This window comes from Leguminivora glycinivorella, chromosome 24 (genome assembly GCF_023078275.1).
Source record: "Leguminivora glycinivorella isolate SPB_JAAS2020 chromosome 24, LegGlyc_1.1, whole genome shotgun sequence".
NCBI lineage: Eukaryota > Metazoa > Arthropoda > Insecta > Lepidoptera > Tortricidae > Leguminivora > Leguminivora glycinivorella.
The window spans coordinates 10,796,973-10,869,061 of NC_062994.1; the positions used below are offsets into that span (position 1 = coordinate 10,796,973).

The 72,089-nt window shown below is 37.9% G+C and overlaps 1 protein-coding gene and 1 long non-coding RNA gene across 3 annotated transcripts; both read right to left on the reverse strand.

Annotated features, from left to right (window-relative positions):
• Positions 1-5,950: 5,950 nt before the first annotated feature.
• Positions 5,951-7,861, reverse strand: LOC125238835. 2 transcript variants are annotated; one of them, XR_007178475.1, is made up of 3 exons: positions 7,413-7,861; positions 6,822-6,942; positions 5,951-6,045 (listed from the first exon to the last, which is right to left on the reverse strand). It is a non-coding gene; the product is annotated as an uncharacterized LOC125238835 (long non-coding RNA). The 2 variants fall into 2 exon arrangements; XR_007178476.1 differs by having other exon boundaries at positions 5,952-6,045; positions 6,829-6,942.
• Positions 7,862-43,781: 35,920 nt separating this feature from the next.
• Positions 43,782-61,081, reverse strand: LOC125238531. The gene is made up of 5 exons (XM_048145865.1): positions 60,825-61,081; positions 60,287-60,634; positions 59,860-60,135; positions 52,449-52,770; positions 43,782-43,932 (listed from the first exon to the last, which is right to left on the reverse strand). The coding sequence occupies exons 1-5, from the start codon at positions 60,922-60,924 to the stop codon at positions 43,782-43,784; spliced, it is 1,197 nt and encodes a 398-aa protein (XP_048001822.1). The 5' UTR covers positions 60,925-61,081.
• Positions 61,082-72,089: the final 11,008 nt, after the last annotated feature.

The following is a 72,089-nucleotide window of genomic DNA, read 5'->3' on the forward strand; positions in this document are numbered from 1 at the left end:
ACAGTTTGACCTTTGTTCTCTAAAAATAATGCATTATGTTTATAACTTATGTCTGCATTGTAACGTAAGAAAAATTTTTCACCTAAAATAGCTTCAGCTGAGCATTGCAAATTCTTAAAAACATGAAACTTTCCTTTGCAAACGAAACCGTTAAAGTCTAAATCTAAATAAATGTATCCATCTGAAATTAAATCTCCACAAACTCCAGTAATAGTAATGCTATCTCCTTGTAATCGTTTAAGGAGATCGGGTTTGTCTTGCAAATATTCATACCTAATAGCACATAGGCCTGCTCCACTGTCGGCCAAAAGTTTTAATTTATGTCCTTTACCTACAATACAATTTACCGTTCTATAATTATTTTTGTTATAGTTAAATATCGCACTATTCATGTTAGTCACGAAAAAACTGCTTATTTGGCTTTACGTTTTCATTTGCCGATCGTATGTGTTGTGCACGTGAATGCGCGGGCGCGGGCCGCGGCGGGGTCGCGCGCGCAGGTCGGCGAACGCTGGATGCGCGGTCAGCAAAAGGCTGTGGCCGCGTAGCTCTATTTGTCGGGAAGTGTTGCGAAATACTTGCATTACGGCTATTATTAGAATAATACCGTGTTCTAAATGTATTTCTGTCTGTATTATAACTTTTACTCCTATCGTAACGATTAGAATAATTATTCCTGTTCCCGTTGTTATGATAATTATTACGAGAACTTCCCCGTCTGTAATGTAGGATCTGATCGTCCCGTGGTGATGAACTGTACTCATCAATGGCTGTCTTAATAGCTTCAGGCAAAGATGTAAATTGCCTAGAGGATATTATTGTGCTTAATTTCGGGTCTGAAAGACCATTTGCAAAGCGCTTAATAGCTGACTTTTCGTTCAGTGGCCGCAGTACGTCGTACCTACTGTCGTTACTGTCGGCCTGAGAAATAGTCAAATTGACAAAAAGATCCTCAATTTCAGCTCCGAAAGCTTCTATTGTTCTCCTACCTTGTCTAGCTCTGTACAGCTGAGCCTGAATCGATTCGGATGATTTTTTAGGAAGCAAAAATGTACGCATATTCGAAACGAGTGATTCTACACTATTGTATGACGTCTTTAACCTGAGCTTAGCGCTAGACGAAAGTCTTGTTTTTAAAACAAATTCTATCAATGTCCGCTGAGATTCGGTATTAATAATCGTACTGTACATAAGAATACCATCTATTAACTGTTTAGTTGCATCCTCTTGCCCTGTCATGACGGGCAACAAGGCGATGGCCGTTTTAACATCAAAACTAGGTTTAGCCATTTTTCCGTCTGTTTGGGAATCTATATCAAAGAATAGTAACGATAACTTAATCCTCTCGTAAGTGTCTTTGACTTCGCCTATAAGTCTATTACCTAATTCTATTTCTGAAGAACTAAATTCATCCTGCTTTTTCTTTAACTGAGACACAATATCCGCAAAATGGTTATATAATTCATTTGATTCCTCTAATTTCCTTCTACCTATTTCTTTCCGTCGCCTCTCTGGACCTAACTTCGAAATATCCTCTTTTAACTTATTTAGTTTATCGCGTAAAGACTGTAATTCTAATAACATAATAAATTTGTCACCTCAATTAATTAAAAAAAAAAAAATACTGCAAAAAGGATCCCTATAAATTGCTAAATAACATGACAAAATAATATAACTAACTTACATAGATAGCGCAATGTACTTCGCTTAGTAGGTCATGTTGAATTGTTGACGCTGCATTCCGCGCTGGCACGGGCGGGCGGTCGGGCTGTCGCGTGACGCTGGCTGGCAACGTGAAGGTGCGTTTAAACGGCGCGTGTTAGCACGATCTTACGCGAGCCGAGCCGTCCGTGTAGATGCGGCTCGGCTCAATACGAACGCGAGCCTGTGCGTTTACACGGCGCGAGGTAGCACGATCCTACGCGAGCCGAGCCGTCCGTGTAGATACGAACGAAAGCCTATTATATTGTTGCGATTTTTGTGACCGAGATGTTTTGGGTTCCATATTGATGGTTCCTCTTCATATAATTCAATAAAGCTTTGAATCATATCATTGCTCCACTCCATAATTCGAACACATGAAAACGCCGATAAATAAATTTATAGTTTAAAAAACTCTAGAAAAACACGCTTTTATAAATGCACGTAAAAGCCAAAAATAAATTATGGATCGTTCAAGTTGTCTCTATTTCTGGGATGAAGAGTAAACTATGTGCTTTTAATTATAATATTTGATTGTAAAAGCGTGGGGCGCTGCAGTCGTGCTGCAAGTCCAGTTAGCGCGCCAATCTGTGTAAACTGCTTCTCGTAATATAGTTTAACTTGATTTCTCAGCAAGTTATACAAAAAGATTTTCCTGTTACAGCGCCCCACGCTTTTACATTATAATTACAAGCACAGAGTTTACTCTTCATCCCAGAAATAGAGAGAACTTGAACGACCCATAATTTATTTTTGGCTTTTACGTGCATTTATAAAAGCGTGTTTTTCTAGAGTTTTTTAAACTATAAATTTATTTTATACTTTTTAGTCGTTAATAATGAAATATCTTTAAAATTTAAACATAAATTTATTCCAAGTAGGCGAATTTCGCAAGCCATTTGTGGCTAACACGTATTGCTACTTAATAATAATTAATACCACCTGATGTATAGGTACCAAGCTTATCGCAATAAAGTTTTTCATTGATTCATTTAATTTTTATTTTTATTTCAATTTCTATTTTATTGAGCCCACATTCTTTCCATCTCCGCCAGTGTGTCTGTATTGCATGGTGTTTTACCTGTCAGCTTTAGAAATATCTTTAAAATTTAAACATAAATTTATTCCAAGTAGGCGAATTTCGCAAGCCATTTGTGGCTAACACGTATTGCTACTTAATAATAATTAATACCACCTGATGTATAGGTACCAAGCTTATCGCAATAAAGTTTTTCATTGATTCATTTAATTTTTATTTTTATTTCAATTTCTATTTTATTGAGCCCACATTCTTTCCATCTCCGCCAGTGTGTCTGTATTGCATGGTGTTTTACCTGTCAGCTTTAGAACAATCTAGCTCTTCTATCTGGAGAGCACTAAGTAATTTTACTCTACTCAGGGCCACATGAGCCTGTCCAACCGCAAAAGTAAGGGACCCTAAATACACCACTGCGTAGTGCCTTGCATCTTGTGCACGGTAGATGCCCAACTTGAAATCACTAGGAGTCAATGCCGGCCAGTGCCGGCCTGTGCAATCGATTAGGGTTGTGTGGGTTGGTTGAGCGAATTTGAGTTTCGGCAGGTTTGGGAAGAAATTTTAGCATGTAGGGAAAAAATCGCGATCGCGAGCGTAGCGAGCGCGAAATTTTTTTCATAGTGCTGCGCTAATTTGAAGATTAATGCAATACGGAACTTAAGGATTTCATCTTACTCTGTAAGAGGATAGAGACAAAGGGTTGAATTTTCTCAGTCGCACTCTAGTATATTTACGTTGGGTTAAACGTTAAACCTGGATATGGAACGTGGACGCGACATTTTGCTAAGCAACTAAAAGACTGATAGTGGCTCTGGGAACTGTAGACCTTCGCGACATGCTTAGCAGTAGCGTGGCGTGAAATTTTTCGTTGATAAAGCCACCCCCCCAACCCCCACCTTATTTTCGCTCTTAAGGGTCGCAAGAAAACCCACACTCACCTTTTTATATAGTACGTTAATCTTTCTTTTTTTCCGGGGCCGAGCCCCCCTTTATTTACTCTTAAGGGTCACAAGAAAACCCTAACCCAACTTATTTTTAATATTACGTTAATCTTTCTTTTATGCGGGGGCTTCGCCCCCGAGCCCCTCTTACTTTTGCTCTTAAGGGTCACAAGAAAACCCTTAACCAACTTATTTTAAATACTACGTTGATATTTATTTAGGCAATCATGGTCGCGCGATAAATGATAAAACAGCAGGCCGTCCCTATCGATGCCCGATGTTTTATCGTTTATCGCGCGACCATGATTGCCTGGCTGGGCTGCATATTTAAGGGTCACAAAAAAGACCCTAACCTGACTTAGTTTAGATATACTGATTCGGTCTTTCCTTTTTCTGCTCATAAGGGTCGCAAGAAAACCCTAACCTAGCTTAGGCCTCGCTTCGCTTCGGTCAATAATAGGTTTGTTATAACGTTGAAAACGTAACGTTCGAAGTTCATTACGTGGCCTTTCTCACAAGCGCAAACAGAACTATGAAACGATATGCCATCATGGAATACCAGTGCCTATCTTCGGGCTTCATTATCAGACCTTGAAACCTAATCGTGGTCAAAGTTCATTATAAGACTTTTCTAAGAAACCCAAAAACAGCTATGATAAGAAGTTCCATCATGTAGTTCCAGTTCATATCTTCCGGCTCCAACATCAGACCTTGAAACCTAATCGTAGTCAAAGTTCATTACAATACTTTTCTAAGAAACCCAAAAACAGCTTTGATACGATGTTCCATCATGTAGTTCCAGTTCATATCTTCCGGCTCCATCGTCAGACTTTGAAACCTAATCGTAGTCAAAGTTTATTACAAGACTTTTCTAAGAAACCCAAAAACAGCTTTCATACGATGTTCCATCATGTAGTTCCAGTTCATATCTTCCGGCTCCATCATCAGTCTTTGAAACCTAATCGTAGTCAAAGTTCATTACAAGACTTTTCTAAGAAACCCAAAAACAGCTATGATACGATGTTCCATCATGTAGTTCCAGTTCATATCTTCCGGCTCCATCATCAGACTTTGAAACCTAATCTTAGTCAAAGTTCATTACAAGACTTTTCTAAGAAACCCAAAAACAGCTATGATACGATGTTCCATCATGTAGTTCCAGTTCATATCTTCCGGCTCCATCATCAGATCAGTTCAACAGTACCATATTATTGTATTGTCATCAGAACTGCATACAGCTGCCAATTTTCATTACGCTACGATCCTTGGAAGATGGTTAAATTAGCCTCCGTAGATTCCATTACATAGTTACATACACGACGACCTAATAAAAGCGTGTTAAAAACTTAAAACTCGACTTCCGTCGTCGCGCGCTTTGTACCATCTGTTTAGACGGCGCGTATTAACACGAGCCGAGCCGAAGATGGCGCGCGCGCCTTTGATCCGTGTCGAAAAAACCGACAAGTGATGGATCGCGCTAATATAATCCGCATCTATAATCGATGAAGGCAAACCAGGTAAGCTTACATCGTTTTGTATATTTATTTCTTAATATACACTGTTATAACGGTGAGAGTAGTGTCACTTGTCAGTCATGTTTAAGTATGAACTTGAGTTGAAGGATACCGATACCTACTCTAATAGTAATAAATCAAACCTGCTTGTGGTTATTTTGTTCATAGTAATATTATAAATGGGAAAGTGTTGTTTGTCCGTCTTTCACGGCAAAACGGTGACAAATTGACGTGATTGTGGAAATAGGTGAAGGGATGGAGAATGACATACGTAACTTTTTGTTTCTTTCTAACGCGAGCGAAGCCGCCGGCAAAAGCTAGTAGGTACATACGTGTCTTGATGTAGTTTAGTCGTGAACTAAAATGTAATTAGGTTACCTGTGTTATTTTGCTATAAAGAACGTTAATAAGATTGTCTTCTGTACTGTGGAGTATACACTCCTATAACCCTAGTTTGGGCACTTGTCTACCAGACATTGCCTGTGTCATGCAAAACTTTTTGTTTCTTTTTAAATAAATTTACTTACTAGTTATTTCAAACTCTCAAACAAAGAGTAGCCTAGCCATTGCAGTTCTCTATTGCTTATGTACCATTTCAAAATGATACTATTCCTATTTTCATATAAAATTATGTACAATGAGTTCTCATGATAGTATTAATTAGTCAGAGAACCTATTAAATGAAATTGCATTGTACAATCTATCCGTTAAAATTACGACTATCACATAATAGCTAAAAATTAAAGAAAAACATGTTAATTAAAACTATTTTATTTATGTCTGATGTGTCTTTTTCAGATTCTGACAATTCCATCTTCAGCTTGGGACCGAGCCAGCAGAGGGAGGCAGCAAACTGTAACAAATGAAAACTATAAACTACCATCATTTTGAGCAAATTTAAATAAATATTTTTAATAAGAGGGAAGTCTAGTTTAATTTTCCTAAATAAACATTATGATTTGTTTTATTTGCCCAGTTGAAATGTACATTACATTACATACATTTTTTATATGAAAAATTTATGTAAAAATGTCATTTGAACTCACTCCAGTTGGTTAGTGAAGTGAGGAGGCAGTAATAAATGATTACTTGGTTAGTGAAGTGAGGAGGCAGTAATAAATGATCTATTATTGCAAATTTAATAGGACATAGCAATTCTATTTTTACTTAGATTCCATTCCATTTTGTCCTTGCCCGATGTATGGCAGCAAGTCAAATGTGACAAGGACGGGCTAAATGAAAATTAATACTAAAGGAAGCTTGGGTAAAATATAAAATTATTTTACAAATAGGTACATCCATGAGTGTAAAATATACCTAAACCATACATTTTTGTGCTAGGTTCCTTTGCATATTATATTGTAGAATAAAATAGTTACCGGAGTAATATAAGGGACAGTTGAGTGGCAATAAAAAATACAATTGTACTTGCCTATGTTGTTATGTTATTTGTGATGGTCGGCGGGGTGAGCTATTTTCATACTAAATTACTAATATGATAAATTAGTAGGAAAATAGCTAACATCTGGCGATTAGATATGGAAAAAAATTGGTATCCCATATCTAATTTAGTGCTTATATATTTCAACATGTTTAAATCATGATTATGAATAGGTAAGTAATACAAACATTTTACCTGTGATGACTTTTCTTCACTTGATGGCCAAATTAGACACAACTTTTCCAGTAACATGCCAGCATAGGTCATCGCTTCATTAAAAGTTTCATTACTGCCAGACAACATTTTTACCTGAAAGTAAATTATAAACTGATAAAAATATATAATAAAATAATTTGATTTGTTCCTACATTGAAAGTAAATTGTTATTTTTAATTAACGTAGCCTGCAAAACATGATATATTATATATTTCAACATTATAATTTTGCAGCATACTTATCAAACAAACACTGCAGTATATCTACAGGTAATAACATGAGGGTGACTGTAGTAATGCAAATACAATAGGATAGTTATTGTTATTCATCTCCAGGTGGAGACCATATTATTATTAATATGCTTTTGATACCACCTTACTAAGCTAAGGTATCTTATATTTAACCTGGTTGTAGAAATAACTTAAATTTAAAGTGGTCTAGCACAACCGTGCGTTCTCACGCGCGAGTCCTTTCCTATATATCTAGTACGATTTGAAGTACATATGGAAAGCCTGGTAAGAGACGTCGGCAAGTAAGTAATGAAAACTAAAGGGTTTACATACCTATTTCTACCACCTCGCCTCTGAAATATTTCCCTATATATATGCACTTTTTCTTTGACACGATCAAAAGTCAGTTACCTCCTTCAATTTAGGTATATAAGTAGACCGCATTGCACACAACACATATTATTTTGGTTTTGCGCCACTTCATAATAATTTTAGCTTGTCAATTTAATTAAACATAATACATTTTTCTGAGAAAATGTAAGAACAGGCAACAAACACTCGTCTCAGAGGGTTCATATCAGTTCATGAGTTGCTGTCAAAAGCCAGCTGATGTGAGGCGGCCATCTTGTATTATAGCGCTAAAATCCCGTTAAACTGGGGTCGGGCTCATTTTAAAATTTCGAGGATTTACACAAGAGATGATGCACTGTTTAGCGTTAATGTGCGTTTATGAATAAGGTTTTTTGACATCGGCACATCAACAACGTTTTAAATAGGTTGTAACTTTTTATGAATAAAGCAAGGAACACACTACGCGGACGTCCGTCGTGAATCGACCGCGGACGGGGATCTGGACAATGGAAATTACACATAACCGTGCAAACTATCGGTCGACGGACGCGGTCGTGGCCTTGAGCGCACGGACGTCCGATCGAAATCTGGCTCGCTGGATGTTTTGTTCCGTGCACACTGTTCGGTCGCGGTCGCGGTCGTTTTACGACGGACGTCCGCGTAGTATGTTCCTAGCTTAAGGCCGTAAATATCTATCTATTGATAAGAACAGTAGGCGCCGTAGTAACACTAAGTAGTAACATTAATTACCATTCGTTTAGATGTTTTAAATTCTACATTAGCTTTAAAAATATAGAGCACCGAATATTCGGCCGAATGTTCGGTTCGGTAAGATCTGAACCGAATGTTCGGCCGAATATTCGTATTCGGCCCATCTCTATAGTTTAGACATAAATTATAATATACACATTACACAGTAACCCTCTTATTCGTAAACGTTCCTAAAGTTATCAAGCCTGTCGCGGACTCCCGCGATGTGTACATATTACAACAGGCAACACATATGACAGCTTCAAATTAGTCTATGGTAAGCTAGACGTTTCCTTTTCCTTTTTGATTGCGCCATCTTTATGTCAAAGTTAGTTTGGGAACGTGCGATGTAAAAGTTATAAAGTGCCTCGTGAAAGCCTCATGCATCTTCCCTTCGGCTCTCCAAAAGCTAAGTATAATATGAATATAAGAGATATAAAAGAGGACGTGTTGATCCCACTCATATATTTATTTATTTGGAGCTCGAGATGCATACCATGTTTAATACTTGAGTCATGTTTGAATCATGTATCTTATTTAAGACTGAATATGCTTACCGATCACTGTGATTAATGTGTTGAGACTGTTGACTTAATACAGAAAGATGTTCATGAGATTAGTGAGAGAACTGAGAGAGAATGATATCGTTTGTGCGTGAATTGAGTGTTGCGCACGTTTGTTTATGTTACTAGTGAAATATTAAGAATGACTAAGATACCTGGTTGCGACAGGTATGCTTAACCTTTAAGAGGAATTTGAGACCTTACACAGCTAAAGGCATCATGGCCTGGGCGAGATTGCGCCACATAGAGAAATGTATACTTTGTGAACGAGACTTGTCACCTTACTGTAGCTAGCAGACTTATTAACTGATTATGGTTAAGTAGATTAGATGCCTGTGACTAGATCTACTAACAACTTTTATTGTGAATTCCACATGACATGACTTACTTAAGCCTTGAGAAGTTTTACCTGACAAATGTGCTTCCAGACTAAGCTTCAATGACACATGATACAATGTATTGTTTATTTATGAGTATATAAAGGATGGTTGCGACCAGGTCCTCATGACTATTTACTATTAGAGGCTGCGGCCCGACTGCGGTCAACTTGTATAAGAGGCTGCGGCCTGACTGCGGTCAACCTGTATTAGAGGCTGAGGCCTATAAGGTGAAAAAGGATGGTTGCGACCAGGTCCTCATGATTATTTACTATTAGAGGCTGAGGCCTATAAAGTGAATGAGGATGCTATCCTTCATATAGAGGTTGTATTGCCTTCACCATGGTCGGTGATGAAATAGAGGAATTACATTTGAATATGAGGCTGTGTAGCCTTCTTACGGATATTGAACGAATGCGTAACGTTGTGTTACAACCTGTGCAATTACTTATGTGTTGACATACAAATATGATCATATTATGCGTTATAACCAATCTTAATAAATCCAATATATGGATATATCATACCATGTTTTACAAGCCATATTATTATTATTATTTTAAACCCAAATCGGTTCATGCTATGAGCCAGTAACTACACTAATATAATTCTACAACATAAATACATTCATATATATCATAATTCCCACATGGATAAGGAATAATAAGGACCAAGTCCTCAGGATTGTTTCCCATTTGATTGAGACAGTAAAACGACAATGGCAATCATGATACTTAAATATATTCTTGGTATTACTATAATAATAATTGTTCATGTTATAAATACATAGGTTGTGTACCTTAGTGACCCATGGTCATAAAACTATTTTCTATACAGGTGGTGGCCTATAATCCGGTGGAAGCTATCAGCTGTGCTGAGAGCTTATGGGCGAGAGAGCCACCGTGGTCATATCTTCAGCTCAAGGTATGAATCATTTCCTTCTCAGTGTAACCAACCTCTTATCTCAACAATATTAGCGAAGCAGATGATGATGATTTGTTATATTACTAAAATGATGCACATGTCAGGTCAAAGGTAGAATTGTACCTCATTATCTAGGACTGAAATCGTCCTCCCAAACTCACAAGCAAATGAGAGCTCAGGCAAGAAACTCATAGAAACGTTTTGTATCAGAGTCGATACAAAGCCGATAAAGTTCGTTTGTCCCTTTCTATCACACCGATACGTCGGAAAGGAACAATAGTTAAACCTCCGCCAAAATAACCACCTTTCACTGCCCACATCTACTTTAAAAATATGTCACTCCGGACCACATATGATGTGCATAAAAATCTTTAATAAACTTCCTCAATCTATAAAACAAATAGACAGTATTAAATTATTCAAAAAATCTCTTAACACATATCTAATAAGCAAAACCTTTTATACATTGCAAGAGTTTTTTGATGACAGAATGTTTAATTAATACCTATTATAACAAAATTAAGTAGCTAAAAGTATTATTAATAACTTGTAAAACCTAATTTGTAATTTATTTATATACCTACTATTAAGTAGTTGTAAGATTGCTGCGCCCTTGCAGGGTCATATTACTCCCACATGTTATATGTTTGTAATATGTTTGCAATAAATGCTTTGTTTGTTTGTTTGTTTGTTTTACAAGGGGGCAAAGTAGTTGTTTAACGGCACGTGCCAATATTGATACCCGAGCAAGCGAAAGATTCCAATATTGAACCGCGAGCGTAGCGAGTGGTTCAAAAAATGGAATCTTGAGCTTTGCGAGGGTCTCAAGGCACGTAGGTTAAACAAACTTTGCCACCGAGTGAAACACAAAAATTTTCACCACGCCAACACGAACACAATACTGACTATAAAACATCAATTTAAATCAAATCCAGCAATCTATTCAATATTTATGATTCAAAATAATTATTTGTAGGTAAATTCTACCAGCCAGCTCAAGGCATCAAGTTAAAATTTGTATGAAATTACTTTGCACTCTTGTGGATAAAATGCAATTTTGCTATCCGTTTTCGAATAGCAAAATTGATCTTTACCAGTTGGTGTGGTGAAATAGTTATTTGTTATACAAGGAGGCAAAGTTGTATTTTAACGCCGAGTGTGGAATTGAAAAACGAGCAAGTGAAAGGATTCTATAGTTGAACCACGAGCGAAGCAAGTGGTTCGAGAATAGAATCCTGAACTTGCGAGTTTTTTAACACACGAGAAGTAAAATACATTTGCACCCGAGTGTAACACAAAACTTTTCCCCTGACTATAGCGAGGAAACTACAACGCAAAAAATGCGTTTATCACCATCTCATCACTGCTTCCAGTAGTTCCACAGGTGGTAAATCATCTTTGTTTCTAGATTCACCTTCTTTTATCAATTTTAAAGCAGTAAATTTGACTTTATTCAAGGTCAAATTACTTTACCCACTAGTGGATAAAATGCGTTTTTACCCGCTGGTATTAAAGGACAAAACACGTGTTTCCGAGCTAGTGAGGGGAAAAGAGTTTATACATACATACAGTGCCGGACAAAATGCATCATACACCGACATATAAAATAAACTTTCTATCATAATTTACCCTTACACTTAATATCACAGTTGTATTGGAAAACTTTTAGCTAATTTCATGGCGTATAATATACAGACAATAACATATCAATGATCGTACAATCATTTTTTTACATGAGTATACAGGATGTATTTTTTACATCAGTACTTTTGGCTCTGGACTAATTTGATCATACAGTAATTAAAATACGAATGAAATGCAATGTAGTAGTGTGTATGGCTTTTATCTGCTTTAGATATCGCTGATTGTCTCGGAGGAACATTTTCAGTTAGAAACTGAAGGTATTTATCTAACCCAAGCTTTTTCCTGTGTGTCTACTAAAGTGGGTATAATTCAGAATGACATTTGATATTTTCTTTATTTTTCCAAAAATTTCCTTAAATTTTGGCTTGGATTGATTACATGAGACTATATATGATCAAACGAGCTTCGCAAGCGAAGTTCGATCGATATTATATGACTCGCTTCATTGGAAGATATAATTATTAAGTTTACATTATTGTAGTTTATTTAATCTACTGGCAACATATTGCACGCTTATTTTAGAGATTTATAAAAAATAAGTATTTCAATTGCCTCTAAACCTTCTCCCCCCCACCCTCAGGTCGGTGTCAACCGGCGGTGGCATCCTCTTTATTTTCAGAGATTATTCCAAGCAAAACTTTGGAATCTGGGTGTATCGGGAGGGAGGGTAATTATTAGGGTGGAGCGAAAAAACACTTTTCTGGAATTAGCAAACCTAATAGTTATCAATCAATGCCCCTTAGTCTATGAAGCCTTTGTGCAAATTTTCAGCTTTTTAAATCAACATTTTCTGCCTCCCCACTAGGTTTGAAATTTTGAAAATCTCATACAAACCTGAAAATTCAACTTTTAGATAAAAAATGTTTTTCGGTAGTATTATGTTCAGTATACATTATTGATACATATTATTACAAGAAACTACCAAAAATTGCGAAAATAGCGTTAAAAATCGCCAATTTTCAGTATTTTAGCTGCTATTTTGGCGAATGTACTGAAACTAGACAAACTTTGGCGATTCTTGACGCTATTTTCGCAACTTATTTTAGTTTCTCATAATGATATGTATCAATAACATATACTAAACATAATACTGCCGAAATTTTTTTTTATCTGAAAGTTGAATTTTTAGGTTTGTATGAGATTTTCAAAATTTCAAACATAATGCGGAGGCAGAAGATGTGAATTTAAAAAGCTGAAAATTTGCATAAAGGCTTCATAGACTAAGGGGCATTGATTGATAACTATTAGGTTTGCTAATTCCAGAAAAGTGTTTTTTCGCTCCACCCTAGTAATTATATCTTCCAATGAAGCGAGTCATATAATATCGATCGAACTTCGCTTGCGAAGCTCGTTTGATCATATATTATATTTCCTCGCTTCATTGTTCGATATAATTATTAAGTTTACATTATTGTAGTTGTTTAGAGACAAAGTTTTGCATGGATGGCAATTGTGAAAACAACATTAAATATTTATTATTCAATTTTGTTACATAATTATTACTAAACAACTAGCAATTAAAGAATTATGTAATTTATACACAAGATCAGTCTTATTCAGTAACACAGTTCATAATTAATTAAAAAACTGATCATGCAAATAGGTCTTCGTCAACTATTTGACGATGGCAGAATTTAGGAAATATTTGCGAGGTTGGAGGTCCAACCCGCAGTTTTTCTGATAATGTCAAACATTGACCCCTGCCGAAACGGCAGTAGACGTGGTAGCATGGCGAGTGCCTGTGTGCACTAAATGTTGCCACGTCCATCCCGATCTCCGCTAGTACTTGTTTTATCCACCTGCTTATTGACTGTGCCATCGCGTCCCTGTGAGGGCGCTTCGCAGTTAATAAGAGGTGTTCTGAGTTCGGAGGCCTTTTATCGCTTGTTAGAGTGAGATACTCGCGAAGGACCGAAGTCGCGCGACACGTTTCTTTAAGGTACGAAAGGAACAGTATAAGTATGTCGGGGCAGATGGTTATATCTAGGGATGTTACGAATATTTGCATTCGCATTCGCATATGCGAATGATTCGCATTCTTTTAAACATTTGCATTGACATTCGCATTCGCTTCAAACGATGCGAATGTTTTGCGAATGCGAATGTGTGCAAGTCGCAGCTTGTTCCTCGCCCGCGCCGCCCGCTCCAATTGCTACTTGTCGATTGTCGACTCGCGCATGCGCAGATAGCTCAAATTCGTACGGCGTGAAGTTCGTACTCGGCATTTTGACCAATAGTAAGCATTTTTTTTTTACCTAGCGGGTTGTTGGTGATTGCTTGGTTTTTTATGAAATTCAGCGATATTCGCATTCGCACATTCGCATTCTGAATATTCGCATTCGCGAATGTGACACATGCGACATTCGTGACATCCCTAGTTATATCTGACACGATAATTTTTACCCCATTTGGGTAGTGTATATTCACTCATTTAATCAGTAAGGATGTTGGCACGCGATGGGCAGTGCATAATGCCAATAATACGACAAGCTTTTTAGTACCTAGGTAATCTGCTCTAAAGATATAGTCGTATTTGGATACCATTCATCAATGTAATCCAATACTATTTTTGGATCCCAAGAGTGAGTAAGTATATTTTGGAAAATTAGGTCTCATTTTAAATATGCGTTTTAACAAACGTTTAACATATTCTTTTTTTTTTTTTTGGTCCTGAGAAACAGGGATAATGCTGACCTTATGATTCTTTATGGATCCATAATATGACGATCCTGATGTGATCAAAATGACCACCATAGTTTAAACCATGTTTAAACGAGACGTTATATTGCTGAATGGTATTTTTAGAAATAGATGCGATCACATGAAGTTTCCTCAGATAACCTTTACCGGAGAGCACCGCTGCACCCAGGAGAAGGCGCTTGTGGAACGGATTCCTGGTGCTGTGATCAGAACAGACCTTATGTTCTTCGGGGCTCATGTAAATAATATCGGATTTTACTAGTGACATTAACAAAGGAAACTACGCTTGGGATTGCCAGACGGGGAAGCTAAACTTCCTGTTACTTTGTCATAAATTATCTTTTTTAAAGATTTTTAAAATGATCGGCAATGGAGGGAAACTATAAAAGTCTAGTGTAAAAGCATCTACAGCTGATGCATCTGGGTCTTTCCACCTTGATAAGTAAGTGTACATTTGGCATTGGAGCGAGAAGAGAAAAGATCAATATCAGGCTCTCCAGCAGTATACATTAGGTATGCGTAGCAGTATAAACGCTTCATGAGATAGTTCCCATTCAGTATCGAGATTCACATTTCGTGATACCCGGTCTACTTCTATATTGTCTTTCGTATATTTAATATTTATATACGATGCAAAAAAAACCAAAGGTTTCGCTTCTTCGCACCACTGCCAAATCCGTCTGAAAGGGTCGTTCAAATTTCGAAATTGAACGCTGCCCATGCGATTTTCATCGCTTATATCAGTTATAGCATTCGTATTATCTATACGAATTAATATAAAACAGTCACAACGACGGTCATTAGAGAAATATTAAGAGGTAAACATAATGCTAACATTTCCAATTGGTTTATGTGGAAAGCTCTTTCCTCGGATCTCGACGCTCCGTGTGCTCCAAGTGCATATTCATCCCCCAGTTCGGATCATTTAATATTAGTTTCGGTAATTTAATTTTCTTACTATAGTTTGGGTCGCGTTTTGCAAGGCTAGAAATTTTTGGCGTTCTAGAATTTTAGTATATAGCCACCCAAATTTAGCTGCTGCAGGGCATGCGTCAATAAGTACTCCGATCAGTTGAGATAATTCTCTAACGGAACAAGAGTGTAGTGACAGAGATTTTCTAACCATCACGTTGATTTTCTTACGTTTTTCCCGTAGGTAAAAAAAAATCGACTGAGTTTGAACATAAAACCTAAGTCTCGACAAACCTGTCGCGGTTTTAATGTCCTATTAGTATAGTTTATGACAAAGCACAAGCATTCTAGTAGGTTAACGTTTACGTTTCGTAAACACTACATAAGAGTACCCGACACATAAAATACCGCGCTAAAAAACCATAAGACAAAGCCGTAAATTCGTTCAAGTTAATAAACTAGGGTTTTCATCTTCAAAATGGACGCTCAGATATTTGCGGCAATGTCTCGCAATAACATTCGAATCAGTGGGTAAGCTTCCTTCAAATCAACAGTAGCCATGAAGCTACCTGTTGGTAAGTATAAGCTTAACAGTTGGTCTGTGGTTTTCCATTTTGAAATGTTCTCTATGAATAAATTTGTTCAGCTTTTCGAGATTTGGAATAAAACGTTTGGTGTCATAGATTTTTGTGACAAAAACGTTCTCGAAATAAACTGGTCATGCTGTGGGATGCATCCAGCTGAATTAAATTTTGGACGTACCTCCATAACGGCTTTTTCACTACTTGTCCAATTTATTTGGGGTACAACGTCTTGAAAATCCGGTCATAGGCAATCCGGCAATCAAAAGTTACAGAGCAACCGTTTTTAAGCGAATCTAAAATAACTTCATTTGATGTTATTTTTGACCAGCAATCATAAAAAAATATTTTATTTTACCAGCGTGAGGTAACTGACTCATTGTTGAGGACTAGCACGGGGCTTGCTCTGGCCCGCTGGTCTGGCAGGAGGGTTCGGGGTTGGTTGACTGCTGTCCTCTGGGCCCCCCCCCCCCCCGGCGTTTTCGACGTAACGAGGAGGGCCTGACCCGTTTCCCTGAAACTGGTATTGGTTGCGCCAACTTGCGCGCCGACGTTGTTGTCGAAGTTGATGGAGCCGTGTTGCTCTCTCCCGAATATACAGACTTTTTTATCTGTAGCCATTGTTTCTCAATTACTTTTGAGGCTTTTATGTTTTCTGGGAGTTTACTTCCACAGAGTAAATCGCCCGCATCTTGAATTATGGTCAAGAAGGGTTTTTATAACCTGGGTGTGACAAGCCTTGTATTGTACGTGCTTGGGTTTTGCAATAATGCAAGTCTGATAAGATGCGACAACTGTCGCTTAACAGCTTGGTAGCAGTGATCTTATATATCATCAGACGTCAATAGAACAGTAATAGCTCGGTTTATGGCTGTAACGCCTACACCCAACTGGCAGCTGCCACAAACAGCATGGCTGTAATGCCCGCAGAAATTTCTGCATGAAGCATCTAAATATACAACGCGCTTCCCACCGAAATTATCGAATTGAACGATTCATTATTCGATAAAAAACTCAAATCGCTATTAATTGAATTGGCGTGTTATAACATAGACGAATTCATGAATAGAGAAGTGGCCAACCCAACCACAAAAAAATATTAAAATTAAAGTTCATAATTCATATAAATAGTTAATAATAAAACTGTATAATGTATATTTTTATCATGTGAAATGTACTAATACTGATTTACTTAAGTTTAGATTATTGTATTTATACTTACTTATAAAAAATGACGTGTAAAATATCATATTTTATCAATAAAAAATCTGAATCTGAATGCTTAAAAAAGCGTACAATTTTCGGAGATAAGGTATTCTTTTAATATCTTATCCTTCAAATCTTTGGTAAACCCTTGCGGACTAATGATAACCAAGGGGAGGCTAAGTTACCGTGAATTTTTCCCCAAGTATGGGTGTATGGTCGGTATATAGCCTCACCTAAACACGGTAACCAGGTCTGGGTCCAAATCAGGTACTTTGGAGCTGAATTGTCAGGAGTTGAGCCTGGCGCCGTACCCGCAGGGTGTTGCGTCTTCAGGTAAGATCTCCGGAACATTCTCGATGTATGGAGAATTCGAGTCCTGGTAATCGAGTTGGTTGTCCGGAATGTACCATTTCGGTCTCCGTGACTTCTTGTTCGAGAAAGCAACGATGCTTTCTGAACAGAACAAAAACCAAGCCATAATTTAGTTTTATAAAAACTAAAATAAAAATAGTACCAAAATTGTGGGTACACTGAGAGAAAATACAACCAGTTTCATGTTCGTTCAACAAATTTTTTGGTTAAAATAGCACCTACGTGCTCTTTGGTTCAAACAACAAGCTACTTGTCATTTGAATCGGCAATATATATATTTGAATCAACAAGTCGATTTTATAAAAACAACCTGACACATATTGTTTTAAACATACGTTTGGCTGATTTAAACGGATAAACCGCAACAAGTCGAACTTGTTAAATTCACAATGCAAATTTCTCTCAGTGTAGATTTCACCCATATGCGCGTCTTACTTAGTGTTATCTCGCGGATAACATTCAGTAACTAATGTTCATATCAACATGTGTTCGTAATAGAATCACCATGTCTTACATGAGTTATGCCTTCGTGTTGACTCACGGTCAACCCCCCGGCTGCCTTCGTGTTGACTCACGGTCAACCTCCAGGCTCGCGTCTTGTTAAAAGTACGCGTTGTGTGATCATCCGTAGATGATGATAAAAATACTAGTCCACTGTTTTTCTTGGTCAGTGCGTTTTACGCTTTGGCATTGCCAACGACCAAGATAAACTTAGTATCAAAAGATAGTGCAGTGGACTACGCGTGCGTCTGTTGCCGTGCACGAAAAAATAATGAGGGTGCCACCGCCGGTTGACACCGACCTGAGGGTGGGGGGGAGAAGGTTTAGAGGCAATTGAAATACTTATTTTTTATAAATCTCTAAAATAAGCGTGCAATATGTTGCCAGTAGATTAAATAAACTACCCATACAACCATTTCAGTCGCAAAATCTTCAAATCAGTAACTAACTGTCAAATGTGACATAACGCGTGGTAACGTCGTGCAAACAATGCGACCGTATTGATACAATAACAAAATGTAGTCGTCGTGTGCACTCGTTACGGTAACAAAATGTGTACGAATTTGTGGCTGTCAATGTCACTGTCAGAATGACTTTTAACGACACTTTATTAGTCGACGTTTGCACACATAACGGTAACAACATGTGGACGAATTTGTGGCTGTCATTGTCACTGTCAGAACGGTTTCTGACAGTGACATTGACAGAATTTGTACACACATGTGTAGGTCTGATTACCGAACTGCTCCTAAACCACTGTATCCGCAAATGACAATCTGAAATACGAAGGTTTCTCAAACTGTCTTGTGAAGTTGTGGACTGGTTGCTTTGAATCATTTAAATATGAGCGAATTAAATAATAATAAACGACGACGACCATTTAAGCACTCTTCGACATTTTATAGAAATGTGGGAAAGTTAAGAAAAGTGCAGAATGATAATACAAATAGATAAGCACTTTATAGTTACTTAATGTATTAAATATATAATTTTTAATTCTTATTGATAAAAATGAAGTGTAGTGTTACTTTACACAATAAAAGTAGGAATCAAATGAAATAGAGTATTTACTGTGATATTAATAGAATTTCTGTTGCGCAATGGTAGTTTTTTTCAGTACAGATGCTGCTTTTTTAACGCAGTAGTGCGAGCAAATCAAGCAATGATTCTTTTCTTGTCTGGTCGAAACTCTTAGCTTAGATTTAGGTACTGAAAATCGTCGTACGATACACGTGCGAAAAGGACATCCACAACTCGTGTCGATTTAAAACACTCCCTTCGTTCGTGTATTAATTTATCGCTACTCGTATCGATTTTCCTCTTTTCCGCACTCGTATCTACAAGTATTTTGTTTGGGTTACAAAAAAAAACACATTATTTACTCTACTACGTTTTATTTATGTCTCTTTAACATTACAAATTTGTAGACACTTATCTATACAAAAATCTTGACAAAAGAAGTACAGATCGCTGAAATTAATGTTTATAGTAATATTAATGACGACTACTTCAACAAGTGTCAATTGTGAAATGCCGCAAAATACTAGTTGCTCTATAGAAGACCATAATAATATGATCCCCGATCCTTTACAACCCAGCAGCTCGGTACGCACGTTACAATTTTTTTTAATCTTCTTTAGTGAGGGCAACTGAGTACGACGGCATATTTAATTGTTTAGAAAGTTTGAGGATACCTGGAAAAAATTAATACAAGAAGCCATTTTGCTTTCGGTCACGCGTGTACGCTGCGACCATTTTGCGACCGTTTGTCGACCGTTTGGTGACCGTTTGGCGACTGTTTTTTACATGGAATATTACCGTCTTAATCCATATTTTAACAACTTTATTGGTTTTCTAGGCATTATTTTTATTATTTCAGTATAGTATATGCACCGGAGCACTAAAACTTCACCAATCAATATACATAACACGCAAACACCGAGTAGTCAATAATATTATTACTGGTTAAACTGAGGTAAATTGATGGCGCGTTGATAAATTTAGACTTATTTTATGAAATCACTCGAGCAATTTAATTGGCCATGGTAATTAGCCCACATTATATTACAAATGCAAACAATATTTTATCTTTAACAAATTCTTACGCCATTACATTTTAATGTCAAATGATTTTATTTCTTTTTTACTTTGACGTCTCTGACAGTCGCCATTTGAAAAGAATGAAATGAACGAATGATTTTGGGAAAGTAGTCGCCAAACGGTAACAATGTGTGCACGCGTAGTGCACACTTCTGTCACTTCTGTGACCATTTTGTGCCTGTTACCAATCGTCCCCATTTGGGTCGCCGCGACTAAACGTCGACCGTACTGCGACTAAGCATTGAGACCCGAAGACCTGTGTGTACACAAAATAGGAGGATTTGCGTAGGAACGGCGACCGATTATGGTTATATGGGTACAATAATGTAAACTTAATAATTATATCGAACAATGAAGCGAGGAAATATAATGTTAGCCATTCAAGCTATTCATTCCTATTAATCATAACAAACGCACGAGATATACATACTGGTATTGTCTTTCAGCCATCGCCCGTCTGAATATATATGATGTGTTTAATAAAGATGAACAGTTTCGTTTTCTTTCAACCCCTCATTTGCCAAGAGTGGCACTGAAGCTTTAGTAGTTTCATGTGTTCTGCCTATCCCTTTATGGGATACAGGCGTGATATATGTTGTAAGAAAATAATTGTACAACCATTGATATGTTATTGTCTGTATGTTGTACCTACGCCATGAAATTAGCTAAAAGTTTTCCAACACAACTGTGATGTTAAGTTTAAGGGTAAAGAAATTATGATATAAAGTTTATAGTCGGTGTATGAAGAATTTTGTCCGGCACTGTACATACGTAAGGTAGGTACTACTTCGTTCACTCTTTAGCTAGTATCTAACTGTAAGTTTGTTTACCTTTTCACCTAAAATATGTAATGTAAAATACCCTGTAATGGACGGTGATGCCATTATGGACAAAAAAAACAAATATTATAAACACTGACAGATCTGTCAGTGTCAGTTTGCATACAAAACTTTTCTAAGATTATGAATTTTTAAGACTGTCTGTTGCCGGCCTAATACCAGCGGGTAAAAACGCATTTTATCCACTAGTGGGTAAAGTAATTTGATCTTGAATAAAGTCAAATTAACTGCTTTAAAATTTATTAAAGTAGGTGAGTCTAGTAATGGAGATGATTTACCCCATGTGGAACTACTGGAAGCAGTGATAAACGCATTTTTTGTGATTTGTAGTTTCCTCGCTATAGTGAGGGGAAAAGTTTTGTGTTACACTCGGGTGCAAATGTATTTTACTTCTCGTGTGTCAAAAAATTCGCAAGTTCAGGATTCTATTCTCGAACCACTCGCTTCGCTCGTGGTTCAACTATAGAATCCTTTCACTTGCTCGTTTTTCAATTCCACACTCGGCGTTAAAATACAACTTTGCCCCCTTGTATAACAAATAACTATTGTATGTCCAGCTTTTGCACATTGTAATTTTTCCTCAGTCACCCGTTGACCACGAACGATGTAAAGAGTTCGAAACGTCGGGATGAATTTTAAATTCATTATACGCGATTGAATCCGTTTCCATAGTTTTATTTCATGAGTAACTATCGCGGTAACCGATGACAATATTAACCCAAAATAATTTTATTTGGTATGGTATATCAAATTGACCTACCTACCTACCACCCACCACCTACCACCACCACCTACTGACATTATATAAATTTATCAATTTCCGCTACCTTAAGGTTGTCTGGAAGAAATCGCTCTTTAGCGATAAGACCGCCTGTTGTTTACCTTTGTTCGTGTTTTTTCCTTGTTTTGTATTGTTGTATTTTATCAAGGTGTGCAATAAAGAGTATTGTATTGTATTGTATTGTATTGTATTGACTCATTCAGTATTAGTTGGCCTTAAAAGTAAAATTTGAAACTTATTTTACTGTCGACAAAGGGGGATCCATTACTGGAGAACTGCTGTCCATGATTGGAGAAAAAACACCTCGTTTTAATTTGTAAACTAAGTATAAAGAAACCAATAGGAGTATCTATTCTGCAATACGCTTGAAATGTAAAAGAAGGATAAGACATTCAAGTTTTAACACGCTTAGCGATAGAATTTAAACACGAATCAGTGAAATATCATAAATAGGCAAAATTTTATCTTAAACTGTGATGCTAGATGTGTGATGAAAAATCGATCTAACTTGTCTTTGGGTCCCGGAAAACGCGAATTTTCGAGTTCTCATGCGTTTTTCTTCGCGCGCCATCTCGTGTGGAGTAGTTGTATTATTAAGACACAATTTTTTCGGTCGATGTAGGTACTACTTATTGCAAAAACTAGATGGCACACAGGTCAAGGTCCCGTATACGAAGCAACAAACATTGAGGTGTAATATTTTTTCAAGACATTTCATATTACTGAAAAGAATACTTACCACGAATAGAAAATTACACAATTTTTTTGAATGACAATTTTTGTGGCGAAACGCGCGCCATCTCGTGTGAAGTAGTTGTATTGTTAAGACTGAGAATTCTTTCATATTCATATGGCGACACAGGTCAAGGATACGAAACAACAAAGATTGACCTTATGATTAGCGGTTGACAAAACTTGCGTATTCATTAAGTGATTTAATTATTATTACGAATTTTAAGCTTCTTCCGTTATCTCAGTAGTATTTTTAAAATTCAATAAGTACTTCAAACAGAAGTGATATTACATTCTAGAATTATCTGGAAATAATAGGCACATACCGCCATCTGTTAATTGTAATCCGTACTAGCAAGTACTGTTATTTTAGAACTACGGACTACTACAAGTTGAACTTGTACACTCCTTTTTGCTGTGTACTTATACTTAACACAGCAAAAGGGAGTGTACAAGTTTCTAATGGGGTGGCAACGCGCATGTGACACTTTTTTTTAAGTTGCAGGCGTCCATAGGTTGCGGTGACCGCTTTCCATCAGGCGGACCGTGTGCTTGTTTGCCACCGACGTAGTATAAGTAAAAATGAGCAATTCTTGGACATTTATTTATTTATAGACATATGTCGCAGGTAGGGCTGCCATCTCGAATTTCGCCAAACCCGGACAAAGATACAAAAAACCCGGACATTTGGCGTAAATCGCATTTTTTTCCCGGACGGGTCAGAATTTATTTTTAAAAAACATGACCTTTAATTTTCATCCATTTCCCGGACACTTCTTGACTCCCCGCCCGGACGGCCTCCAAACTAGGACAAATCCGGGGAAACCCGGACGGATGGCAGCACTAGTTGCAGGGAAATGGCCAAAACAGAGATTTCATCAAATCACTAAGGGATATGATCAAATCACGCAGGATGTCAAAATGTCGAATCCATTTTATCATTTCTCTAGAAAATTTCCGTCATTTGACTAAATCCCTGATTCTGTTTAGTGAAATCACAAAATTGACCAACAGACACGCCACGTTTTGTCATTTCACTAGATTTGTTTAGGGATTTAATAAAATCCCTGAACCACGTCAGTAAGTTGACGAAACGAGCTTATATATAAAGTCAACTATTAGTTTTATTATTTCGCTAAACAAGTTCAGTGAAAAGACAAAATGTTTTAGAAAATAATTTAAAATGAAACATTTTTAGCTTTGTTTCTTCACTTATTCTATTTTTTTTCTTATTTATAGAAAACCAAAAACTTAAAAACGGATTCAATTTTACCATTTCACTAATCTAGTTACGGATTCAATCAAATCAAGTGACAAAGGCAAGAGTCTAATAAGTTTAATTAGATATATTAGATTCTAGGCTTTGTCATTTCACGAAATCAGTTCAGACATTTGATCAAATCACCAGTTGAGACTTTATCATTTCCCTAAATTTAGGGAAATGTTAAAACTAGTTGACTTTTTGAGTTCGTTTCGTCAACTCACTGTCGCGGTTCAGGGATTTTATCAAATCCCTAAACAAATCTAGTGAAATGACAAAACGTGGCGTGTCTGTTGGCCGATTTTGTGATCTCACTAAACAGAGTCAGGGATTTAGTCAAATGACTGAAATTTTCTAGAGAAATGATGAAATGGATTCGCCATTTTGACATCCTGCGTGATTTGATCAAATCCCTTAGAAACTTGATCAAATCTCTGTTTTGGCCATTTCCCTGCGACATATAGGTACACCGACGTTCGCGGAAACCGCTCTAACGATTTCGCTGAAATTTGTATGTGGGAGTTTTCGGGAGTGAAAAATCGATCTAGCGTAGCCTTAGCACCATCTAGTGTGGAGTAGTTGTATTGTTAAGACAGAATTCTCGGGCGGTGAAACGACCATATTTTACGTATACTAAAACATAAAATATATTTAATTTCGCCGCCCGCGCGGCGGCTGCGCATAGCTCAGCGTTGAGGTCGATCTAATGTTCGCAGACAGATCGCATGTGTCAGGGTTTCGAATCCCGGCCAGAAATTAAGTTTTTGTCTTTATTTTTTTTATAACAGTTTTTTTTATATTAAAGACGTGATATAACAAAATAGAACCCAGATATTGTTGTTTTAAACCAAACAGAGTTACAAATCCTTCTCTACATACGCCACATGTACATATATTATAACACTATGACACTATGAGTCCCTATATGTTTTTCTAAATCTTTTTCCCCTCACTAGCTCGGAAAAACGTGTTTTTGTCCTTTAATACCAGCGGGTAAAGCTAGGAACATACTACTCGGACGTCCGTGGTCGCGCGACCGCGGACGCGGATCTGGACATGGAATATACACTAAAGCTAGGAACACACTACGCGGACGTCCGTCGTGAATCGACCGCGGACGGCAATCTGGACAATGGAAATACACACAACCGTGCAAACTATCGGTCGACGGACGTGGACGTGGCCTTGAGCGCATGGACGTCCGTTCGAAATCTGGCTCGCTGGATGTTTTGTTCCGTGCACACTGTTCGTTCGCGGTCGCGGTCGTTTTACGACGGACGTCCGCGTAGTATGTTCCTAGCTTTAACCGTGCAACTTATCGGTCGACGGTCGTGAACGTGGCCTTGAGCGCATGGACGTCCGATCGAAATCTGGCTCGCTGGATGTTTTGGTCCGTGCACACTGATCGGTCGCGGTCGCGGTCGCTCGACGGCGGACGTCCGCGTAGTATGTTCCAAGCTTAAAAACGCATTTTATCCACTAGTGGATAAAGTAATTTGACCTTGAATAGAGGCAAAGTTTGGGTTAATCTAGTGATACATACATACATACATACAATCACGCCTGTATCCCATAAAGGGGTAGGCAGAACACATGAAACTACTAAAGCTTCAGTGCCACTCTTGGCAAATAAGGGGTTGAAAGAAAACGAAACTGTGACATTGCAGTGACAGGTTGCCAGCCTCTCGCCTACGCCACAATTTAACCCATATCCCATAGTCGCCTTCTACGACACCCACGGGAAGAAAGGGGTGGTGAAATTCTTAACCCGTCACCACACAGGCTCTAGTGATGAAGATGTTATACCGCCTGTGGAACTACTGGAAGCAGTTATAAACGCGTTTTTTGCGTTGTGCTTTCCTCGCTATAGTGAGGGGAAAAGTTTTGTGTTACACACGAGTGCAAATGTATTTTATTGTACTTCTCGGGTTGAAAAACTCGCAAGCTCAGGATTCTATTCTCAAACCACTCGCTTCACTCGTGGTTCAACTATAGAATCCTCTCGCCTTTTCAATTCCACACTCGGCTTTAAAATACAACTTTGCACTCTTGTATAACTATTTCCGCATACACTCAGTTCAACCTTACTTGTCCAATCATGTAAACAAACACTGCTGGAAAACATTATCTCACTCTGGAATTGTACATTAACCATCACTTAAAATGTTATTATACACTCAAATAAACTCACAAAGTATTGAAATCAATCAAAAAACCACTGAAAAATATCATTTCTAAAACGATTTTCATTAATAATTATAATTACGAACGGATGACATTAAAAACTCCTGACATTACGAAGTCTAGATTGTCTATGAGTCGTAATGTTGGGATGACAACTTATCGTTATGAACGATCGATATTAACGTTTGAGTTTGTATAGCTTGGAAAAAATGCGTTGATTTTAACTGCAATAATTTATCAGATTTATTAACCGACTTCGTTACGTTTTATTTCCTACCTCTTTACAATGAATATTTTACTATCAGTATATTTTTTGTTGTATTAATGTTAATGTCAGGTACTATAAAATGAATAATGTAATAGCCTTTTCCATATGATTGTTGCAAATGTGACGACCTCAATTAATTTTGGTTTTTACATAGATGTTGTGTGACGTAAAATTGAAAATCCTCTGATGTCGTTAGCAGCGTTTATTTACAAATTATCGTTAATACATCATTTTTACGACATTTCCAATCACTAGTAATTGTCTTTGATCATATTTGACGTTTCGTTTGTTTACATGATAGGACAAGTAAAGATGAACCGACTGTACGTCGCACGAATACGGTCCTATGTCACTATGCAACTGTGTATGTTGTTTGACACATGTTAAAAGTCCTCTTTTACCTTTTACATGTCACATGAATGTGAGCTTACATCGCTATGACATAGTGTGTGTTGTTTTAATGAAGTGACAGTCAAAAATCCTCTTTTACATATGTCGCATGAATATGGTCTTATATAACTATGAAACAGAATATGTCGTTTTAGAGTAGCCTCAGTTCTGAATCGTCTTTTACACACATCACACGAATATGACTGTGTAGGTCTATGAATCTGAGTATGTAGTTTTAAATAAGCGTCAGTTTTAAATTGTTTTTTACACACTTCACACGAATATGGTCCTATGTCACTATGTATACTTGTATGACTTTTAAAATCAGAAGCAGTTTTAAATCGTTTTTTGCATACGTCGCAATAATATGCATAAATATTAGGGTGAACTCTTCTATGTTTATTCAATAGGTATCTACTTCGGAAACGCTCTGCACATATTTCGCAATAGTAAGATTTTTCTCCTATGTTATCGCATTTAGAGTCCTTAGACTTTGACTGTGTTGAGTGTGTTTTGATATGAATTTGTAAGGTATTTTTTTGCTGAAATGTTGCTCCGCATAAGTCACACTCATACATATGAATCCTAGTATCTGATTCCTTGTCCGGACTCACGTCTTGTGAACGTCGTGTCGTCGGCATGTGAACACCAATCATGATATGTTTTTTCAAATCCGATTTCAGTGCAAAACTATCTCCACAAAGACCACAAGTAGGTTTCCCATTGTCAACTCTAGTGTGTATATCCTCCGCATCAATTTCCGTATCCGTGTGTTGCGTGTCGTTGGCGGCAAGAGCCTCTTGGTGTCGGAGCCGTTCGAGGCGCACGCGGCAGTCCTGGATCGCGTATTTTCGGCACAAAGTCCGCTCCTGCTCTTGCTGGCACTGACCAGCAATTGCTGAAACATTTTAGACAGTATTAATAATTATGAAATATCACAAACAGATTTTTACTTTAATCGCATTAGGTACTCTGCAAAACACCTACAATTTTTTCACAGTAAAATAAAGTGTTTGATCACTTTTCTTCAGTTATATTTTTAATTTACTCGTAATTATTTTATGTTTCATATCCGTAAATCATTAAGAAGAGCTGCAGAAAGTATTGAAATGCACAGCCAGTTCACATATGCCATTTTAAAAATTATTACATCTTCCGGTACGACATCTGTCAAGTGATAACCGCTTTACGCCTCGTCTAGATATTTTTACGAAAAAACAGTGCAAAAACAACTCGCGCATTCATAAAACGTTGAAAATCCTTAAAGTATCCACTAAAGTCAGTGCCGAAATAGAAATCCGCGGAAAAAAGTGCCGTTCAGAGCGAAAACAGTGCAAAAAAAGTGTCTCAGACGCGTATCTCTATAACTATACATACACATAACCTAAAATAACGGCAGTAAACAACTTCCGATCAATGACATTAGAGTTACAAGGTGTTACCAGTGGAAAAAGAAAATTAACTTAAAATAGTGATACCTGCTTCGAACCAGTGATACCAGGAGCTAAATTTTCTACCATAATAGTAGAAATAGGAATAAAAATGTCAACTGAAGAATTAGTAAACACGGTTTTAAAGAGAATGAACGACAATATGGTCGTGCTCAGGAACGACTTCGAAAAACACACAACTTCTATTACAGAAAGTATCAAAACAAGTGTATCAGCAACCATAGAGGAAAAATTTGCCCCACTGTTGGATGAAAACGCGAAAATAAAACAAGAAGTAACAGTGCTAAAAAACAAAGTTCACAACCTAGACAGGGAAACCAGGAAAAATAACTTAATACTCCACGGAATCCAAGAATCTGAAGGGAACCATACCGAACTAATAAAATTGGTCATTGATACTCTAAACTTGGTGATAACTGACGACGAGACAGAAACTTTCGACAAGTGGGAGATAAGTGAGGCACGCAGGCTAGGAAAAAAGATGGAAAATAAGCGACGACCAATACTGATAAAATTAACCCTAGCTTGGAGACGAATGCTAGTGCTGAAGAACAGCAATAAATTACCAAAAAATATGTATGTCTCTGAAGACTTTCCAAGGGAGGTTATCAACAAAAGAAAGGAACTCAACATTAAAAAACAAGAGGAAATCGAAAAGGGCAACATTGCCGTAATCCGGTATGATAAACTCATAATAAAGGGCAAATCAAAGCAGGACAAATCAAATGAGAAAAGGAAAAGATCACCAACCAACTCACCAGTACAACACACAAAAAAAAACAAACAAAAACAAAGTAAACACACAAAAAGAAAGTAATCCAACTGGCCCCCTCAAAACTAAACAAAACAAGTACACTTGAGTTCACAAACCGATCCCGCTCAAATTCTCTATCATCAACAAGTAATCAACAATAGCAATCACAGAAAAACAGACCCCGGAAGAACAACAATTCTATTCTAACAACAACAACAAACAAACAACAACAAAATCATCTCCCAATACGGCAGGTCACCGCGGGAGTATTAGATCATTACCCTCTAGCAAAGCAAAAAGATGTAAACATAAATATATCAACATTAAATACCAGAACACTACGAACTCCAGAAGCATTACTAGAGTTAGAAGTAGCTCTAGAAAACATAAAATGGGACATTCTGGGTATCAGCGAAATGAGAAGGCCCCAAGAAGCAATTGAAGAGAGACAAGAGTACATAATGTTTACCAAAGGTGAAAAAGGCGGACAAAGGGGAGTAGGCTTCTTAATTAAAAAACACCTGAAACACCAAATTATAGACATAACTGGAATCTCTGACAGAATAGCCATTCTTAACATCAAGTTGCCCAGTTATAGTAAAACCTGGTCAATCATACAAGCATACGCTCCAACGGAACAGGCTGATCAGTTAGCAATCGAAAGCTTCTACGGGGACTTGTCAGAAGTGGTCATGAAATTTTCTAAAAAAAAAACAATATTATATTAATGGGCGACTTAAATGCACAAATTGGTGTAAAACAAAACAACATGGAACATATAATAGGAAATTTTGGGTTCGGTAAAAGAAGTGCAAACGGACAGAAACTAGTAGAGTTCTTAATGGAACACAACCTATACCTCCTTAATAGCCTATTCAAAAAAAGGGAGAGCACTAAGTGGACTTGGAGGTCCCCGAACGGAAAACATAGAAATGAAATAGACTACATTGCAAGCAACCACCCAAAAGCATTTACGGACACCTCGGTAATACAAAATCTTAATTTCAACACAGACCATCGACTAGTTAGATGTAAACTCAGATTGAACCCACCAAAAGCACCCAGAAAGTACAAAATCAAATCTCAAGGTACTATTGACCCTAACTGCAACGACTTAAAGCAATCATTGTTGGAAAACCTCCACAAACTTACTAATGAAAACACTAGCATCAAAGAAAGTTACCAGAAACTGGAAGAACATCTAACAATTCCCAAAACCATCAACCCTAACAAACAAAAACATCAACTCAGCGAGAAAACTCTCCACCTTATAGAAGAAAGGAAAAATCTAATAGACGGACCCCTTAAGAAAAACAACCTCAAGCAAATAGCCGAAACTAGCAAAAAAATAAAACAAAACATAAGGAGGGACCGTAAAATTAGAAGACTACAGACTTTAGAGAAACACATAATCAGAACAGGGGGAGTGCGCAAAGCCTGGAAAGAGCTAAGAGATATAAACAAAGAATGGATCCCGAAAGTGAAACGAGGAAAAGATACTGTCACTAAAAGGGAGGATATAGTCCAAGCAGCGACGCAATTCTATGAACAACTTTACAAGGACTTCCCTACATGCCAAACAGAAAACCAAGGCGGTTCTATACAACCTCAAGATACTAAAATTGAATTGGAACCAGAAATTTTACAATGCGAAGTAGTCAAGGCTATCCAGACTCAAAAGTTAGAAAAGGCAGCAGGACCCGATAACATCTACAACGAGCTTCTAAAAGGGATGGCTACAGAACTAGCTCCTATACTCACAAAATTATTCAATAGAATATTGACCAACCAGTGGATACCCACACAGTGGGAAACATCGCACGTCATTCTACTTTATAAGAAAGGCTCAAAGGAAGACATAGGCAACTACAGGCCGATAAGCTTGATGTCCAACCTATATAAAATTTTCTCGAAAGTCATATTAAGTCGAATAAGTAAAAAACTGGATGAAAACCAACCAATCGAACAAGCTGGTTTCAGGAAACAATTTTCAACACTAGACCACATCCATACAGTAAAACAGGTGGTGGAGAAATATAATGAGTACAAGAAAAAACTATATTTGGCATTCATTGACTACAATGTTTTCAATGTAATTCTTAATCAATTTAATAACAATTTCAAAGTGAAATCTATTAGTGGGTCAAAAGTTAAAACAAAGTTTAGTGAATGGGCTACTGTAGGTATTCACAAAAGTAGAAAAAGACTTTATGAACTTTATGGTGAGAGAGAGCTGAACAAGAATTCAGAATTCCTGGACTATGTAAGAAACTACTCAAGAATCTTCAAGAAAGTGTGTTTAACTGCCAAGAAAAACTTTATTAGTTCTAAATTGAAAGTGTCGGACAACAAAGTGAAAACAACTTGGAGTATTATAAATAAAGAAGCTGGTAAATGTAAATCACGCGATTGTCAAGTCAACATTGTATCAGATAATCAACAAATAGTGTCGAACAGCGATGTTGCCTCGGCATTCGAAGATTATTTCTCAAATATAGCCGTTAACACCACAAAATGTTTACATTCTTCTGCGGCTCAAGCCCATTCATTACTTTGTGCTAATGTTAAGAAATGTAATAATTCATTTGAATTTAGTCAAGTAGACTCTGTAAATATTGTTAAAACATTCAAGTCACTCAATTTAAAGAAAACGGAAGACTTATGGGGAACATCAGTTAAAGTAATTAGTCATGTCATAGATATAATAGCACCTTACTTGGCCGTAATATATAATATTTCAATTTCACAAGGCACCTTTCCAGATCTTATGAAATGTAGCAAAGTTATACCGCTTTTTAAATCGGGTGATTCGAGTGATATAACCAATTTCCGTCCCATATCAATACTTCCTGTACTAAGTAAAGTCTTTGAGAAGCTAATGTTAAATGATCTACTGGGACACTTCAACAGACATAGATTACTTACAAGCAAACAGTTCGGTTTCACAAGGGGCCGTTCCACGACCGATGCTGCTTCGGTACTCATTAAACATATATATAATTTTTGGGAAAATTCTTGTGATGCAATTGGCATATTTTGTGATCTTTCAAAAGCCTTTGATTGTGTGGATCATGGAACGCTCATTTTGAAATTAGAACACTATGGTTTGTCTATAAATGCCCTAAACTTTATGTCTTTTTACCTTAGCAATAGAACACAAACAGTAGTTGTTAACAAAACTCGCTCTAGCGGGACTGTAGTCCAATTAGGAGTGCCACAAGGCTCAATTTTAGGTCCATTCCTGTTTTTGGTTTATATAAATGATTTGCCATGTATAGTGAAAAACTTTTGTGAAATAGTACTTTTTGCTGATGATACATCACTGCTTTTTAATGTTGACCGAAAATCTACGGATTACAATGTAATTAATAGCACGTTAGCTGATGTACTGCAGTGGTTTACTGTCAACAATTTACTTCTTAATTCTAAGAAAACCAAATGTATTCGATTTTCTCTGCCGAATGTTAAACCAATCGATACAAAAATACTTTTGAATGATGAATGCTTAGAGATGGTAGATACAACACTGTTTCTTGGTTTAACATTGGACAAAAATCTACAATGGAGTCCTCATATAAAGAAACTAGCAAGCAAATTAAGTTCAGCCGCATACGCCGTTAGGAGAATCAGGCAACTGACTAATGTTGAGACAGCTCGCCTAGTGTATCATAGTTATTTTCACAGTGTAATGTCATACGGTATTCTGGTTTGGGGCAAAGCAGCTGACATACAGACTAAATTTGTATTACAAAAGAGAGCCATTCGTTCTATTTACAACTTAGGAACACGTGAATCAGTAAGAGAACTCTTCAAAGAAATTAATATCTTAACTGTAGCTTCCCAATACATTTATGATAGTATAATTTATGTTGTTAAGAATTTAGACTGTTTCACTAAGAATTCGGATATCCATAATTATAACACTAGAAACAAAAATAAGCTTGCCATAAAGAAGTTTCGTGTCCGTAAAGTACAGAAGTCATTTGTTGGGCAATGCATTCATTTTTATAATAAGTTACCTGACACTGCTTTGAGATTACCCCTCCCAGCTCTTAAGAACTACTTAAAAAAATCATTGATGTTAAAGGCTTATTACAGAGTCGAGGACTATTTGACAGACAAACATGCATGGCCCGAACCAGAAACTACAAAAAACGAATAGCAATTAAAATAATTGTATTATGTATAGAGGACACAGTTCAGATAAGAAAGCACATCAAATATTTTATATTTTATGTTGTGTAGGTAAATTACATATTTAATGATATTGAGATTCATATTATCTTTTTCTTCTATGACAATTTGATATGTTTTCTCTGAAGAAGAACGACGTATTATTAAGCAATAATATAATTTATTGAAATTGATTTCCATAGAGTACCTAGTCTGTTCATATTCTTTGATGAATACTTTTGCATGTTAAATTGTATGTTGTTATTTAATGCATGTTAATTATAAGATGTAATGTTTTGAAAAGAAGTTGCCCGCCGAGTTTCTTGCCGGTCCCATAGTGGATACCCCCCTCCCAACTGAGGGGGGACTGAAATCTTCTCGAGGCTGAGGCGTAGGGTTAGAGCCGGCGTAGCTTTATTTGACGTTCATATGCGCATTGTAATATGCCTACTTGAAAAATAAATATTTCATTTTCATTTCATTTTCATTTTCAACAAGGCGTTCGACAGTATAAGTCATGAGGCCATGTGGGAGAGTCTGTCAAGTCAGGGTATTCCAGGGATCTACATTAATATTGTTAAAACAATATACACAAACAGCAAAGCAAGAGTACAACTAGAAAAAACTGGTCCAGAATTCAGAGTCAGAAGAGGTGTGAGACAAGGAGACCCAATGTCCCCCAAGCTATTCTCTGCCGTCCTCGAACACACTTTCCGCAAACTAGACTGGGAACATATGGGCCTCAACATAGACGGCAAGAAACTAAACCACCTTAGATTTGCGGACGATATTGTTTTATTTGAAGAAGATCCACAAAAACTGCAAGCTATGATCCAGATCCTATGCAATGAAAGCAGAAAAGTAGGCCTGACGATGAATACCACAAAAACGAAAGTAATGACCAATTCATCTAAAATTAAAATAATTGTAGATATGACCTCCTTAGATTATGTAGAAGAGTATACATACCTGGGCCAAATAATATCTCCGGAAGACCTCACAAGCAAAGAAATAAGTACAAGAGTAACAAATGGATGGAAAAAATACTGGTCTATGAAGGAAGTCATGAAGTCTAAAAACCTGAGTATGACAGTTAAAAGAAAAGTATTTAACACATGCATCTTACCCTGCATTACATATGGATGCGAGACATGGGCACTCACCAAGGAGCACCGGGACAGGCTCATGTTCTGCCAGAGGTCTATGGAACGAAGTATGATGGGGATATGCAGATTGGACAAAGTTCGAAACGAAGACCTTAGGGAAAAAACAAAAGTAACCGACATACTATTGAAAATTGACCAGCAGAAGTGGAGATGGACCGGCCATATGCTCCGTGACAAGCAGGAGAAATGGAGCCAAATCATAACAAATTGGTACCCTAGAGGTTGTACTAGGGGCCAGAAAAAACCCCGAATGAGATGGGAGGACGAACTGAAGCTTACATTGGGCTCGAAGTGGAGAAGAGTGGCCCAGGATAGACGTCAATGGAAAGAGCTAGAGGCCTTTGCCAAGCGGCACACTGAACTAAGAGACATTCTCTAATTCAGAAAAAAGGGGCTTAATAGATAGATAGATAGATAGATTAATAATTATGAAATATCACAAACAGATTTTTACTTTAATCGCATTAGGTACTCTGCAAAACACCTACAATTTTTTCACAGTAAAATAAAGTGTTTGATCACTTTTCTTCAGTTATATTTTTAATTTAATTATTTTATGTTTCATATCCGTAAATCATTAAGAAGAGCTGCAGAAAGTATTGAAATGCACAGCCAATTCACATATGCCATTTTCAAAATTATTACATGTACACTACAAATTTCTATCATTTTTAATCCGGTCATCAACTAAATACACTCACCATTGCTTTGCCCTCCGCCTTCCTGCTCCGCGCTCGGTCTGTGTACATGATCCATGACATGTTTCACTAAATCCGACATTACACTGAATCTTTGACCACAGAGATCACATAATGGTTCTCTCTCTTCAGTGTAAAATTCATCTCTAAATGGAAATTTATCAGTATCGGACTCAGTGTCACTACTAGTTGTGCCTTGTCGCTTAGCGAGCACATCGATGTGTGGGATGCGTTCAAGTGTCACAGAGCAATCTCGAAGCGTACGGCCAATGCGACCTGCACAACAAACATTAAATTACGGTCAATCACTGTAAAGTCGCCGTCAATAGAACTTGTGAACAATGTAAACAAACCTTGTAGTCAAAATGTCTTTAAGAGGATACGGTAGCGAAAATGCTAAAATGGAAAGGAGCCCCCTTTTCAACTTGGGAATTTTAGTTAAATATACAAGTGTTATTAACTAGATTTATCGAAAAAAAATTGTCCATTAAGAACAACTCAGTCAAAAGATATTTCAAAAAAATCTTTTTCTCCTCCCGAACTGTTATACGTCATTTACACGGTCGTGCATAGATCTTTAAAACCCTACATAAAGGTCTATTCCCCAAAGCCAGTCTCCGCCGGCTTTCCGCGCATGCGCACAGTATCGAAAAAACTGAAAACGCATTGTTCGGCTCTGTAACCATGGCAACGCCTTATAACGACACTGCGCGAGTGCGCGGAAAGGCTTTGGGCAGCTGAGCTGACAGTGCAAACCTTTGCGTCAAAATACAGGAAGCAGTGTGAATTTCACGAAAGTTATTCAAGAAAACTATTAAAAACTAAGTGCATGGTCGTAGAAAAAGTATTGTATGCAACGGTGTTTAACTGGGTCAAAAAATACTCGTGTCGTCTCAATAACAATTTTCGGCTTCGCCTCAAATTGTTACCCACGCCACTCGTCTTTTTTGACCTCCTTTAAACGCCTGTTGCATAAAATACTATTAAAATCGATGTTCCGCTCTCGACTCTTTCCTTCTTCAAAACTTAATCAATCGGAACTAAATTTGAGAATCTGAATAACAATGAAATAATCTATGTCGGACCGTTTCGCTTTTTTGGTTAATTGTTACCAATCTTGAGTATCACACATTTTTTGCGCCACAATGAAAAAGGCCGTTTTTGGAATTTTTTGATTGGCTCTAGAATCTTTAAAAAGCAGAATATCAAAAAAATCAAAACGGTCCGACACAGATAAAAATAATAACAATCTGTGTTGAAAAAATCATTGCTCTATCTTCAAAAACCAGGGAGGAAATAGTCGAGAGATATGGAAAATTGACCCCTACCGTATCGTCTTAATTTCCCTTCTCATCAGATACTGGCTAAATCCATGTGTTATTTAATCAATTCATATCACATTATGACACAGACCAACCCCTATAGACATGCATTACAAGACGACTCGCGTTCACCAGCCTTACTTGTATTTGCCATGATATAAGCGCGGACGCTCGCCGTGCCCATTCAGTAACCGACCCGAATGCAGCTCGTGTTTTTCGCAATAAAAAAATTGAAAAAGGGTATTTTGATGCCTTAAAGATGTCCACCTGTAGTGTGAAATGGTGTGGAAAGGTAACAAGAAGTTCAAATTTAAAAACGGGACGCTATTACATTCCACAAATAAGTCATATTTATAATTTATTCAGAGCCGGCATAGGTCAACTTACACTGGCCACTTACGCGACAGTAGAGGGACAGTCATACTTCTGTCCCTATTCATCTGGCGCGACTGCCTGCCGTCCTTGAAACGACCAATCGCAGCGCGCTAAACACATTCCCCTCCCGCTCCTCGCGCCCCAAGCACTGGTGATTTGTAGCACGCACAAAATTTACAATATTGGCAATCTATAGGAGGTTTTCTGTGCATTATGATCCTCAACCTTTAAAATAATAAAATTATGTTAGAGAATATTGATATTTTATAGAATGGTTTGTTTACATTGTTGACAAATACAAATACAAAATACAAAATACAAAAATTCTTTATTTCTTTAAACACATGGTCATAATTTAGGGGATGGAGCCGCCCGGTAAGCAAGGAGTTGCCTGTGTTGGGAGGCCCCGCTCTTCCCTAGGTTAACAGTATCTACATTTTTTTTTTTTTTTTTATCACTAAGCTGGATATCAAAATACATTTTTTGCTAAACTTAACTAATAACTAAAAACATTAGTCTACTTGCTACATATATTTACATAAATTTAGAAATAAGACTAAGATTAAATTTAAATTTAAACATTCTTAATATTTTTGAGAATAAAATGTAAATGCCTAGGTGTGTGTGTGTGTGTGTGTGTGTGTGTGTGTGTGTGTGTGTGTGTGTGTGTGTGTGTGTGTGTGTGTGTGTGTGCGTGTGCGTGTGTGTGTCTGTGTGTCTGTGTGTGTATATGTCTGTCTGTTTGTTGGTTATACATATATATTAGTTCTGTCAGATTAAAATAAATATTAAATAAAATAAAGATTTAGTACTCTGGGATTAGAATTTTTTCCGTTTCCTCGTATGATTTCTGTTTTAACCATTCAGTCAGGACTAATTTGCACTGTTTTTGTGACTTTGAGTGGATGTCTAATTCTTTGTTTATTTTGTTATATAAATAGGCAGATTTTGCATTAAACTGCATCCATGCAAAGTGCGTTCTCGGACATGTGTACTTAGCTACGTGAATAATACGTCGACTGTTTTTGTAGTTAGGATTAAATGGTATTTGTTTATGTGTTTTTAGTGTTGTTTGTAGTATATATAATTTCCTGGTCGAAAGAAGACCACTGGACCGAAACAATAAGTCAGTTGGGAATCTATTTTTTTTGAACAGCATTACTTTTATCAGTGCTCGTTGTGCTCGTTCTAGGTCAATAAGACGACTTTTTGCAGCGCCGCCCCATACGGGTATACAGTACATGATGATAGATTGTACTAAGGAACTATAAATTTCGTTTAAAACATTTCGAGATTTGCAAGAGGCTGCTTCCGATTTTTTGGAACAATGTACCTAAGTGTCTTAAAGATCCAGATCATTTTTCTCACTCTGCTGGTGATTTGGTCGACGTGAGAATACCAGTTCAAGTGTTGGTCTAAAATTACACCTAGATATTTATGTTCAGTTACGTTTTCTATTATGGGACAATTGCAGACAGGAGAATTTGTTTGTTGACACGAGTGTATTTTAAGGTCCAGAGCAGGTGTTGGTTGCGTCGAATTTGTGATACTAAAGGAAATATATTTTGTTTTACTAGTGTTGAGTGTTAACAAATTTGTTTTTAGCCATTTAGAAATTTTGGCCATACCTCTTTCAGCATTAACATTGACAATTTCTATTGACGGCGATTTTAGCTATGATGCTAACTTTAACCAATGTACTAAGAGCCCACAGCCGCCCCACCCTACTTACTAAGTCAAGGATTGAACATATGGCATAATATATAATTAGTATCAGCATGGAGAGTGTACCATTACACAACAATTCAGAACTTACCATGAACTACCAGAGTGACATCAGGCCGATATGGGCACTCCGCACCCAGCACAAGCGCAGTGACGGTCTAACTATAACAATGATTAAGTTGACCTTACCACATTCACTTGCTGCTGTTACTGCTATCATAAATACTTCAATGTCATCCGGCAGATTCCCGGTAGCCTGGAAAACATCTATCGTCAAACCTATACCCAAAAAGGTATCTCCACAGACCTTCGCCGACCTTCGCCCGATAAGTATTTTGTCAGTGCTTTCTAAGATTCAAGAGAAAGTGGTGAATGAGCAGGTACAAAAGCACCTAGAGGATAACAAAATATTACCAGAAGCTCAATCGGGATTTCGTAAAAATCATAGCACTACGACAGCTATTGCACATCTGGTGGATGAGACGTTAAAGGCTTCTAACGACGGACTAGCGACACTCCTCGTGTTATTAGACTTTAGCCGTGCATTTGATAGCATATTGATTCCTGTACTACTAAATAGAATGAAGACCTACGGATTTTCAGAGTTACTTTGTCGATGGTTCTGTTCCTATTTCTCAGGCAGAAACCAAATAGTTGAGTGCCCTAACCAAGACGGTAAAATTGCTCGCTCATCACCTCGGATTCTTGACAGAGGAGTAATCCAAGGGTCGATATTGGGTCCAACCTTATATAGTCTGTACACTTCGAACCTCCTCGAGGTAATTAAAAATTGCTCGTACCACATGTATGCCGACGACACCCAGCTGATGAAGCATATACGCCCCACTAGAACTGACGTCGACCTTGCAGTATCGCAAATTAACGCGGATTTAGAGGCTGTAGTAGGCTGGTCTAACGACAATGGCCTCATCATCAACCCTGGAAAGTCAGTCTTCATGGTGTTAGGAACAAAAAAACAGATAGCTGAGGTAAAAGGCTTCAACATTGGTTTGAGAGTTTCGGGGCTGTCTATTTCAGAGGAGAGTCAGGTGAAAAATTTAGGTATCGTGATGGACGAATCACTTCGTTTTGAAGCACACATCAATTCGAAGATACCAAAATGCTATGGTGCTTTAAACTCGCTGTATAAACTTAGACCCTACCTAACGCAGAATGTTCGTGAACGCTTGTCGGATGCCCTAGTTCTATCCCAACTTGATTATGGAGACGTAGTTTATGGTCCGTGCATAAGAAAAAGAACAGAACGTGCGATCCAACGAGTTCAAAACTCATGCATCCGCTTTTGCCAAGATGTCCCTCGGCGCTCACATATTAGCCCTTACCTTAATAAAGCAGGAAAACTAAATATGTCTAACAGACGAATATTAAAACTTGCAGCGCTGGTATTTACGCTTAAACAATCTGGCATCCCACCTTATCTTGCGCGTAAACTTGAATGGAAGCCGAACCGAAAGGCCAGAGGCCTGCGGGAGAAACAGGAGCGTACCTTCCTTCCATTGTTTCGACTCCAGTCATTTAGAGGCAGTTTTCGTTATGCTGCATCTAAATGCTGGAACAATTTGCCGCCACCCATAGTTAACTGTAAGTCCCTGGCGGTTTTCAAAAAACGTTGTAAGGCTTATTTACTGGACCTCCAGAAGGAAGTAACATACACTTTTGGTTGAGACTTTTCTCTTTCGCGCTCTTTACTTGATTCCTAAAAATATCACTCTACGACATCATCTCTCTTTTTATCATCTTAAGAAAAATATTTTTAGATAGTACCTAATTCCACACACCTTGCATTTGTTCAGTTTATGCTATCCTGTCCGAAATGGCGTTAATGTTTTTACTGTTAGTTATTAGTTAGCTAGCTATAAATCTGGTGGTGGCAGAATAACAGCGTCCGTTGCTGGCAGTCCTTGTGGCCGCTGCGCCTCGAGGCCCTCTGGCACAGACATTAGCTGAGCCACCTACCTTTTCAATTAGTTTGTAAGCATGCCTGTGTACTTTTATAATGTACCTGTGTTCAAACTTTTGAATAAACGTCTTTATTATTATTATTATTATTATCTTTAACATCATGGTCCGTGTACAGGCCGGCCAGCATGGCTGCTTCGCTCACACACTCACTGTCCGAGCAGGAGGCTGTCTGTGGGATCTGTGGCACGGACTCCGGCTGCAAAACCTCATCCTTCACTCTACCGTCACACAAGCCATCTATCACATCGCTCACAATATTTTCAAAGCATGAGGGATCCTTCTTTATTTCGTATTCACTCGTTGTGTGTTGCAAACAATCTTCCTTTTCGTCACTGTCTGACTGATGTTCATTCTGTGGTTCTTCTTTGATGTGCACTGCTAAGTAAAACGATTAAGATTAGACTCAGAACAAATTTATTTGGCAACGATTTTAATAGCATATACAAGAGTTAAGTAAACGCCATAATTACAAAGAAGATAGTTCTGTAAAAATTGCACCAGCGAGGCTGTTAGAATCACTGCCAATGTCGTGAAGCCAAATGCACGCGAGAAACACCCGGACACTCACCTCGCGCCGCGCCGGGCGGCCGCCGCTCGGGCTCCGCTTCTGGCTCAGCAGGCTCCTTCTTCAATCGCACAAACTCGGACACTTCAGTTACAAACTCCATTCTAGTTCCATACAAGCCAATTTTTGATAGTTTCACTATGTACCTATTACGATGATCAAAATAATATTAAGCACTTTATAGAAAACATTAGTGAATTAATAATGTTCACTTGTATAGTTTTTTTCTACATTTACTATCGTATTTTATACAAGATATCAATTTCTATTTACATTTTTCTACAACTACAACATAACCTCAAACACAAAATGTCAACTTAAAAATCGTAACAGACGGGCGTACCTGACGCAGCATTGGTCCGGTCACCACAATATACGATGTGTTCAGAGGTCAGTACAGACCTGTACATACAAATCCGGTGATGAATTTGTGATTAAAATAGTTTTTTTCGTGATGAGATCAAATAGATCGAGATGCCTGGCAACCCTAGCCATGTAAACATTAGTATCGGGAACTCCTATGCATTTTAATACGAAATAATTACTTACAAGTTTAAAATCTAAGTGGTAGTGTATTCAACGGAAACATAGAGGCACCAAGCACTGGATGTTTACACAAAAACAAGTCACTCAAGCACAAAATATCTATGAGATTCACCGGTAAGCCCAACATATTATCCGTTAAACACTGGACTTTATTTAAAATAAACAAAAACCGAGACCTATTCGTTTGTTTTCGGCAAAAATAACGGGACCGGTCGCAGATGATTGGAATATTATATGACAGTGACAGTCTGACAGCTGAAGAAAACGTTCCGTACCTCGCAGACTCACTACTTAGTGTTGCCAGCGCCAAAACAACCACATTGCAATCGATAAATCGATAATCGATTTGAAGTAAATTAAAGAACCAACTAAATACTACCTAAAATGGCATCCAAAACAAATTGTGTAAAATGCGGTAAGGAAACACTAGATAAACACTTTTTAAAGTGTTCAATTTGCAAAGGCTCATACGATTTAACCTGCGCTAAGAGAGGAAAACTTTATGATTTAATGGACAGGACGCGGAAAAATGCATGGATTTGTATTAAATGTAGACCGAATCCTAGTATTAAAAAAACTGGTACGAAAACTAGTACACCAAAACAAGATATTGCGTCTCACTCTTCTTCTACATCCTCAAATCAAAACAAGAAAAGACAAACTAAAAAAGCTGAGGGCAACTTGACAAAATCTTCACCCAAGCAACAGAAGCCATCTGACAACACATCATCGGCAAAGTCCTCTCCCCAGCAAGAGCATAAAGATAACAACTCATCTAACAAGTCTTCTCCCCTGCAGCAGCGACCATCTAACAATTCATCGTTGGCAAAATCTTCGCCTCAGCAGCAGCAACTATCTGATAACTCGTTGGAAAATTCTTCTCCCCAGCAACAACCATCCCATAATAATTCATCTTTGAAAGAATCTTCTACCCAGCAACAACCATCATCTAATAAATCACCGGATAATGTCACTGTACGAAAACGTCAAGTTCTTGTGCAAAATATGGAAGCAAAAGAAGTCGAAGACATCGTGACTATCGTGAGTCCTGCACAACCGCAAGGACATGAACCACTAGACAATTCATTTGATTCGTTATCCCAAGAGGAAGATGGCTCAGGCCATTCAGATTTGGAAAATACTATAAATACAAGCTGTCCTGAATTATCAATAAGTCGAAAGATGTATACAAATGCCGAAAAATTTCAGGAGGAGCACTTTCAAGTACAAAGTTGAAGTGATGGAAGGCACCCGACGTGGTAAACACTTAAAAATGAAAGCGAACTCACCGGGGGATGCGATAGATACGAAGACGGGCGGAGCGCCAAGCGACGTGCGTTCAGCGTGGGATCGAGATCTGCACTGCGCGGCGGGGAGCGCCGGCGCATCGGGCGGCGTCCAAGGCCGCGACTATCCAGGACCGGTTGAAGCGGCGCGCGGTGATAGCTGACTGCAGACGACACGGCCGGTGCCGGCGGGCCGGCCGGGCACTCGAACGAGTAGGTATTTGGTAGGTATTGATGTTTATGTTATTTATAGGATTAAGTATGTATTTTATCTATCCACATTAATGCGTATGTATGTATGTATATGTGTAAATTATTATGTATGTGTCTATTATGAATTTAGTGTTGTATTTAATTATGTAATTATGTTTATGTGATGTATTTATTAGGTATCGTGTACTATATAAGTATATATGTAATTTATATGTGATATTTATGTATATAAGTAAATAATACGTATTTATAAGTATATACATATAGGTGGCATCGCCACATCAGTCCCCCCCAGAGACCGTCTCACGGGCGATAATAATCTGGGAAGGTAACACGGCGGCCTGATCTAGTATTTCTTACTATGTTTTCCTTCTGTGGTTCTTTTTCTATTTCTTTCTTACTAACTGTTCTTTTTCTTCTCACAGGTTTCAGCGTGTTTTCTTTTTCAGGCTCTTTTTCTTTTCCAGGTGTCGACTCGTCTAACAGGTATGCTGGTTTCAAGCGATCAATGGTTACGGTGATGATCTTCCCGTTGACCCGTATTTTAAAAATCTTCTCTCCTCTTTCCAGCACTGCATGTGGGCCTGTGTATGCTGGCTTTAGCGCTCCACGCACAGCGTCTTCCCTCAAGAAGACGTGGGTGGATGATGCCAAGTCCTTGAATATGAACGTCTTCTTCTGACCATGCCTTGAGGTAGGCACAGGTTGAAGTTTGGTAGTTATATTCTTCAGGCGTGCTGTGAAGTCGGTGAGGTCATTTGTGGTGTCAGTGCTGGGCTGGAAAAATTCCCCAGGCAGTCGGAGCGGTTCACTACATAAAGACGACGGATGGTCCTCCAGTCCACTGCACACCTAGAAGGTTAGCACCTGACAAGCTTAAGATAGCCAAGCAGGAGTTACCAGTGAAGTGATGGAAGGCACCCGACGTGGTAAACACTTAAAAATGAAAGCGAACTCACCGGGGGATGCGATAGATACGAAGACGGGCGGAGCGCCAAGCGACGTGCGTTCAGCGTGGGATCGAGATCTGCACTGCGCGGCGGGGAGCGCCGGCGCATCGGGCGGCGTCCAAGGCCGCGACTATCCAGGACCGGTTGAAGCGGCGCGCGGTGATAGCTGACTGCAGACGACACGGCCGGTGCCGGCGGGCCGGCCGGGCACTCGAACGAGTAGGTATTTGGTAGGTATTGATGTTTATGTTATTTATAGGATTAAGTATGTATTTTATCTATCCACATTAATGCGTATGTATGTATGTATATGTGTAAATTATTATGTATGTGTCTATTATGAATTTAGTGTTGTATTTAATTATGTAATTATGTTTATGTGATGTATTTATTAGGTATCGTGTACTATATAAGTATATATGTAATTTATATGTGATATTTATGTATATAAGTAAATAATACGTATTTATAAGTATATACATATAGGTGGCATCGCCACATCGTAATCTATCAGGAAACACTAGCACACACAGTTTACCGAACATACACTCAGAAGTTCAAAATTTTATAGTCGAAGACTTAAAGGGACAGATTGAAAATCTCAAGGAGCAACTGTTGGGAGCGGATAGTGAAATTCAAAAGCTGCTGGGAGAAAAATATAAATTAGAAGATGCCTTGGCGGAAACCCGCAAAAAGTGTGACTTATATCGAAGTCTATTGAAAGGAACAGCACCGGTATCTCCAATGGTGACACCGAAAGTTCGGGCAAGAGGCAGAAAACAAGTACCGATAACAGATAAGCAATTCATTTCAAGCTACCTAAAACCTAACCAATCTGATGAATTAAAACGCCCAGATGAAGAAAAAAAGGAATGTCCGGATCTAGGTAAAGTAAAAAATCGGTCAAGACAAACTAGCATAGACGATCAAGAAGAACAAGATTATCTCAGCCTCAGCAGGACGCCGATGAGGGAGAGTGCCCGTCGGGAAGACATTACCTCAATGCGACCTGACCCGATATCTAAAGTTCACAAACCTAAAAATCAATTGTGTATTGTGAGTAATCAAGGAACCAGTGGAATTTTGAATGCCATAGAATATAACTTAGATAGAGAAGCTAATTACTGTCACTATGTTGCGCCTAATTGTAGCATTATAGAGTTACTTTCAAACCTAGATAACAAATTGAATAGTTTTACCATGAATGACTACTGCATCATTTTTATTGGTGAAAAAGATATTAATGAGTCTCAAAATAGTATCAATCTAGTAAACTGTATTCGAGAATCGCTAAGTAAAATCACACATACCAACAAAATTATTTGTCTTCCTACATATGTGTGTGGAGCGCTTATATATAATTATAAAGTGGAAATGTTTGGTAGCTTACTTGCGATGGATATGCAAACTAACCATTATGCCTATTTATTTGACACGAATCGGGACCTAGCTTTAGACATGTTTTCGGATTATTCGGGTAGGTTAACAAAATATGGAATGAGAGCAGTATTTTCTAGTCTTAGACAATTTATGGACGAGATTCACACCTGCATGAGTAATGATGAAAGTATACGTAACCAGTTTTTCGAGGCATCAATAACGTCTCGACTCAATGTTACCGAGAACGATTTTAGCTTGACTGATAAACCCACTGACAAAGTGGTAATTAATGTGTATCATCAGAATTTGTGTGGCATTAGCAATAAAAAACTCGACTTGGAATTATACCTGGATAGCTTACCTGTAGTTCAGCATTTTGTTTGTGTCACAGAACATTTCTTAAACAAGGTTACAGTGCCTCTTTTTGTCCTGCCTGAGTACTATCTAGCAACTTATAACGTAAGAACCAATAAAAAAAGAGGTGGCAGTCTAATTCTATCTCGTAACGATAAAAAAACTGAAGAGTTGTCAATGTGCAATAAACTGTATTTAGCAGAGGCATTCGAGGTTTGCGGCATTCGAGACGTCGAAACAAATATTAATGTAATATGTTGCTATCGTAGTCCTCGTGAGTCTAACTTTGAAATTTTTATGGAAAAACTAGAACTAATGCTAAACCACTTTTTCAACAAGAATTGTCTAATATGTGGTGATTTTAACATTAATTTACATTTAAGGGACAGTAGAAGTACAGCGTTGTTAACATTATTAAAGTGCTACAACTTCAGACCTTTAGTGATAACTTCTACTTTCTTGCGAAATAACTCAGAATCATGCATTGATAATGTGTTTACAAATTTAACAGAGTCCTCAATATTAAGTATAGACGTAGACCACAACGGTCTTGCTGACGGACACGCTGGTCTGCTGTGTAGAATAGAGACCGATTCCATGTATTCTTCAAAATTGCAGTCACAACCATTGATTCGAAGAGAACGAAGGTGTTTTAACGACATTAATAACAATAAATTTAGACTTAAACTGCTAAATCAAAATTGGTACGATTTAGGCATTAACAATTTTATTAAGAAATTTATGTACACTTTTAAAAGTAGCTTTAAGAAAACACTAAAAGCCTCAAAGGTAAACAGGAAATGTAAGTGGATATCGAAGGGCTTAAAAACTTCCAGCAAAATGAAACGATTTCTAACGATCATTGATAAGGAACACCTTGACAGTTCAATGGCTACATATCGTGGCAAGTACTTAAAGTTATACAGACAACTAATCCGAAATGCTAAAAAAAACGCTGTACAGGCACAAATTAATACAGCGAAAAATTCGAGCAAAGCCATATGGAAAATAGTTAACCAGCATAGAAACAAAACACCCTCTATTTCAAATAATAACTTGTTACTAAAAACAGATAAAATTATAAGTGACCCACAAGAGCAATGCAATATTTTTTGTAAAATATTTGATCACACTAGTGGAGGTGTAGCGGACCAACAAGCAGCGCTCAAGTTCCTACATCGACACGTGGCTAGGGTAACTGACGAGATGACCCATAGCGCAGTTACTCCATATGAGATATCTCGTTTAGTTAAGCTAATGGAGTCTAAGTCATCTGTAGGTTATGACGGCATACCGATAAAAATCATTAAGGATAATATTGATTTATTGGCAGAGCCACTTGCTAACTTTTACAATCAATGTTTTGAACTGTGCACGTTTCCAGATCAGTTAAAAATAGCTAGAGTACTGCCGATCCATAAAAGGGGACCAGTCAATATTCCCAATAATTACAGACCTATTTCATTGTTACCAATCTTATCAAAAATTTTTGAAAAATTATTAAAAGACAGGTTGCTTCATCATCTCAATAGATATCAAATTCTAAACACTCGGCAATTTGGGTACCGTAAAAGAGTTGGAACTAGTGAAGCTATTGATGAGCTAATTAAAGATACGGTACTTCAACTTAATAGTGGGAAGAAGGTAGCAGGGGTATTTTTGGATTTAAGCGCGGCTTTCGATACTGTGGACCATTCAATCTTGTTGAGTAAATTAGAATACTATGGAGTGAGGGGAAATGTGCTTAAATTATATCAGTCTTATTTAGGAAATAGAAAACAGTTTGTAGAATTAAGACACATTGAAAACAATTACGAGACGGTGCATAAATCACGTATGGTTGATATAAGACGAGGTGTTCCTCAAGGATCTATTTTGGGACCTATATTTTTTGTCTTATTTGTTAATGATTTAATAAATTATATCCATGATTCCATTCCAAATTTGAAGTTAGTGTTGTTCGCTGATGACACCAATGCTATAGTGTCCGCGGATTGTATAGAAGAACTAAATGAAATAATGAATAGCGCTCTTAAAGCATTTTCTTCTTGGTTTTCAGTGAATAATCTTACCTTGAATAGTAGCAAAACTAAATCAATTTTATTTAATACTAGTCCTAGATGCACCGATTCCTTATCCCTTAGTATAAATGGCGATATCATAGAACAAGTTGAGGTAGTAAAATTCTTGGGGGTTTTGATTGACTCTAATCTAAATTGGCAGCCGCAACTAGAAGAGTTAAACAATTCATTAAGTTCAAGTTGTTTTGCTCTGAGAAGCTTACGGGAAGAAACCAATATTGAACAACTCAAGTCGGTCTACTACGCCCTTATTGAATCTAAACTGCGGTACAGCATTAAATTATGGGGAAACAGTTACCTATATAACACTCAAAGTGCTTTCTTGGTGCAGAAAAGGGCCATACGAATTATTGTCAGAATACCGCAGTGGGAATCGTGCAAGCCGCATTTTAAAAAACTTAAAATATTGACTGTGCCTTGCCTATACATCTTGGTTCTCCTATCAGGGCTTGTCAAAAATTTGGAGGAAACTGAAAGTGATTATGACAGAGCATTGAGATTTGCAACGAGAAGAAAAGACCTTAAAAATAGTTTAGTGCCTAAATTAAAAATTGTGCAACATTCAGCAAGCTACCAGGCAGTTCATCTTTTTAACAAACTACCAATTGAGTTTAAGCAGATCTCTGATTGTAAACTGTTCAAGCGCAAGTTAAAGGCTTTTCTAGTAGAAAAATGTTATTACTCAATTAATGATTTTCTAAATGACATGTTTTAATTGGTTTGTGATAATTACTTATTTATTTTATTTATGTTTTCTTTGGTAATTGTATACAATGTAAATAACGTGGTTATAAATTGTTACTTCTGTTTTATTTTTACGTTTATTGCTATATAGTTATGGACATTTAGTGTAGTAAATACTAGTAGGATGAATATTTTTGTAGTAGTTTTAGTATTGTGTTGTATGTAATTATTATATGCATGAATGAATATTCGACACAATGTTTATTGTTAAGAATAAATAAAATAAAATAAAATAGCTGGACATCATCTCCAAATCTGCATTGATCTTTAACGTAGGTAAATAATATTGGACTGTAACCACAAAATAAATAGTACTTCTAGTACTACTCACGTAGTAAAGCAACTTATGGAGAAAAGTCACGAGTACAACCGTCCTTTCTGCATGGCATTCGTAGATTACGAAAAGGCTTTCGACAGTGTCGGACATTGGGTTGTGTTTGACTCTCTCCATCGCTGCTCAGTTGATGCTCGCTATGTGGATGTGCTCCGGGAGCTATACAGCTCGGCAACAATGCAAGTCCGGCTTCATAGACTCAGTGATCCAATATCCATCCGTAGGGGGGTGCGCCAAGGAGATACCATTTCACCCAAACTTTTTACGACGGTACTAGAAGACGTCATAAAAACGCTTAAGTAAATGGGACAAAACTGGTATCAACATCCATGGTGTCTTCTTGTCGCACCTGAGGTTTGCCGACGATATTGTATTGTTTGCCGAGACCCTAGAGAGCTCCAAGGCATGGTCGAATACCTGTACCATGCCTCTTTGAAAATAGGTCTTAAGATGAATATGTCCAAGACTAAAGTAATGACGAACATCTCTGGTGATTCGGTCTCAACCATTATGGTGGGGAACGAAGAGCTAGAGTCTGTCAAGCATTACGTGTATCTTGGACATATTCTATCTTTTGACAAAACACAACAGGAGCAGGAGATCTCTAGGAGAACCCAGCTGGGTTGGGCGGCATTCAACAAGTTGGCGGACATCCTCAAACCTGTTAACATTCCACAATGCCTGAAGACTCGCCTCTTTAACCAATGTGTCTTGCCCAAATATCAAATATGGACGCTCACTAAAAGGCTGTGCATAAGATCCGAGTTGCACAGAGAGCCATGGAGCGCGCGCGCCATGCTCGGTATCAAGATTCAAGATCGGGTGAGGAATGCCGAGATCCGTCGTCGCACCTAGGTGCTAGACGTGGGTTTCGTCATTACCAAACTAAAATGGAGTTGGGCGGGACATGTTGCTAGGCAGAGTGATGGCAGATGGACTAAAATGTTAACAGAATGGTGGCCGCTCACAGATGTAAGAAGCGCTTGGCATCCGTTAGCTCGTTGGGTGGACGACATCCGGAAAATTGAGGGTCACAACTGGATGAGACTAGCTTCAGGACCGGGACAAGTGGCGTACTAGAAGAGAGGCCTATGCTCAGCAATGGGCGATAAAGGGCTGATATGATGATGATGAAATAGTACTTATGAATAGAAAGGACACTTCCTAAAAAACCAAAGCTAAACAGCAGCTCACGGACGAAACCTGTGTCCGTAACACATCTGCAATCTATCTCTAAGTATCGCTCTTGCGTACTGGCGCACCAGAGCCAGACATGGGGTCATGTACGAATTGTTTGGCATGATGCCAAAGGCCGCTTTCTACCACCGCCGCGCTTACCGTCGGCTGCGTGCTCCTTCTCTCACCCCGGAGCCTGCACTGCACTGTGCGGTTTAAGAGGAGTTTCCTCCCGCGACCGACTGTGGAATGTTTCTTGCCGGTCCCATAGTGGATACCCCCCTCCAACTGAGGGGGTACTGAAATCTTCTCGAGGCTGAGGCGTAGGGTTAGAGCCGGCGTAGTTTTATTTGACGATCATAAACGCATTGTAATATGCCTACTTGGAAAATAAATATTTCATTTCAGCTCCCTGCCATTTTACTGAGGGTGTACAACATGGAATTCTTCAAAAAAGGAGTATACTTATATTATACAGATTGCGAAAGGGCCAGCATCGTGCAAGTAATACTTCTGGAGTTGCAAGCATCCTTAGGCTACGGTGACTACTTACCACCAGACGAGCCGTTTGCTTGTTTGCCACCATGTGGTATTATTAAAAAATCATAGGTTTGGAGATTATGGACGTTATAAAAAGAAACAATTTTACGGTTCAGTATATTATATTAGTAAAACACTATAAATGATAGACAGATTGATAGCGAGATGCAAAACTTGCAAAATCTGTGTTGAGTTTTTGGTGAATTAAGGCATGCATGACTTCATAACATGCATACAGTAACTGGTCGAAAACTAAAAGCAATATCCGTATAAGTAATAATATTTACAAATTAAACGATAGTGAATAAGAGCAAGTGTTGGTTATGATATAGGGAAATAGGAATGATTATATAAAAATAATGAAAATGTAAATGTAGGTATTATTTAAGTGTAATATAAAAAAGTCAAACTTTCTTTGACACTAAGAAAATGACTTTGTTATTTTGCACTAAATTATTTATCTATAATAAAGTGAATTTTTATACGTATATTTTATTGTAAGTGAATTAAGAAAAATAAATTCAGCACTTTCAGCGGTAATAACAAAGATGATTTGAGGTCTATTTAAAACATTGACCCGTAATAGCAATAAATTGATAATACAAAGGTAGGTAGGCATAATATTATGATAAAAAACTGTCCTTTTTCTAACCACATAAAGCCTGGAATCCCGCGGCATATCCACACTACGTGATCCACACGAGTGATGACCTCTCAGATGAGTTGAGAGTAGCGTTCGACATGTTACGATCTATTTTCGAGGATCTTTCTCAAGAGTGGCGACCCCGCCTCTATATGTCGAGAGCGCGAGGCACATGCTATATCGACTTAATACGTGAGTAACCCGCTTAAAATATTTTTAAATATGGTTTTGTATCTCTATGAATCTGGTCTTACTTCGGCATGGACCAATGTATGTCGTTTTAATAGAGACATAGTTATAAATCCTCTTTTACACACATCACATGAATATGGTCTTACATCACTATGGAGAAGAGTATGTAGTTTTAAATAAGCCTCAGTTCTAAATCGTTTTTTACACACGTCACACGAATGTGAACGTGTAACTCTATTGCTCCCCACAGACAGTCTTAAAAATTCATAATCTTAAAAAAAAACTTGTATTTTTTTTTTAAGATTATGAATTTTTAAGACTGTCTGTGGGGAGCCTATGAGTCCGTGCATGTCGATTTAAAACAGCCTTAAACTTAAATCTTTTTTTACATACGTCACACGAATATGGTCTTAGATCACTATGTATCTTTGTATGTTTATTCAAGTCAGAAGTAGTATGAAATCGTTTTTTACAAACATCACAAGAATATGGCCTTGTATCACTGTGTAATAGTATATGTCGTTTTAAATAAACGTGAGTGTTAAAGCGTTTTTTACACACATCACACGAATATGATCTTAAATCGCCATGAATCAGAATATGTAGTTTTAAATAATCCTTAGTACTAAATTGTTTTTTACACACATCACACGAATGTGAAGGCGCTCTATGAGTCAGTGTATGTCGATTTAAAACAGCCTTTAACTTAAATCGCTTTTTACATACGTCACAAGAATGTGGTCTTAGGTCACTATGTATCCTTGTATGACTATTAACTTCGGAAACAGTTTTGAATCGGTTTTTACACACATCACAAGAATATGGCCTTCTATCACTGTGAAACAGTATATGTCGTTTTAAACAAGCGTCAGTTTTAAATCGTTTTTTACACACATCACATGAATATGGCCTTATATCACTGTGAAACAGTATATGTCGTTTTAAATAAGCGTTAGTTTTAAACCGTTTTTTACACACATCACAGGAATATGGTCGTTTGTCACTACATAAACTTGTATGTCTTTTAAAATCAGAAGGAGTTTTAAATCTTTTTTCGCATACGTGGCAAGAATATGAACTTATATTATAATGAACTCTTCTATGTTTATTCAATCGGAATTTACTTCGGAAACGCTCTGCACATATTTCGCAACAGTAAAATTTTTCTCCTATGTTATCGCATTTAGAGTCCTTAGACTTTGACTGTGTTGAGTGTGTTTTGATATGAATGTGTAAGGTATTTTTTTGCTGAAATGATGCTCCGCATAAGTCACACTCATACATATTATGAATCCTAGTATCTGATTCCTTGTTCGGACTCACGTCTTGTGAACGTCGTGTCGTCGGCATGTGAACACCAAACATGATATGGTTTTTCAAATCCGATTTCAGTGCAAAACTATCTCCACAAAGATCACAAGTCGGTTTCCCATTGTCAACTCTAGTGTGTATATCCTCCGCATCAACTTCCGTATGCGTGTGTTGCGTGTCGTTGGCGGCAAGAGCCTCTTGGTTTCGGAGCCGTTCGAGGCGCACGCGGTCCTGGATCGCGTATTTTCGGCATAAAACCCGCTCCTGCTCTTGCTGGCACTGACCAACAAATGCTAAAACATTTTAGACAGTATTAATAATGATAAAATATTACAGACATATTTTTACTGTAATCACGTTAGGTACTCTGCAAAACACCAACAATTTTTCCACAGTAAAATAAAATGTTTGCTCACTTTTCTTCAGTTATATTTTTAATTTAATTTTTTTATGTTTCATATCCGTAAATCATTAAGAAAAGCTGCAGAAAGTATTCAAACGCACAGCCAATTTATATATGCCATTTTAAAAATGATTACAGGCACAACACAATACAAATTTCTATCATTTTTAGGGTTCCGTAGTCAACTAGGAACCCTTATAGTTTCGCCATGTCTGTCTGTCCGTCCGTCCGTCCGTCCGTCCGCGGATAATCTCAGTGACCGTTAGCACTAGAAAGCTGAAATTTAGTACCAATATGTATATCAATCACGCCGACAAAGTGCAAAAATAAAAAATGGAAAAAAGTATTTTATTAGGGTACGGCCCCCTACATGTAAAGTGGGGCTGATATTTTTTTTCATTCCAACCCCAACGTGTGATATATTGTTGGATAGGTATTTAAAAATGAATAAGGGTTTACTAAGATCGTTTTTTGCTAATATTAATATTTTCGGAAATAATCGCTCCTAAAGGAAAAAAAAGTGCGTCCCCCCCTCTAACTTTTGAACCATATGTTTAAAAAATATGAAAAAAATCACAAAAGTAGAACTTTAGGAAAATTGTTTTGAACTTGATAGGTTAAGTAGTTTTTGAGAAAAATACGGAAAACTACGGAACCCTACACTGAGCGTGGCCCGACACGCTCTTGGCCGGTTTTAATTCGGTCATCAACTAAATACACTGACTAGTGCTAGTTGTGACCAGTGCTAGTTTTCTTGGGATTAAAATAGACTCTCACTTAAATTTTAAGACTCATATTGAACATATAAATAATAAGATATCCAGTAGTTGCTATGCCTTATCTCTACTTGCTCAAACATGTTGAGAAAATATTGTACTAAATGCTTATTCAATTCAATTCAAAATATCTTTATTCATGTAGGCCTAGTTACAAGCTCTTATGAATAGTTCATTACATATATATTATGATCTTAATCTAACCTAATTATCAGAGCAATTTATTGTTGTAAATTATTGTTCATAATAATATTGAGTCTATAATATACAATTTCATATAAAAATAATCGTTAAACAAAAAATATATAATTAGGTATATGTATATATAAAAATACATGTCTAGAATATTTCTAGGAAAAATCCAATGTCCAAAAAAATACAATATTAATTTCATCAACAATAATAATAATAATAAACGTAAAAATAAGAAACCATTTCGAATAATAATTAATCCCACGTTGTTTTATCATTCATGTAGTCTTGTGTTGTATAATAAGCTTTGGAAATGAGTACACGCTTTACATGATTCTTAAATTTATTAATTGACAAGTCAGTAATATGATTCGGAAGTTTATTATAAAATCGAACACAATTACCCATGAATGATTTTTTAATTTTACAGAGCCGTGTGAAGGGCACCGCGAGTTTATGTTTATTTCTAGTATTTATATTATGTACATCACAGTTTTTCTTAAAATTACAAATGTTTTTATGTACATACATAATATTCTCATAAATATATTGACAATGCACTGTCATTATATTAATGTCCTTAAATTTATCTCTAAGTGAGTCTCTATGGTTCATTTTATATATTGCTCGAATAGCCCTCTTCTGCAGAATAAATATGGTATTTATCTCTGAAGCACTGCCCCAAAGTAAAATACCATATGACATAATGCTGTGAAAGTAACTAAAATAAACTAATCGAGCTGTTTTCACGTCTGTTAACTGACGGATCTTGCTCACTGCAAAAGCTGCAGAACTAAGTCTATTCGAGAGGTTAACAATATGGGGACCCCACTGAAGTTTAGAATCTAAAGTTATACCAAGAAAAACTGTACTATCTACCAGTTCTAATTCCTCATCCTTCACAACGACACTTGTTTGCTCATTCCTTACGTTACTATTAGTGACAAACTTAATACATTTAGTCTTTTTTTCATTTAATAATAAATTATTAGCATTGAACCAGTTCACTACTTTAGAGATAGCATTGTTTACATCACTGTGAGCTTGTTGCTGTCGTTTGAGTTTGAAAATAAGTGAGGTATCGTCTGCAAACAATACTATATCATGGTGGGTCTTTACAAGGAATGGCAAGTCATTTATGTAGATAAGGAACAGGAAAGGCCCCAATATTGATCCCTGTGGTACACCCATAGAGACCAATGACCCAGTTGATCTCTGTCCATTGACATCTACCCTTTGTATTCTACCATTTAAGTAGGACTTGAGTAAATCTAGTGCTGATCCTCTGACTCCATAATAATGTAGTTTCCTGATCAATGTTTCATGACAAACACAGTCGAAGGCCTTAGATAAATCACAAAAGATACCTAAAGCATCTTGTGACTCCTCCCAGGCATCGAAAATATGCTTAATTAGCTCAACACCAGCATCGGTTGTCGAGCGACCCCGTGTGAAGCCAAATTGCTTATTATGCATTAAATTATTAACGTTAAAATGTCGTACTAATTGAGAAAGAACTAATTTTTCAAATATTTTACTGAAAGTTGGCAGCACAGATATTGGTCTAAAGTTAGTGGGGTCAGAGTGGCTGCCGGATTTAAATAAAGGAGTTATTTTGCTATGTTTCATTAGATCAGGAAACTCGCCGCAGTCAACACTGTTGTTGAATATAACTGCTAAGTCAGGCGCTACAACCTCAACTAAGGATTTTACGGCATGGACGGAGACCCCCAGAGGTCACTAGTTTTTTTGACATTAATTGATTTAAATGCCTTTACTATATCTGAGGTACAAACATGTTCAAAATAAAGGTCTCTACAACACTCAGGAACGTTTTCCTCTAATAATGTGACGGCAGATAAGGGTGATGAATTTAAATCCTTAGTTGTGAATGCTGGTATCTCGGTGAAAAATTTTTCGAACTCTGTTGCTACTTCAAAATTGGAATCTATAATTTTGTTATCAATATTCAGTTTAATATCTTTTACTGCGTGTTTCGAGCGACCAGTTTCCACATTAATTACTTTCCACGTTGCTTTAATAATGTCAGAGCTATTTTTTATTTTATTACTAAGATAATTTCGCTTAGCGATATGACAATCTATCTTGAACTTCTTCGAATATTGCTTAACATGTTCTTTAAATTCATCACTCGTATTAAACCGCCGTTCTTCATACAAGGCATACAATGCACGTCTTCGTTGATGTAACTCTGCAGTAGCCCACTCACTAAAAACTGATGCACCACTAACTACGACCGATTTTGAAGTAAATATTGCATTATAATGTTGCAGAAAAGTGTGAAAGAATGAATTATACATACTATTAGGACTCATATCGGAAGACAGGAGGGTAGCGCCTGAACCAAACTTTGCTTCATTCGTTCCACGCGGTCGGAGGTTACTGGTACAAAAGTTATTTGTTTTCTCAAAGTATTTTTCCTTAATGTCTCAAATACTATCAATTGGCCTAAATGGTCTGATTCTAAGTTGCTAATTACATCTTTAGTAGTAGGAAAAATATCAGTGAAAATATTATCTATACAGGTGGCACTAGTGGCAGTCACTCTAGTAGGCTCCATAAAAATATGATTGAGATTACATGATTTGAAAAGATTCAACAATCTGATACTTATTGTTGAATTTTCCAAGATATTTACATTAAAGTCGCCGCATATAAGTATTTTTTTACTAGAAGATGATATTTTAAGTAGCACAGATTCCATAATTTTTTCAAAAGTTTCAAAATTACTTAATGGCGGCCTATACACACAGACAACAATAAATTGCTCCAATTCTACAGCACTTAGTTCTATAGTCCGTTCAACAGACATGGAAACAATATCCTTACGTTCCTTAAATTTTAACTGGCTATTTATTATAATTAACGACCCACCATGTATGGAACTATGTCTGGTGAACGAACTTGCCACCTGGTGATTATTAAATTGAGGCATTAATTCATTGTTTTTTAACCAGTGTTCAGTAATGCATAAAATGTCTACATAAAATTCGTTCATGAATAGTTCAATTTGTAAATCTTTTCCTCTAATACATTGAATATTTTGATGCACCAGGTGGATATACTTTCCTTGCTCACAGTATTGATTCTTATAGTTACTTAAAATTAAATTGCCAGAGACAGAATCTTTTGTCTTAGAAGCTAGTTTAAATCATTGGTTATGACTGGAACCAATTCCAAGTTCATACTTTGCTGCTCAATAGGAGCAGAGTTGTCTGCCAAATTTTTGGCAGAAATGTCAAATAAATAGGATAGCGATAAAGCTATTTGTCTTTTATAATAATTTGAAAGGTAACATTTACCTTTAGTCAAAAACACCATAGGTATATGGTATTTACTAACAAATTTGTTAGTGTCAATTATGCTAACCTTACTACTATATGTACAAAGATTATATAAAGCTACATTCAACTTATGTCTAGTGTTATTTTCTTTTTTTCTGCCTCTGACATCTGGTTACAATAGGGGAATGTAAAGAAAATAATTTCATGCACTGCCAATGAGTTTAATTGTTCATAATATTTTACTAAATTATTTTTGTTTACATTACCCCTATTCCCCATAAAGATAAGCAGTGTTGTCTTACTATTGATATTACTGTCGTTTAAAATTTGTTTAATGATATTTTCAAAGCTGCTATGAGGCAGACAGTTATTGATTGTACTAAGTCCCTTTAAGTAAAAATTTAAAAATGAGCTCATATTGCTCCCAATCTCATCACAGTACATAACAACATTAGGTTTAGGTGTGCTTTGTTGTGAAGTGTGGAAGGGGCCATTATCATTCATTTGCCCCTGCGGTAAACTGTCACACAGGCTTGGGTCAAGCGCACTGGTCGACAAATCTCCAGTCACTTGCTTACATGCACATGCCTGGGCATTTGTCAACGACTCAAACCGCTCTGAATTATGCTTAATCTGGGATATTAAATCATCCATGGCTGAAGAATATTCACTAATAACTTTTTTTGAATTCTCATTTATCACATCTAAAGATTTTATTGAATCCTCTAGGCTTTGAATTTTTAACTTTAATGCCTGTGTGTCAGTTTCATACTGTAATCTACTGTGTTCTAACTGAGCTGTATACAAATCTAACTTATCTACTAAACTTATATTAACTTTACAAAATCTCAATTTTTTAAAAAACAATTTATTAATTTTTGACATCTTTTGATTTTTTTTGATCAGTTTATTTAATTTTATATACTTCTTTAGTTTGTTTCCGCTGCAATTTACTAACCTTGGTGTAGTGGCATCATTGGTTAAGTCTGTAGTTACTGAAGGGTTTTCAATTGCTGCGGTAACCAACTGAGATGCAGGCCGGACCAGTTCCTCGAACAAGGTCTGAGTGTGTGCCGCAGCTGCTTGGTTTTGGGCCTCCCGTAGCTCATAGATGTGTTCGTGGGCGTCGTGCAGTGCTCTCTCCAATGAGTCGATGTCTTTCAGGGCCTGTTCATATGCAGCATTACACTCCATAAACCTGTCAACCGTCTCCTGAAGCCGGGCCCGCTCCGAGTTTACATTATTAAAATCACTCTCTAGTGTACACAGTTCCTTTTTTAACTTATCGTTTTTATCAATTATCAATAATAGCTCCTTCTCACTGTCTTCTCTTTCACTGAGCAATTGAGCACTAAACTCCTTGGATTGTTTTAATTCCAGCAAGGTAAGTTGGAGCTTATCACACTTCTCAGGCTCCTGCTGGAGAGCCGCTGCTGCAGCGGCGGCAGCTGCTCTGCGTGTTTGCATTGTAAATGGGTTTTTAAAAGAATTAAAAACAAAACAAAGCAAGGAATTGCCTACTCAAGCTCAGCGGTTACTTACATGAAATAGTGACGTTTCACTATGCCTACACTTGTTCTAGCCTTGTACAATGATTAACACTGAAAAAGAAACACAATCGGTACTAACTAGTGATAATAAGACTCAGAAAGTGTACAAAGGCGAACAGATATTTCAAATTTATAACCTATAACGGCTACAAACCTGAGACATCAAAGACACTTGTAAACGTCACTAAAGCACTTCACTACTTATATTTATACAAAACTTAATGTTAAATATACTAATTTCACGCTTTAAATACTAATTAATACTTAAAATATGCTTAAAAAATAATTATTTCAAAGGGACCTAGCAAAATCAGCTGCTTATCGTTTGACAGCCAGGGTTGCCATCCTTACTATGGAAATGTCTATCCCTTACTTACATGCAGAGTTATCTACTGGGGTAATTCTGTAGATGTACATAAAACATTCAAATTACAGAAAAAATGCTTAAGAACTGTATATCGTATGTACACAGAAGATTCACTTCGTGACGTATTTAAAGAAAAACGTATTTTGACATTAGCAAGTATTTATGTCTTAGAGCTATGTATGTTTATAAAGAGTCAAACTGCATATTTTGTTAAAAAGTCATCATTAAAAAATAATATAAGAGACCAATATTGTGTTTTATTTTTCGTTCTAGGTTCCTGACCTATCCTTCCAAAAATTAAATCAAAAATCACCGAACACTCGTTTAAAAAAAAAAAAGTCAAAAGTCACCATGACATTGGCAGAATCCACCTGGCTCAAAATATCAAGGAGTAAAAGCCATGATAGAGAAAAAAAAAAGAGACCAATACAAATATGACCTATATCTTCCACGGGTTAACAACTCTATGAACAAAAAGAGCATGTTTATTATGGCTATCCATATTTTCCACCATTTTCCTCTCAATATCAAAGCGCTAGACGGAATTATGTTTAAATGTAAGCTCAAGAGTTGGCTGATTGAGCAAGTGTTTTATGACACAAAATAATTTTTTGCTAGTTAATAAGACACCTATGTAATGTTAGATAATAAGCTTAGTTATAAAATGGGTAGGTTACCTACCATAATTGTACGCCCTATCAGGCAACTGTTGATACTTCTTGTATAAAAAAAGCACCTATGCATGTACACAGTTATACAATAAAATTCTATTCTATTCTATTCACTCACCATTGCCCTGCGCACCGCCTTCCTGTTCCATGCTCGGAGGTCTGTGGATATGATCTATGACATGTTTCACTAAATCTGATTTTACACTGTGTCTCTCACCACAAATATCACATAATGGTTCTTTCTCTTCAGTGTGAAATTCACCTCTAAATGTAAATTTATCAGTATCGGACTCAGTGTCACTACTAGTTGTGCCTTGTCGCTTAGCGAGCACATCAATGTGTGGGATGCGTTCAAGTGTCACAGAGCAATCTCGAATCGTATGGCCAATGCGATCTGCACAACAAACATCAAATTACGGTCAATCTCTGTAGATATGATGCTAAATTTAAATCTTTCTTATTTACTCAAGGATTAAACATTTGGCATAATATAGAACTAGTACCAATATAGGGAGTGCATCATTACACAAGAATTCAGAACTTACCATAAACTACTAGAGTGACATCAGGGCGATATGGGCACTCCGCACCCAGCACAAGCTCGTCTTTAACATCATGGTCCGTGTACAGGCCGGCCAGCATGGCTGCTTCGCTCACACACTCCATGTTCGAGCAGGAGGCTGTCTGTGGGATCTGTGGCACAGACTCCGGCTTTATAACCTCATCCTTGACTCTACCGTCACACAAGCCATATATCACATCGCTCACAATATTTTCAAAGCATGAGGGATCTTCCTTTATTTCGTATTCACTCGTTGTGTGTTGCAAACAATCTTCTATTTCGTCACTGTCTGACTGATGTTCATTCTGTGGTTCTTCTTTGATGTGCACTGCTAAGTAAAACGATTAAGATTAGACTCAGAACAAATTTACTTGGCAACAATTTTAATAGCATATACAAGAGTTAAGTAAACGCCATAATTACAATGAAGATAGTTTTGTAAACATTGCACCGGCGAGGCTGTTAGAATCACTGCCAATGTCGTTAAGCCAAATGCACGCGAGAAACACCCGGACACTCACCTCGCGCCGCGCCGGGCGGCCGCCGCTCGGGCTTCGCTTCTGGCTCAGCGGGCTCCTCCTTCAATCGCAAAAACTCGGACGCTTCGGTTACATACTCCATTCTAGCAAACAAGTCAATTTTTGACAGTTACACTATGTACCTATTACGATGATCAAAATAATGTTAAGCACTTTATAGAAAACACTAGCTTTCACCCGCAGCTTCACTCGCGTTAAAATCGAAATTGTGGAATGCTCCATACAAACTTCCACCCCCCATTTTAGGAAAGTGTGGGGTTAGAAAGAGACAAAAAGTAGCCTATGTCACTCTCCATCGCTTCAACTATCTTCACTTGAAAAATTACGTTAATTCGTCGCTCCGTTTTGCCGTGAAAGACGGACAAACAAACTGACACACACACTTTCTCATTTATAATATTAGTATGGATTAGTGAATTAATAATGTTCACCTGTATTGTTTTTTTCTACATTTCTATCTATCGTATTTTATTCAAGATATCAACTTCTATTTACATTTTTCTACAACTACAAGTACTACAACATAACCTCAAACACAAAATGTCAACTTAAAAATCGTAACAGACGGGCGTACTTGGCTTGACTCCAGCATTGGTGCGATCCGATCACCACAACATACCGATGTGTTAACTGTTAAGAGGTGTGCACAGACCCGTCTGTACTGTACCCGGTGATGAATAATTTGTGATTAAAAGCTTTGTGCTAATGGGAAAGTGGGGAAATAGATGAAATCTTTAAAAGTTCCTCTTTTTTTCTGATGATAGGAATAATAACCATTTCAATATACAAAAAAAAGTTGCTGATTTATGTTCGTGATTAAATCGCATTAGTAGAAATCGTCTCTAAATCTGCATGGGTTTTTAATGAAAATAAAAAATATTGTGATGTAGACTGAAATCACAAAATAAATAGTGCTTATGAAGTTATGACTTACTTCCTAAAAAAAACCGAAGCTCACGGACGAAATCTACTGGTGCTACTGTACCTAGTCTTACTGTGGTCCCTGACTCATCAGGTGCCTACATGTTTTGTTGTGGTCATAGGTTGTGGTGACTGGTCATGCGTCATAAACGAATAGTTCGACATGATGCCAATAACCTGGTAGCCACCGTCTACCACCGCACCGATTGCCGTAGGCTGGGTGCTAATTCTTACCCCCCGAAGCCTGCACTGCACTGTGCGGTTTAAGAGGAATTATTTCCCCCCGAGAACGCTCCGAACTGTGGAATGACCTGCCGAGGTTTTACTGAGGGTCTACAGTATAGAGTTCTTCGAAAAAGGAGTATACAGATTGGCAACGCGCAAGTTACACATCTGGAGTTGCACGCGTCCTTAGGCTACGGTGACTGCTTGCCACCAGACGCGCCGTATGCTTGTTTGCCACCATGTGGTTTTATTAAAAAAATCATAGGTTTGGGGATTATGAAGGTTATAAAAAGAAACAATTTACGGTTTAGTGTTTTACTTATATTTATTTATAAAACACGGTCAAATGATAGACAGATAGAGTAGCAAAACTTGAAAAATCTTTATGTTGACTTTGTAGCAGCACAGCACAGAGGCCCTTTCAGACAATTTACTCTAAATGTAATGTGACACTAACCGGCGATTATCCCTGCACCCAAGGACAAGCCCCGGTTATAGTGTTAACTGTCGAAAGAAAAATGTAATAATTTTTAAGAAAAAAAACCGCCTTCCTTTGGGGTTCTGGTGATAAATACTTTCAAATGTTGGATCATGTTATCAATTCGTCTGTATATTTTTTAATGTTTGTTATCCGATATCTCCGTCATTTCTGAACCAACTTTGAAATTTGGATGATTCTGAAGTACTTACAGTGAGAATGATTCTCAGAACGGAACTCTAACCATCAGGAGCGGCTCACTCTTCATCAGCAGTTCCTCTGCACCAAATGTCACTGTTCTGGACGTAAGTGCATGCTGTTCTTATAAAAATACCAAAGTCACTATAAGTGTGCCGCTCAGATTTGAGGAGTTCCATTCTGACAATCATCAGGAGTTCCACTGCACCAAATGTCACTGTTCCGTACGTATATGCAAGCTGTTCCCTTAAAAACACAAAAATCACCATATGTATGTCTTTCAGATTTGAGGAGTTCGCTCGATTTCCCCAGGATCCCACCACCAGAACTGGGTTCTGAGAAAAATGGTACCAATCTGTATGAATATACATTCAATAAAAAAAAATCAAAATCGGTCCAGTAACGACAGAGATATCGAGGAACAAACATAAAAAAAATACAGACGAATTGAGAACCCCTTCCCTTGAGATTTCGAAGGCGGTTAAAAAAGAAACCGGGCTTAATAGCTACGCTCGCGGTTCAATATTGGAATTTTTCGCTTGCTCGGGTATCAATATTGGTACGTGCGGTTAACCAACAACTTTACCCCCTTGTAAAACAAATAACTAATAATTATGTTTGTATGAATTACACAGAACAGACATGTGCGACGTGCGACTGCCCTAACATAGAACAATAAGTACCAGCAAAGCACTTGGCCATGTAGGGTCTGGCGATTAAGAGGGCATTCAACGAAAACGTCGTAATAATGTAAAATTGATAGTTTTAGTCGGCAAAATACTACACTTTCCGTCATCTAAAAGACTTATTAAGTTCAGGATTCGATTAGGACATCTTCTTAACTTACATGTTGTGAGACTGGATTTTTAAAAACTAACTCACTTAATTAATTATGATTTTTTTTCTGGTGCATGTTTAGGAAAACCCGCGAAAAGTGCTGACTTAGTCCGTCTAATTTGTAAAATTTGGATAGTTTTGAATGCTTCAAGTGGTAAATTTGTATTATGTATATCCTGTACTACAATCTTCTGAGACTACTTCTTTGTTATAAGGCTTTAGAATAGAGTAAATGAGGATATGATGAATCCAATTTGTTTCAGAAATCACCTCAGAATAAGTGTCAATTTCTTCGAAAACTTACGTGTTTTTGAAGTAGTTTTAATATAAAAATAATCTGCAACGCTTACTCAAACAGATTTTATGCAAAAGTTTTCTATTAATTGCAATTTAATATTTTTGACGATTTTTTAAAAATGCCTCCTTATTACCGATTACGCGCGCTTGCGATGTCAGTACCGCGGCAGAGCTTGTAGAGGCAGGACGTATGTTAGTCCGCTCCGCACGCGGCTCGACAATCGCGAAGTTATTTTGTCATTGTGTGCGGCACCCGCCGTGTCCAAAACCGCACTTGTGTGCGTGTTTGGCTGTACTGTTGCATGTATACTGCGACCGAAAACTTTGATCCTTGGGTTGACGACTTTGGTAACTAACTAATTAACTTGACTAATATTTTTAGTAAGTATTATTTATTATTGAATATCATTTTAGGTTACTGACTCGTCTCAACAAAATCTTTGACAATAGATGGTACTCAGGATCTGATGATGAAGTCAGATGGTAGTCATGAGTTCTCATCAACCAGGTCTTGAAACCATTTCGTGTTTGGGCTCGTTTGATTCGCCTCAACAAGATCTTTGACAAGAGGTGATGGTACCCAGGATTAGACATGCGCGCCGCCGCAGCGCGCCGCCGCTGAAAGGAGCCAGCGCGCCGCCGCCGCCGCCGATAGTTTGAATTTCGCGCCGAAATAGAGAACCATACGAGATTAATAATATTAAAATCCATTGAATATAAACAAACTAATGAAACGCGCGTACCCCGTGTCCCTTTAGTTTCATTATAGTATTTTATGCAATTAACCGTTGCTTATGAGAGGTTAAAAATGGCGAGTGCTGTGGGTAACAAATTAACAATTTGAGACGGTAGTATACAAAAAGCTCTTCCTAATATCCCCATTGTATAAACGCTCTCTTTGAATGTTCTACACATTCCAACGGCGCTGCGAAGGCTGACAGGTTCTAATCTAAGCCGTCAATAAATTTGCTGATAAACCGAACTGCCCGCCGCCGTTGGATGGAGTCAAGCGGAAGGAGCTGGTATTGCGGAGTGCCAGACCAGAGATGGGGGACAGTACTCAATATTAAGGTCGAACCTGCGCTTTATATAACAAAAGTCGCTGACGCTGACCCGGTAGTTTGGCCCTGTTCAATCGTTAATAGAACCCAAATCCCTTTAGCTTCATGTTTCACATGACTTCGAAACTGGATATGGTTCGTAATACCAGCACCAAGTATCTATACTTTTGGTTAGAGATGGTAAAAGGGATGCCCTGAAACTTTGGCGCCGTGACAAATGGTGTTTTCTTACCGGTAACTAGTTGAAAACGCACTAACTATACTTTGTTTTAACTGGGCTAGGTTAAGATTATCCAATTTTGAGACCAAAAACGTCTCGATCTCAAACACAAGGTTGCATCCTAATTCCTATACTCCGACAACAGCTCAGGGAGGCATTTTTGCACTACCTGTATAACGGCTATCGGTAGTGTTATCATCTGTATAGCAGTAAATATTGTTAGAAAACAATAAATCATTGAATTGCAGAAAGAACAAGGTAAACAGTACAGATCCTTAGGATATGCCAACGTTTATGAGCTTATAGTTCAAGCATACTCATTCCGATAGTGACGACTGAAATGGTTCGCCTAAACAGGAAGCAGGAACCAATGTGCACAACCCTTTAGGAAGACAGTACGAGGTCAGTTTAAAGAGAAGAGCCTTACGCCAAAACCTATAAAAGGCCTTTGTGATAACCAGGCTAACAGCCAGTGCTCTCTATAGCTGTGGCGCAACGACAAGTAAGGTAGACAAAGAGGTCTCCAGCGCCTCGACCATAGCGAAGACGAAGACCGTACTGCCGGGTGATATTGAGCTGGTGGTTTTCAAGGTACTTAAAACTGTTTTCAAACCAGCAAGCGGACATCCCTTTTCAACGCTTATTTGCTAGGTTGAACCCAGGCAATATTGAAAAGAAGACAAAGCGACCAACAGAGAGCAAGGAAAGTCCACTTTCTCTTTTGAGGAATGAGCCAGTGAGTCATCAGGTTTGGGCAAGGGTAAAAGTGCAAGGAAAACTTGCAGAAGGTCTTCTGAACAGTTTCCAGTTCTAGTTATCTAGTATAAGAACTGGGAGTCATCAGCATTGGCCAGTGGCCACAGCATCTCTCCAGATGATAGTTGCAGTACTTGCAGCGACTAAGTAAAAGGTAGGTATTATGAGTAGGCAGTCTACACTTCTACAGCCTACATCGGTTATGATGGCTGTACAAGCCAATGGCGGATCGGCATTTTCTGCCGCATCGATCACAAATGTGCCTTGACTCCTGGGGTGGTCCAGCAGCTCTACGGAGACGCTTTTGCTGGAGTTGGTCCAGCCTAATAAGCTCGTTATGCTTTATCATTCCCTCCCTCAAGCTACGATGCCACTCCGGTCTCATCTCCGCACGCTCCTCCCAGCTACAAGATGGAATATTGAAGCCATTCATGTCACGTTTGCAGGAGTCCTTGAAACGGAGAAAGGGTCGCCCAACCGGTCTCTTGGCTTCGGCAATCTGTCCGAGCATGACTTCGCCAGGCAATCTGTCAGGGTCCATTCTGTGAACGTGTCCCAGCCAACGAAGTCGTCTCTGTTTCAGCATAGCCGTTATGCTGTTGCATTGGGTCCTTGAAAGAACAGCTTCCGGTAACCCGATCCTTCCAAGTTATTCCTATTATGGTTCGAAGGCAACGCATGTGAAATGCATTTAAGCGATGCTCTTGTTTGGAATAGGTGGTCCACGTTTCTGACGCGTACAGCAGGATACTAAGGACGCAGGCTTTGTAAACGTGAACCTTGGTGGAAATGGTAAGCTTGTTATTAGCCCAAACTCGCTTAGAGAGTTTTCCAAAAGTTGTTGCGGCCTTTCCAATGTGGGTATCTATTTCCTTATTTATGCAGTAATTTGATGTTGTGGTTGATCCCAGATAACAAAAATTATCAACAGACTGAAGCGTTACTTGATCAAGTGTGATTGCTGGTGGTACATCGGTGCCCTGGACCATTATTACAGTTTTCTTGGTGTTCACACTCATTGAAACAGCTCGGCATGCACGACCAAACCCGTTAATCAACTCTTGTAGCTCTTCTTCCGAGTTTGCGACAAGTGCAGCGTCATCAGCATACAGCAGTTTACGGACTTATACATCATACCGCTTCCTAGTTGACTTTAGGAGGTTGATGTTGAATAATTTCCCATCCTTTCTGGTGTGCAGATGAACTCCGACATCGCATTCATCAAAAGCTGCCCTGAGTAGTGCCGAAAAGAAAATACCAAAGAGCGTTGGCGCCAGAACGCAACCTTGTCTTACGCCGCGCCTCATATTAAAAGCCGCCGAAGGGACACTGCTGCTGGTACCCATGCCTCTCACTTTATTACCCAGTGTCTTAAAAAACGGTTGCATAATATACTATAAATAAGATTTTCATTAATATTTAACCCCATGAAAGTGATATTTAAAAAGTTGAAAAAAAATCTCACGCCGCCGGCGTTACGCCGCCGCCGACGATTTTTTCGAGGCGCGCCGCCGCCCGATTTTTTCCGAGCGGCGCGCATGTCTACCCAGGATCTGATGATGAAGCCGGAAGGTAGTCATGACTTCTCATCAACCAGGTCTTGAAACCATTTCGTGTTTGGGCTCGTTTGATTTGCCTCAACAAGATCTTTTACAAGAGGTGATGGTACCCAGGATCTGATGATGAAGCCGGAAGGTAGTCATGAGTTCTCATCAACCAGGTCTTGAAACCATTTCGTGTTTGGGCTCGTTTGGTTCGTCTCAACAAGATCTTTGACAAGAGATGGTACCCAGGATCTGATGATGAAGCTGGAAGGTAGTCAAGAGAATTCATCAACCAGGTCTTGAAACCACTCCGTGTTTGGGCTCGTTTGGTTAGTCTCAACAAGATCTTTGACAAGAGATGGTACCCAGGATCTGATGGTGAAGCCGGAAGGTAGTCAAGAGTATTCAACAACCAGGTCTTGAAACTCTTCTGTGTTTGGGCTCGTTTGATTCGTCTCAACAAGATCTTTGACAAGAGATGGTACCCAGGATCTGATGATGAAGCTGGAAGGTAGTCAAGAGTATTCCACGACCAGGTCTTGAAACCACTTCGTGTTTGGGTTCGTTTGATTCGTCTCAACAAGATCTTTGACAAGAGATGGTAATCACTCTTTTATACTCTGGCGCATCCACTGTCTCAGTGTGTCAACAGTCAACTAAAGCAGGTAGGCGTAGCGTAGAGTTGTATTTCCTTACAAAAAACTAATACATAGATGTGGACCTTCCTGTGCTCCATGCAATTAAAACAACATAATATTTAAAAACCGGCCGAGAGCGTGTCGGGCCATGCTCTCAGACGGTTTTTTAAAGCCGCGTTGGTAAATAGCCGCTCGGCTCTTCCGTAGTTTTCCATATTTTTCAAAAACTACAGAACCTATGTTCAAAACAGTTTTCCTAGAAAGTTTATAAAGTTCTACTTTTGTGATTTTTAAATATTTTTTAAATATATGGTTAAAAAGTTAGAGGGGGGGGACACACTTTTTTTTCCTTTAGGAGCGATTATTCCCGAAAATATTAATATTATCAAAAAACGATTTCAGTAATTCATTTTTAAATACCTATCCAACAACGTTAGGGTTGAAATGAAAAAAAAACCACTCCCTACTTAATTGTAGGGGGGGTACCCTAATAAAACATTTTTTCCACTTTTTATTTTTGCACTTTGTCGGCGTGACTGATATACATATTGGTACCAAATTTCAACTCTCTAGTTCTAACGGTCACTGAGATTATCCGCAGACGGACGGACGGACGGAGGGACAGACAGACAGACATGGCGAAACTATAAGGGTTCCTAGTTGACTACGAAACCCTAAAAACACATTTTAAATATAAAAAAAAACTACTTAAAATTAAAGAAAACCGATCTTAGTTCCATTATATATATATATCATCATCATCTTCCTTGCGTTATCCCGGCATTTGCCACGGCTCATGGGAGCCTGCGGTCCACTTTGACAACTAATCCCAAGATTTGGCGTAGGCACTAGTTTTTACGAAAGCGACTGCCATCTGACCTTTCAACCCAAAGGGTAAACTAGACCTTATTGGAATAAGTCCGGTTTCCTCACGATGTTTTCCTTCACCGAAAAGAACCTAGAAAACATATCATATACAAAATGAAATAAAACTAAGAAAACGGATTATATTCATTATACGCGATATAATCTGATTCCATAAATTTATTTCATGAGTAACTATCGCGGTGACAGAAGACAATATTATATACACAATTTATTATATTATAAAAGTTTTTTAATTTATATCTTCCAAGGCTACACACGTTTTAATAAAAAAAACTGTGATAAGTTTAATAATTAAACTAGAAGGTCAAGTATTTATGCACGAAATCATGTATGCAAATATGTAATATATATGGTGGTGTTTTTACGCAAGTATCAATAATGGTTAGTCCGCAACGCTACTGACGGCGTGGCGGTACCGACCATGAATGCTATCCCTTTCGCTCTAGCCGCATGTAAGGTTGGTTCGAAGAGGATCGCACGCTATGTCTGTACCGCAGGCTACAATCGTTATGCTTCTGGTTATAGTGTGCGTCTGCACACAGGCGCACGCCAGCGCCGCCGGCGTCGAAATGCGAGCAAGCAGATTTTTTGAAAGCGCTCTTAAAGCGCGCCCAGCGCTTCTTCATTCAGCAGCGTATAGTCTGATCTTACATTCCTCCCTAAATTCCTTATAGGGTCGGGCGCAACCCGGTATACAGGCGCGTGTTCTTACATTCAGCAGTAAAGATGGGATTCGGTAAATATTCGGTATTCGGCATATTCGGCAAGTTTCTCAATGTTCGTATTCGGCCGAATACTTCGGTTATATTGCTGAATATTATTAGGGTATTAATTCATTGGATAAAATGGATAATGACATCCTATTTCAGCATTCTAAGGAACCACCAAAGGAGTTAAAAATGCATTCAAATTAAAATATAAGTACCTACAATAATTATGTAACAAAGTAAAAATAACGTAGCTTAAGACACAAAAACAAAAATTTTCTTATGCACTAAATTGTAGGAACATTAAGAGCCTTAGTGCCCATTACCAATCATTGAAAAGTTTTTAACTCTAAGCCAGGATTTCAAATTTGGCGGAACCGAATATTCGGCCGAATGTTCGGTTCGGTAACAGCTGAACCGAATGTACGGCCGAATATTCGTATTCGGCCCATCTCTATCAGCAGTAAACTTGACCCTGTAGAGCCGGGCGCAGCCCGACGTACAAGCGTGCGTAGCGCGCTTTTACATTCAGCAGTGCAAAGTCTGACCTTCATTCACCAGTAACCCTGTAAACTCTAGTCTAGCCTACGTCTTTAGGCAGCGTTCCCACTTATGCGTCGCGTGTCTCGGGGCGCGCAACGGGCGTCCGCGCCACGCCGCTTCAGTGTAATTCAAAAAACGTCTCCTCAGTACATTTTGTATAGGAAAGACGTAAGACGCGCCCCAGGTGGCGTGGCGGCGGCGGGGCGCGCGCCGCGCCGCTTGGCGGCGCGCCTTACGTCCTTCCTATACAAAATGTACTGAGGAGACGCTTTTTGAATTACACTCAGGTGGCGTGGCGCGGACGCCTTTTGCGCGCCGCGAGACACGCGACGCATAAGTGGGAACGCTGCCTTAGACATAAGCTAGACTAGACATAATGTATTCCTTAATATATACTTATTATACTATGGCTTTTATCATAAAAGCTCCTTAAGTTAGTGTGAAATTGTTTATATTATAGAAACTAGTTATAAGGAAAATTGCTACACACCAACGGGGTCCATGTGTATCCACAATTTGTGAATTCTATGTAAATACCATGGTTTGCAAAAAAGTTCTTACTTACTTACTTACACTAAATGTTATTCTGTGTTTGAGCCACAGACCAACCCAACAAGACGGCCCTTACAGGGCGACTCGCGGTCACCAAGCATACGAAAAATCAGGTGTATAAAAGTTTAAACGAGCGCGACACCGATCAGTAGCGCCCAAGTATACGACCCGCTAACAGTGTTCGTGTCCGCTTGGGAAAAAATCTTAAATAATTAAATTTGGTTGCAAACAATGGTCTCTTGCAGCTTAAAGTGGTGTGGCAAGTCTTCTAACACTTCCACATATAAAAAAAATGGAATAACATTCCACAGTTAAGTCAAATTAATTATTTTGTTGAATATTGTTTATTATCCGCGGAGTTCATTTATACTGGTCAATATGGTTGTATTGAGCGGCGCCGAGGCGCGTCCATCCCTTTTTGCCTAGTTAACATTGCGATCATGCTATCCCTTTCACGTAAACGACTAGGGATGGGGCCATGTTAGTTTATGTCTGTTGCGGGAACTTCGTACTACCGTTCGTACCATGTGCTACTATTTTATGAAATATAAAAGAAAGCAGATTTGTAATTGTGAATCTAGAATCTGTAGAGTCTGTAGTGTTATTTAGTCGATTGATTAGTTTAGAATATTTAGTTGGTAATTTAACTTAGTAAACGTAAGTAAAAATGCACAGTTTAGTTATTAGTTAATACTCCAATTGCTAATTCGAGTCCAAAAAAACTACTACGATGTTGCCACTGCAATAAAATGTTTGTAAAATAGTATAATCCTTTTTTATAAATACACACGCCAAGATAAATTATTTATTATTTATTTCAATCCTTTGATTTATATATTTAATAGTCTTTTATTATTTACATAAATACTAGGACGCTCGATTTTTTTTCTTTTTTTCCGTGATTTTTAGTTGTAAAGTTGGTATTGCGCTTGTATCACTTCAGATATCAATAACATTTGGTGCTATATTTTGCGGTATAGAACAAACTGTTGATGATATAGATGTTGTGACCAATTTTTTATACATATATTTTACAATTAGCTAATCGGAGAAATAGTGTATAGTGTGGGCTTTATGGTTGCCACGGCCGCCATTGTTTTGGAAGCGGCCATGACACCATGGTCTGCCAAACTGTATTTGAATTTATTATTATGTATGATACACAGATATACAGACTACATCTCTGATATATGATAGACAGACGTTAATATGCAAGTAGCGTTTTATTGACAACCGACACTTATGAACCTTTTAGATAAAAAATGGCACATGTAATGATCTATGTATTGTTTTACCTTAAAGAGAGTATGTAAGTAAGTTTGAGTAATGTTCTTCAATTTATGGTTCCAAATCTCCTGAGGAGTCTCAGAGATACATTGGGC

What these genes read in the sequence shown, in the direction of transcription:
- LOC125238531 (XM_048145865.1), bottom strand. Translation starts at nt 60,924, where the DNA reads ATGGAGTATGTAACCGAAGCGTCCGAGTTTTTGCGATTGAAGGAGGAG. An exon ending in TGTCACTCTAGTAGTTTATG is followed by an intron (nt 60,136 to 60,286) that starts GTAAGTTCTGAA and finishes TTTGTTGTGCAG; the next exon opens with ATCGCATTGGCCATACGATT. An exon ending in AGGCGGTGCGCAGGGCAATG is followed by an intron (nt 52,771 to 59,859) that starts GTGAGTGAATAG and finishes AAAATGTTTTAG; the next exon opens with CATTTGTTGGTCAGTGCCAG.